The sequence below is a fragment of the Haliaeetus leucocephalus genome, unplaced genomic scaffold, assembly GCF_000737465.1.
Source record: "Haliaeetus leucocephalus isolate CR32 unplaced genomic scaffold, Haliaeetus_leucocephalus-4.0 Scaffold830, whole genome shotgun sequence".
Taxonomy (NCBI): Eukaryota; Metazoa; Chordata; class Aves; order Accipitriformes; family Accipitridae; genus Haliaeetus; species Haliaeetus leucocephalus.
The window spans coordinates 2,948,002-3,004,122 of NW_010973266.1; the positions used below are offsets into that span (position 1 = coordinate 2,948,002).

The following is a 56,121-nucleotide window of genomic DNA, read 5'->3' on the forward strand; positions in this document are numbered from 1 at the left end:
AGGGGGGGTTTCGGGGCAACAAGAAAAACCCCCCTTGGCCCCCCCCCCCCCCCAAAAAAGCCAAGACCAAGCCAGAGTTTTCACAAAGAGCATAAAGAATTTAAAAGAGATCACAAAAGAGATAGTTGGGTAGCTATTAAGCAAGCTGGGAATTCGAACAGAGAAGGAACGTTTTGTTACTCTTTACCATAACACAAGATACAGATTTAGCAAAAATTCTTTCCAGCCTGGTTATCAGCCTTTCAAGAGAAAAAGCACGCACAGGCCAGAAAATTTTGTCAGGCACTAAAAAATCTGCCAGCAAGCAGTGAGGCGAGCTGGGAACCTGCGGGGCTCAGGCTCTAGAAGATGCCTCCAGAGCCATGATTGGAAAAACTATGGTTTGGCAAGGCAATCATAAATCATCTGCTGACGATTCCTGCCAGCCTTTACCAGGCTGGTTTTGTTGTAACTATGGCAACACCTTTTCTCCAGACCAAAGTTCAGTTATTTTACATTTTATTACCACTGCTGTTTGCTTAAAGTTTACCAGGGTAACTTTCTGCTAGCACAGAGAGCAGATCCCAGATAGTGAGGCAGAGGAAACAACCTCATGCTAAGCAGGACTAAAGACAAGAAAATACCCTGAACCGGTGGAAAAATCTCTGTCTGACAAAATGCCATCCAGAAAAAAAACAACCATGTTTGCATCTGCTTTTTTTACTTGCATTTGCTCTTTCGTGATAATCTGCGTTGTGCTGGCAACCCAGCACTGGATGAGCAGCAAGGTTCGCTTTTCTGGCACAAACTCCAGCATTACCGTGAGTCTTACCTACGGACTTTTTAGCGGTACCTGTGAACAGTTCGTCGATGTGGGACTTCAGGTTTCAGAAAGGACTTTCCAAGGTGAGTGGTGTTACGCCTGGAAATGGACGGCGTCTTCTTGCTCATGCAGGTGACAGACGTAGGAACCGCGGCTCACTCTTGTATTCATCTGTAAGACTATAATACTTTGAGAACCCGAATATCTGTAAACCAGTCTGGGGATTTAAGTGGTATAAAATAAGACCCCAGAATGCTGCAGCATTCTTGCCAATAGCAACTTCTTCTAATTACCTGTGATCTTAGCCTACACCTTGGAACAAGGGAAAAATACAAAATAGGAACTTTGTGTAAAATTGATTTTAATTTTCAGAAGCTTTCAGTAAGGAACAGAAAAGCAACATTCAATTAGCATTTTAGTAAAGGATTACAAAACTAATTCACCTTCCAGGATTTTTTTTTTTTAATTTTGTTATGTTACGTTAACTGTTTGATTTAAAACATATTGCCACCTGTTTTCAACTCGGCACCATTTTTATAGAAGAAGGTTTTAGGAGGCTGCTGAAGGGAAAAGAACAAACCATGTAAAACAATAATTTAGATAGATATGGTGTTTATACGTGTGCTGGACCTAGCGACAACATTCTTTTTATTTTTTCCTTTAAGAGCCCCTCATTCCATTTTTATGTGATATCATCAAACTTAACCATTTGGTTAGTATTTCAAAACTTAGGCTCGTTCGTGTCTTTTTTTCTTATGCTAGGCTGTGAAGTGTGAATTACAACATAGCTTGTCATCTTTTATAAGGCCTTTCTTCCCCCACCTAATGAGCGGTTTTCAGGTGACTTCTCATCATCATGACTTTCCAAAAAAACTCTGAGATGAGATTTGGAAACAAGGTTATTAGAATAAGATTTCAGCAAACATGCAATAGATTCAAATTAAACTGTATCTCACGTTGGTATGCAACAGATCTTACTTTTTGTTCTTGGTATTTATCCTCAATGGTAGAATTATTACAGAAGAAAAAGAATAAAAATGGTTAAATAATTAAGGAGGACAGAAAAACTGAGAGATAAAGGAGGAGGTATGCTACATGGGAATAAAACAAAGTTAAAAAATAAGGGGAAGAGCAGAAGAGGTTTTACTTAGAGCAGCCTTGGAGAAAGTCGAGACAAGCATGACAAATCCTAGCATGAGAAGCAAAACATGAGAAAAAGCAAAACAGAAACAAAAAATTATGCATACCAAGTATGAACCACAGACTCGATACTGGTTCCACACAGTTCAGCAAAGATTTGCTTAACTCTACGCACAGGTAGCTCTACTGATGTGAAGAAAAGCATTCATAAAGCCCAAAGGTAGATAAGTCTGAACGCTGTTGCAAGGATCAAGGATTTGCACTCATTTTATGTACTTGCTGTCTCGCCGAATTCAAAGCAATAATGCTGATATACACGGGTGAAAGTGAAAAAAGCCAGTCAAAAGAAACCTAACGAAAATCAGGAAGAGTAGGTCAAACAATTTTGAAACAAGAGATGATTAAGAAATATTTTTCTTTTTTGGTAGGCTGTTGTAAGATGTCCCATCACAGAGAAGTGACCAAGGTAGAGCACAGCAGACCTAAGCCTCAGATGGTTCCCATCTCCAGCTCTTTCCCACCTTAATTTAGTACAGAAATGGTACCTGGACAAACAGGCACCCAAATGCCGGTTCACATTATAACAATTATATCGCCATGAAAAACCTGAACACAACAGAGTTCCTAGCAAAGCGTACAGCATACATTGAGACCATTACATAACAAATACAAGATCACAAGTCATTCCAACCAGTTTATTTACAGTCATATCAGAATAATTAAAGTAATTTTTAGAAGAGTAAATAGGCGTTTATAAAAATAGTTTGTATATGGTTGTATGTCCCCATGCCAGTTGGCTCAAGCCTCAAACCTTGCGCCACGCGGGCAGATGCTTGCTGATTTTAATAGAGCTCCGTGTGAAACGAGGAGTCCACCCGTGGAGAGCTGATTGCAGGGCAAGGATGGAGTCTGGCAGGAATTCGGGGCATGTGTCTTGCCTTTGTCTGCACAGCAGCTAACACAACCCAGTCCCACGGCCTGGGCGCTACCATCGGATAGATGTTAATTACAGTTAATGACAAGCACTCACAGAACACTTGCATCAGTAAAGGATTTCAGGTCTTTGCATGGTCTACATACATTTTGGTGGTGGTGGTGGTTTTCCCCCCACCAGATTTAGGTTTCTGTGCTTATCATTTACAAAACATTATCTCAATTCTCACACCCAGCCGTTTAAGGATGAACAAAACAAGCGAGCTTCAGGGTTGCTGGTTGCTTTCAACAGCTGCTGAAAGAAAGTTGTGCTTTATGAATAGTCTAAGTATGGATTTGTTCACATCCCTCGCTAGTTCAGTTGGGCATACATGCAAGATGAAATGAACTAATTTTACATTAATTCTTAGGCTCTATACTAGGCATGATTGTCACATTTTATATTAAGTATGATTCCATACATTCTTGAAATAGGAAAAATACTTCACAGAATTGCATACATGCTATTTTTAAATTCAAGTAGTCAGGTCCCCCTAAGACAGTAGATGTCTTTCATTTGATGTTATCCTTAAGTAAACGGATTGCCTGTGCGATAGAGAAATGAAGTGCTGTGCTTTCTCCACTCTAACATTTCAGAGAACAGTAAGAAGAGTTATAAGCATCCTTTTAAATCACAGCGCGATCTGTCGCTCAGCAAGTGCGCCCTGGCTGGGGGTCTCTGCTGTGCATCCCGAGTGCATTTCTCAAATAGCATTGTCATGTTTGGGTGTGAGAAAAGGAGAAAAGAAATCATGAAAGAGTAAATCAAAGATGATAGCTTGGGAATACAGATTACTTGTTAGCAGTAGCCCAGGTTGGCTTTTATTAATGGCCATACAAAAGCAGATTATCAACAGCCTTTACAAAGACCATAACTTAGTCTTTTGAAAACCACAACATTAAAATACATTTCTGAGTGTAAAGATGAAAGGCAAACAAAGGAATACAGTTTCTGCAAGTGTACAGTGCATGAACTGCCTGGTCAGGGCAGCCTCTTGAACAGACTGCCATGAACGACCTTAATAGAACAGTAAATCAATACGGCTACTTCGGAGGCTCTGGAGATGAGCAGAATGATCTGACAGAATGTAAAAGTTATTTAATAACTTAAGTCCTTAGAGTTTTCATTAGCTGTTTTAATGATTTATCTTAGAAAGGAACCACCTATGAAAATAGTATGTAAAAGAGCTTGTTTGCAGCTTTGCTTGCTTCCAAGTCAAACACGTAAAAATTGTGAGCAAGGTGCAGGAAGAGGCACACCCAGAGAGTCCTGTAAAGTCAGGATTTACCTGGCTATTGGCAACCAGCAAGGCCAACGGCACACAAGGAAGTCTTAGAAATTTGCTATAGCAGAGAGGAATCGATTAGCTTTCTGACTTTTAAAATACACGGCAAATGCTTGAAAATTGCTGGAACTTCATTAATGTTATCATCAGTTTCCAGATGTGCTATGTGATCTCCTGAAAAATAGAAAGCTATGTTGAAATGTGCTTTGTTTTGGGTTTGTTTGGTTGGTTTTTTAAATGAACAATTGATTATGTGTCGTAAGTGATCATAGACCTCATAAAAGCTGCCAGATCAACACTGCTTAGAAAAGACCTCCAGGCTGGCAGCTGGATGTCATTCACACTCAGATCAGTAAAAGTCTGGCAAATTCAATCCAACCATACAAGAGTTAATGATGAAGAAAAAAAAGAAGCTACAGGAAATTAAGGAGAGACCTGGCAAAGGCAAAAACTTCTGCTTTCATTCTGAAATTAGGTTATTTTACACTGATGCAGAGGTTATCCAGCTGTGGGTTACTATCAATCCCATTCAAGTAGATCAGCTACTGTAGATTCCTTCAGTTTGCACAGACTGCTTTATTTAGAAAAAAACCCAACAACCCTGCCGCCATGAAAACAGCATTTTATTTAAAACCTTTAGCCTTGTGCTGTTGCAGGCGTGCTTACAACAGGCAGAGTCTGACAAAATTACATCCCCTAAATTGTGGTTCACTGTCGGAGATAAACAAGATCAATTAGGGGGTGCAATAGGTGCAGCCAGTCAATTCCGGAGATGTTCCGAGTGATAAAATTAAGTGAGGCTGCCAGAGGGAAATTACACAAACCTGTCTGATTTGGGTCCAGACTTATATCTTGAACGAGGCAATGCCCAAGCAGTAAGGCTACATCAGCGCAAGTGCATGGTACAACTGGCAGTGTGCTCGCTTCCATTTAATTGAGCGATGTCTCCTGAATGCCTGTCTTTCCTATTCTTCTAGCAGAATTGCTTAAATTTACAACTGATTTCCATAACGCATCCTTACCTGCCATTTCCTCAAACAGAAATTAACTCCTACTAGGAATATTACATAAAGTGAGAGAGAAGCTCTCCTTTTCATTTATTTCCAATAGCTCTTCTTTTGGTTATGAGTGTTCATTTTCTTTTTATGGGGTTTTTACTATTTTTTCTGCTATGATTTCTCCAATTTATGCACTAACGGGATACTTTGCAGTAATGGCTCTGTATTAAAAGCAGCATAGAAAGGAAGTTTTCCTACAGATGGCTGTCTATCACAACACCCATTTGAACAGGGCTTGAAAACATTGTTGTCGTGTTTGTTATAGGGTAAGGCAGCCACAGGCACATTATAGTTGCCTTTTCAATCTTTAAATTGGAAGGAGGAAAATAATATATTTCAACACAGCTATACTGCAATTACACTTTGAGTACGTTGCATTCACATTTGTGTCTCTTATTATCAACAACATATCAAATAACTAGAAGGATTTAGGCAAAAACAATAACATTGATTACAGTCCTGGAGGGGTTGACTATATGAGCCACGTATATACAGCCAGCTAAGCGTATAGCTACAGAAAAACACACCAGGCAACAATTTACGTGCACCAACTCTAGGAAGCTGGAGCAAAAAGAAGTGCCAGCATGTTTGATGGTAAGATGTGTGACTCTGACGTGTGGCCTCAGGAGCGGAGACCCTGAGCTCAGGGCTGAGCCGGCAGCTCGGGAGCCCACATTTGTCCCCTTGCCGAGCCCAGGGCCACCAGTTGTGAGACTTTTCTCCTTGCCTGAGAAAAAAGGCAGGAGTTGCTCCTTTTTTTAAAAGGCCAATGTACCTTCATCCCATTTTGGATTTGGGTTCATGTGCAGTGTCCAAACCTACTGTTCCTGCTACACCCTGATCTCTACAGATCAGCCAAATCTCTGGTTATTAGCTTTTAATTACAGCCAGCTACATGTCAGTAAGTCAAACCGTCATCCGAGCCCACCGGACTGTGCTGGGAAGGCTGGTTATCAATGCTGAGCCGCTGTATTTCAGTTGCAGAAAACCTGAGGAACCCCAAGACGAAAAGCATGATTGTTGCGATTATCGTGATTCTGGTTCTCAGTTTACTGAGTTCCCTTCTGAGTTCTGGATTTACCTGCACTAATGCTGTCAGTAATCCCTACCAGACGTTTTTGGGACCCACTGGAGTCTATACCTGGAATTCCTTATGTGGTGAGTAACGCAGCCCATGCTGACCGCTTTCTGCCCACCATAGGGATACTACTGTATTCTCATTGATTCCAAGATTAAGAAATGTATACCTATAAAAGGAAACACTTGGAAAAGTATTCTGTTCAGTTGGTTTTTGTTTTTAACCACGTCTGCTGGGATACCTGAAGACTATCTCTTAAGTACCAGTAAAATAGTATTATGTACTTGAAGTGACACCATCGAGCAGTAGGAGTCTGGATTTGCTGACAGCAGAAATGGAACTGAAAAAGCCCCAGCAGATGTAGCATCATTTCATGCATGATGCACACAGAGAAGAACAGAGTAAACCGACAAATACAGAACAAAACCATAACAGAAAAGTATGCACTGGATGTGACTACAGTGCAATTTGTAACCTCTTCAAGGTCACTATTTGATGGTATTTGTAGCATATTTGTTGCTGGGTTAATTACATACCACATTAGGGCTCTAAGGTCTAATCTATAGGATGGACTTTAGCTTCATTTTTGAAAAATGCGTTGAATGAAATACAGCCACAACAGCGTTACCATGGCGGGGGGTGGCAGTTAGGAGGACTGAATCACAGCAAAATTTATTTCCTTCTCGAAAAAACACTTTCACAGAACAAAATAAGTTTTAACATTCCCTAAGCAGACAAAAATGGTAGAGACGCTGAGTTATTAGAGATGTGAACTGTGTCAAACAGCTCCCTGGAGGTGTAACCCATCATTTACCCGGTAGACTTGAGCCTGGCTGCTCCTAACGCACCTTCCAACCCTCTTCATCTTGCCATGGTAATGACTTCAGCTCTGACACTCAATTTGTCTCAGGAGGATTATGCGTTCCTCTAATAATAGGTCTGAATTCGGAAAATTTTCTTTAAAGACATCTGATTACAGAGTCCTTCAGCATTAGCGTTTTGTCCTTCAAAAGCTCTTCAGGTCTGAAGATGTTCTGCTGGCGGAGCGGGAGCTTGCTCTCCCTTGAGCCGTGTCCCCAGCAGCATGGTCCTGTCCTGGGGCCGCACTCTGCGAGCTGCCTTTGCCAAAATCAGACCTTGGTGGAAAGGGAATTGTATAGATAAATGTAGTCTTAATCATAGCAAGTACAGGTGGGGGTGTGAAACCCAACCCTTTTTCTCCAGCCATGGCTAACACAGCGTATAAAGATAGATGCTGAAACAGCTGTGGATGCCTTGAAACACAATAAGAAAAGTGAGCAAAAGCCTGGGTTGGGACAATTATTCAACTTTTGAGACAAGAAGATCTTTGTCTCATCACATGAGAAAGTTGTTTGTTTCCTGAGCCCAGCACTCGTTAGGCAGCCTGAATCTGCAAGCTTTGACCTGAAATGAAAGGACCATGGGCTTGCCAAGATAAGTATTAGTGAGAAAGTAAATCCCCGTGTTGACTGAGGATTATGGTTACTTTTTACAGCCCTGTAAGTGCTATGACCTGGAAGTCTATTTTGCCGTGGGCATATTGTTATGAAAAATCATACATCATTTGATGGCGAGTGTATCGTGAAGGTTCCTAATTCTCCCACCAGATGGCCTGAAAGTCCAGTGTCCTCCTGAAAAAACCTGAACCTGTGTCAGCGGGAACTTGTGTAGGATGATGTACCTAGAGGGAAGGAATAGAAATATTTTCACCAGTGTTCAGAGATTACACCTCCATTAGCACTATGAAAGTAGAAATGTAAAAGCTTTAATTAGCTAAATGTCAAAGTAACTGAACTCCATTTAGATTCGGAAGGCTGTAGGAAATAGATACAGATCTAATAAGACATCTCATTTTGGCTCATCACAGTAGTCATTGAATAAATTTGGGTTGGTAAGAACATGAGGTCTCTAAGCCTAAGCTTTTGAGCAAGGTTGGGCCAACCCTGAACGTAGACCAGGTTGCTCAGGGTTTTGTCCAGTTGTGATACTGCACACCCCGTGAATTTGGGCTCATATCAAATAGGCACTCTGCAAATCACCCAAAGGGTGAATATATTATACTCACCAGCACTAAATTCAGTGAAAAAAAATTACATTAAATGGCCTTATCTAAGAACAGTCTGTGAGAATCTATTAATTTTAGCAGAAGATATAGTTGCCAATGTCAAAACACCTGACAGACACTATTAGGTGGGACAAGAGTCCTTTAAATGGCCTCATATTTTACTAATGGAAAATACTAGATTAATCTTTGTCTTAGTCCAGGTGTTCTGACCAATTTAAGTAGGATATTTACAACTAAATAAATAGTACAGTTTCATCTCCAACATTTGTATTTGTATTTTCTAGGAATCTTCACACTTATAGCCATGATACTTTTCCCTGTGAACATAGAAGAAAATGGCCTGTCTGTAGAATTGGCCTGTGGATGTTTTTCTGTTCTGCAGACACAAATCAAATCTGAACACACATATGGATATTCATATTGGATCATGCTGCTCATCATTTTTCTGAACATTACTTCTATCATCATCATATATTTCTATGACCACGCAAGATATTCTAAGAAGAAAGAACAGGAAGGACCCATTGAAAATGCACCAAAAGATGTCATTCTGTTTTAAGGATACCACTGAAAAGAGGATGTAAAGAAAAATGACTATTTAATATGGACAATCATGGCTGATCATTTCCATTCAAATTGAAGCTGTGTATATAGTCCAATTAACAAAATAGCTTATTGTGTCTTCAAAACAATTTTATTTTATCTTTATGTTAGGTATTAGTGAAATACTTATAAGCTCCCATTGGTAAATGTGCTGCCTGAACACCTCTGAGTAGATAGGGCCCGAAGCGCGTGATGCCAGTGCTGTCCCATAGGAATAGACCTTATGCACCGTACGGCTCCACTCTTCCCTGGAGGGACAGCTGGGAAAATATGCTCCTAGAAGGGTTCCTCCTCTCCCTACCACCACTACCACTTTTCAAAAAAAGGAAAAGCTCCCTTTTGCCCATGCAGCGCAGAGGGGCTGGTTCCCACCTTTGCTTTCTGGGTTTTGTGGACCAGCGGTGGCCGCCCCGGCTCTCCGCAGGGATGCGCCAACATCGGCACACCATGAATGCGCTTCTGCTTCACCCTTTGGGTCTGAATGAGAGGGCCACAGACACCGTTTGGGTTGTGCACGTAATTTGGGATCTCGAGGGGCAGCGCAACCGCCAGGACCCCTGGGGATGATGAGAAATGGTCACTAAGGTGTTGGTGCTTCATTTTGTCCTGCAATTCTTAACTGCTGTCCTTTCCCTGCTTAGGACTTTTCTCCTGCAGGTCCCCACGGCACTGTCCCAGTGACCACAGGCAGGCTTGCAGGCTCCCATTCACGGGCAGGAGTGCGAGCACCTAGAGAAATTCACCTTCACGTCAAACCTGCCGAGAGCAACAGCACCGACCCCTTTCCGTGCTTCCTTTGGTCCGTGCTTTTGTCCATGGCTGGGGTGGCAGAGAAGGCAGCACGAGGATGGGTCATGGTCTACACAAGGCAGCACAGGAGCCCAGTGTCTGCAAGTTGTTAATGGGTAGAAACATTGGCAAAATCCTGTTTCAGGCTATTTAGAGACCCTTGATTACAGCAAACTGCAAAAACACACCTTGAGCAGGCGTGGCCATCTGCTTTCCCACCCTTCACACCAGGCTGGCATTTTGCCCCAACACAAATGCCAAATGGTGGGCTTTATTAGCAGTCATTTATGGCCAATGCCATCCCTATGCCCAGTCTAATTAGTATTTAATATGCACACAAAGACACGCAACGGTAGAACTGCACAGAAGTGGGGAGCTCCCTTCCTGCCCCACCAAGGGAAGGCGAGCAGACAAATGTGACCTCGGGACAGATGCCATCGTGCAAAATCATGCTTAGTACGCATGCTCCAGAAGTGCACCGTGCAAAACGGTGGTCAGACCCTTCTGCTCCTTTGCTCCTCACCTCTGCAGCTAGAAGAAAAATTTTTTATCACCTGGTTGTACTTCACAATATGATTTTCACAGTCATGCTTGGTAGCTGTCCTATGATGCAAGAGATGCTCATGGAGGACAAAAAAAAAAAGCTTTTCTTAAAAGGGGATGAGAAGATATAAGAGGTGACTTCTTACTATTTATGTTAAAAAAAATAAAGTTTCAGGTGCCCAATACTTTATGCAGCTGCGCTCTTTCAAAGGAATCAAAGCAGAGGGCTTTTCCTGCTTAAGAATTTGACTAAAAGTATGATGAGGGCAAAGTGGAGAAAAAAATAAAAGAGGGTTTCTGAGACTTGAGGGGCAGCATAGGTCAATGAAATAAGAGGTGTTATCTGCTCCTCACTGCTGACAAGAACCATGCCTAGAACTGCTTTTTGGTGCTGTAAACATTGCAGTTAAATCGTCAGATATTGTGCACCCGCGAGCTAAGCTGGCGGAAAGCCAAACATTTGCCAGTTTTGCTTTGGCTGCAAAAATTTTCACACAGTTTCAGCATGCATCTGTCACTGTTGTACTCAGCCAGCATCCATCACACAATACAATTACACTTGTATCAGGCACTTACTTGCAGAGAAATAAAGTCATATAAAGTAATAGAATAATACCAGAGGAGCAAGGGCTCCTGCTTTGAAAAGCAGCGGCTTACTGTTTCTTGGGCATTTCTATTGCACTGAAGTACTAACTGCCATACAAGAGCTGGAAAAAAAACCATTCCCACTTCCATGTGCCTGTTCAAACCATGTGGCACTGTCAAAAATCAGTCTGGAAGTCTCAAGAGACCTTATGCTCGCCTGCTGACACGTACGGCTGCGAAGCGGCGGAGACACACGTCGCCAGAAAGTCGCTGGGTAGTGAGAGCTTACCTGATTTGATGTGAACTACAGATCAAAATCATTACAACACTAAAATAATCAACTTCAGCAGCTGATGTTGTAGGTGACTAACAAGGCTACCTTGATATTCTCAGTCTGAATGTTTTATTTCAAATTAAAGACGGGACTTTCCTTCTCGAGCTCAAAATGATGCTTTCTGCCCCACGCTACATACTTTCTGCTTCATGCAACGGTGTCAGCTTGGCAGATGTTGCTGAGGGTGATTTAGCAGGCGGCGACGAGGCCGAAGAAGGCGGCAGCATCCCGCTGTACCGAGCCCCCCGTGCCCCAAGGAGCAGCCGTGCATCCCTGCACGGTTGAACTCACCCAACCTCGGCCAGGCTGCGGGGGAAGCACAGGGCGAGCAGCCGGGAGAGGCAAGTGGAGGGGAAAAAAAAAAATTGTCTCGAACTTTTCTCCCTAGGTTTCCCCCCAAACGCCACGAGAACTCTGTAAGACGGTAGCAAAGCGCTGTGTGCCACGGGGACTGTTGTATCTTATAATGAGGCCACAAAAAGGTCAGTTAGCAGGTAACTGCTGGGATTTGGAAGCACCTGCTCCAAGTTAAATTACAAAATAAGAGACATCTGGAATTACCCGTCTCCTGAAAAGAGAGCAGACTGCCCAGGAACCATCCAGGACAGGGCTGGCCCTGGCAGGCAAACACGTGGGATGAACAAACAAGAAGCCAAACTGTCCCGGTATCTGTTTGCTGAATCAGGAGTTCAGTAAGAAGGGAATGCGCATCTGGGTTACAGCCACTTCTACCAGGGGAATCAAAAAAGAAAGAAAAAAAAAGAAAGGATGCAACATAATCCAACCTTGCATTTAGGTTTTAGGATATCAAAAAGGAATTGGTCTGGCTTTTGCCAACCAGGCAGCCTTTGAAATGAATGGAGCTGTGTTCAGTACACTTATCCTCTTAATGAGGACAAATTCTGGCAGTTTACCCTTAGGTAAAAAGGAAAAAAGCTTGCTCTGTCAGCTTGATGCACTCTTGAAAGAAAAATCAAGCTCCCATCTTATCTAAACCTGGGGTAATTTTACACATTCATCACTTGCCAGTAGTTGAAGCGTGTTGCTTTTCACCAGGAGCTGTGTCTGATCAGGTCAAGGGAAGGATCCAGGCTGAAACCAGCTGAAAGATGAATTCTCCCTCCAGCACCCGAGGTCCCAGCTCCGAGCTCGCCGGGGCACGACGCGCGCAATGTGCTCCCCTCGCCTTGCACCTCAGGTCTGAAGGTGGCTACAAAACGCCGAAAAACGAGCTCGAGTCCAGTAGCTACGTGCATGGCTTCTGCTGCCTGCCTGGCTCACCGCCGGTAACCCCCGCACAGGCTTTTGGTAGGAAACCAGGAGATCTGGTGCGAACAGGACCAGGAGCGGTTTTGGCTCCGGCCGATGGAGCCAGCACCAGGGGAGAACAAGCAGGAGGGTCAGCGGCCTCGGTGTTTTGGTGTGACTTCGGGCAGCAGCACCCACCACGCGTGGTGCTGAGCGGGGTGAATTCTGCACGCTCCGCGCTCTCCGTTTGCAACACGCTTGGGAACCCATGACTCACTGCCGCTCCTGCAAAGCCCTGCCAGAGTTTGACAGCTGGAGAGGAACAAGAGGAGGATTATCCAGCAAGGCAGCCGGCAGCTTCCCTCTGCTCCCTCCTCTGACGGACATAAAATGTCTCTTTTCCTTCTTTTTCTCCCCAAAGGAGAAATCCAAGGCAGTCCCTTGCTCCCAATCCATGCTGACCTATCCAGAACGGTTGCTCCGACTAAATAAGTGACTTACTTTGCTCTGGCTAAGTCAATCACTTGGATGCTTCTACTAAAGTGATCATGACTGAACTAACAGATTTTAAAATAATCATATAGAGCATTACTTGATAATAAACCATGACAACATTCCCGCCTCAGAAGCTCTGCTTCCTATGTATGCAAGATCTATTTTAGCTTTACGGTTCACTGGAAGAGTTTCACACTGGATAAAAGTTACACCAAATTCAACAGCTGTAGAAATGCTGAATAAAGGCAGCTTTTTCTTTGAAAACACAGAAGATCCTCAATACCCGGTAAATTATCAGTTACCTTAATGTTTAGCAGCAGCTGAAAACATTTAATAAGACACACTGCAAACCTCACAGCAGGCAAATGCAATAATTTTTGATGTAGGCATATCTACTTGACAGCATGGCAGAAGCTAGTTAACTTCACAATTATAGAAAAAAGAGCCAGCGCAGCTTTGCTGTTACCCACAGGCAAAAGAGACTCAGTCAATAAAACCAATCCCTGTCCCCCAGGAGCTATTCTGCTAAAGAGTCATCCGGCTCCTGCTATTTAAAAATCTCTGCTGGTAGTGACTGCCAGAATTAACAATCAATGTTCTAAATCAAGCACAGTATCGCCAACACGGTAATGATTTTTATTATAGGAGTATCACAAAATTAAAAATAAATATTACTCTTACAGCCCCATGGAGGGTTTGGACGGTGCATGAAAGGGAAGAGAACCTGAAACCAGGATCACCACGGGACAGCCCAGCAGTGTTCCCCCGTGACGTTACCTTTCATCCCGTTGACCGGGTGCAAAATACACGAGTCCCTTCTCCAAGTGAAGACTTTGGGACAGTTACTCCAATGTAAGGCAGCTCAAAGACTTATGGCACAAGAATGTACAGGAGAGCTTTAGACTGGCACACACGTGAGAGTTTTATTCTCATGATAAGACAGACCTATGTTTTACCAGGTTTTCAATATTCCCTGACCTGTACTTTTTACTACTTGGGTACCTTCTCTCTGCTTGAGCTCACCTATTGCTCCTGCCTGCCATAAAGCTACATTGCCTAAAATGTTATGACCTGTTTTGTCACACACTAGGAAAAACGCAGAGGTATGACGTAAGCTGGGAAAGCACTCGTACTGCCAGTGCCTTTGAAACGTGCGGATCGACAGCTCCTCCCTGCCCTTCCGCCTCTCACCTGCTAAAACCTTTGCTTTAAAGCCACGACTTAGTTTTCAAAAGCTCAGAAGCTGATGCTGGCAGAGCACAGAGGCTCTGTTCTACGGCACCCCTGCCACAGCGATGCCCGATATCACGGTGGCTGCCTTCCTGCCAATGCATTTTTTAGCCTGAGCTAAAATTTGGGGTTCTTAGGTAAAGAATTTCAACAATTTCAGCATTGCTGGTGAAGCACGTATTCGTGCCGCTCCAGTATGAGCGGCAGAGCCCCCAGCAGTCAAATCACAGATGAGTTTTCCTCCTTGGACAGAGGCAAGTCCCACATGGAGCACAGGTCAACTTCATGCACGGGAAGCTCTAAAACCTGCTCCCAACGCGGTCCTGAGCGCTTAGGATCTTGTGAGGCTTTACCACAGGCATCTTTTGTCCCACACTTAGAATGGGGTTTCATCAGGTTGTTTTGTTGGCAGCATTTCTACCAGATAAATACTTCTACAGGCCCCTTGAAGGGCACACAGAGCATGGCATGGGACGCATGCCAAGTTTCAGGCAATGTGCAGTTAATGGGAAAGGGAGCACTGGGGCACAAACATCCCAGAGGAGCCCCTGCTTGGAAAAAACAACTGCGAGGACAGAAAAAAAAGCTTTTATCCTCAGTTTAAGTGTCTCCTTTCTGGGTAATTTTTGTCATCAATGCTTCTAGGTGAGCTTCTCATTCAGTCTGCTAAAGAATGGGCACAAGCTAGTAGTCACATTTCAGGGATCATCCCAGCTCTCTCCTGTCTACTCATTTGTCTTTTAAAAGGAATCTAGGTAAGAATTGCAATGGCATTCAATGAGGATCTCTTTAAAGTCATCTTTTGGAGAGGATATTGTGATACCTCCTCATATTATCACTGCAAAGCAGTACTGGGGGAGAGGAGAGCAGCTTCCCAGAGGAAACCCAGAAGGAAGGATCAGGTACATGCACGTTGTCTTAGATGGGTAATAGGGCCGGAGGCCTTTTCAAAAGCAGACCAGATCAGTGTCAAAACTTAGTTCAAAGAAAAAAACTCTGCTTATAAAACAGGGTCCAAAGAGGCAGTGAGAGAGACTTTCCTGCCCTCTGCAGCGCTCGCCGAGGGGCACAGCTCCAAGCTGAGCCCAGTGAGCTGCACGCCCTGATTAAAAACACCTACAGCTCTTCTCCCCGCACATTTTGCTAAGGCTAAAAATTTACCCCATCCTACCGAAGGGCAGAGGAGGAGAGCTGCCTGTGGGGCTGGAGCGGCAGGCGCTTCGACACTGCCGGGCAAGTTGTTTAACTCCAAGGGCAATAGCTCTGTTCAGATGCTGCGGGGTCACACACAGATCTAGGCTCTTTGGTAAATCAAAGCCTCATTGACCTTTTTTTCTTTTTTTTTTTTTTTTAATAAAGCAGCTGCAAATCCTTGAACATTGAAGAGAAGACTCGAAACTCACCTTTCTAGGTGACAGGATATAGGTGGTGGTGACAGATATTTCTATAAGCAGCGCTGATGCACCCAGTTATCTCAGGGTAATGAACTCCAGGCATTAACGGGCTTCTGCTGCTGGAGGAGCAGTTACCTGCGGTGGTCAAACCACATCAAACTGACCTCTTAGAAGAAAAGGAATTGAAAAATAAGGAAATAAAATCCCACAAAACAGCATTCTCAGCAGTAATTCAGGACATTCAGAGTTATCCTTTCCTGCTCAGCCTGTTCAGTCCAACAGCTGGGTTCTGCTCCTGTGCATTGCAAGAGACTTTTGCTGGAAAATAAAAGGGATGCTGTAGCTGCTCCTTAACCATTTTCCTCCTGGCTGTTCGCCTCGGCAACCATCAGAGGGCAGCAGCCTCCTTCCTAGGCTGCACAACCTCCCTTGCCCTTTTTTTTCCCCCTTTTCTTCTGTTTTGTTTTCCTTTGAAGGGGAGGGTGAAAGACAGAGGGAGAGAACTGTCTTAACTGTACATGCAAAGACAATACTGTATTTCACCTCCTTCTCTAAGACAAAAAAGACCAAAGAAAAAACATTACCCAAATTGCACTTTAATATTAGGTGCTCTGATCGACACCCCAACTCTGTGGGCATCCTGGAAATGAGCAGAAGGGGTACAGCATAGAGTGGTGGGTTGCTTATACATACACTGGAAAAGGTTTCTTGGCTAGTTCCCAGTATTAGAAAAGGTAAATTACCAAAACCACCAAAAAAGCCAGAGGCATGCAAATCTAGACGCTGTTCAAAGCCCCTTAACCGGAGATGCTAGTGTGAATTCTGCAGAGCTACGGAAGCTATTGATTAATAATGGTTAGAAATACACACTCAAAGAGAAAATGGGATTTCATACAGTCCCAGTCTTCAGATTAAAGGGTAAAAATACGATGTTTTGCAAAGGTTACCAAGACAACATTTGCTTGTATTTCTTGATCGATAGGGTATGAGCAAAAATAGCATCCCAAACAAGAATAAAACAGTGTCGCTTAAAATTGTTTTCCAAACATTGTTAATTATCTCCCGGATATAGGAAAGATAGAATACATCCGTGACCACGGGAGGGGTGGTTTGTCCAGTTCTTCATCCAAAACTTTAAAGAAAAGGATGCTTCCTCAGAAACCAAATCCAGACAAGCCCTGTTTCTGTGTCAAACGCTGGTACATTAACCTGATCACCAACTCCATACACAATGGAAGCAGGTTTTTCAGCCTCAGATAGGCTCTGACAAAAACCTATTTTTCATAGAGGGGAAGTAAATATTCTGGAATGAATAGCAACATTTTTGAGACTCCAGATTTCTGCATGATGAAAGAAAGAGATTAAGAAAAAATCCTAGGAAAATACAGGGTGATTGTGGAGATTGATGGCACTCTTTAAGAAGTATTTTTCATCTAGCTCTACATACTAAAGCCTCAGAATAAGCATCAGACAGAATGAATATTAGTATATTCAGATTTAAGCTTCTAGGGCAAAGAGCAATTCCAAAAATGAGCAGTGCAGAAGAAAGCAGTACATAATTAAAAGTGAACTTCATTCAACAACAAACATTAATGTGGGAAGATACAGATGCACAGTGGAGTTGTATTACTCTGCCATTTGTATGCATCTTCCAGTGCTGAAGTAATCTTTTCCAATGAAGAAATGCCTGCTTTTTTTAGAAAGAGATTAGGAAAAAAAAAAAATCAAAGAGATTAAATTTGCAACGTTTTAAAGATTTTCTAAAACTATCCCAAACCAAGAGATTATTGGTTGGAAACATCGCCAGCCCTTGTCCCCTGTTCTTTGTTTGGGGTTTGCATGTGGTCAAAAAGAAAAAAAAAAGTAGTCAGTTTTCCATATTTCCAAAGTTTCTGACCAGCTCTAGGATTCCTCTGATAGATTTTCCTCATGATTATCCATGCTGTATGTTTACACTTCTGATGTCATACATTATGTCTTGCATGATGTATTCAAAGGAACAATATAGCCTAAAACACATTATTTATTTGAGGAAATTTTTCAGGACTACTTTGCTATATTTAAAGAAGGTGGTTTAAGCTCTCTTACATTTAAATTCTCCCTATTTAAATAAACTCTAAAAAAAAAGGAAAAACCAACAACTGGGAAGCCCTAAAATACCACCAAATATTTAAAAAAAAAAAATCTTTCTGGGAATCCTGCACTCCCCCAGGTGCTTGCTGAGGATGAGAATAGTCTCTGCAGATCGTTGGTCCTGCAGCAAAGCACCCTGTGTTGTGACAGCTTCTCCTGAGGGACTTTTCCCTATGTCGGAGATCCTGCAGCGGTGACCCAATTTACTCTGGGTTGTTTAGACTGTTTGTTTTCACATATGTTTTTACGTCTTAAAGATCAGATTCATCTCCTATTGCTCCCATCTGCCAGATGGGACTATTTGAGAAGAAAAGTGTCACTCAGTGTAGAGAAACTGAAGCGATGGGAAACGCTCACAGACTTTTGCAGAATAGGGCAATACATCAACGCACTGGTACTTGGCCTGTCTACAGCCCCAAGGAAGCTGCCAACGCTAATAAAGCCACTGAAAGATGGATGATATCCTAATTATAGGCATTTCAAAGAAAATCACCAATTATAACAAAACTACAGCTTAATTTCCTAAGGACTTTGGGGTTCAGCCTAGACATTACCTTCGTCTGCCCATGCTCTAAGTATGTACAGTGTTTCTGGCCTCCTTACTGAATCTGAGGATTTCATATATAAGATGTCAAGGCAAGGAGAAAAAGGGGAAAAAAAAAAGCATTTCATGCAAAGTGCCAAGAAATCATGGCTTCATATTCAGTCACACAAAATTGGGAAATCTGGTGAATTCTTTCACTGCACCATTGCCAAATGCTTCAACAGAAACTGTTTTAAAACAGTGGCTTTTGGCAGCAATTTCCCAACTAGAATAGACTATAATCAGGAAAACAGTCAAACTTCAAAGAGAACAGGCAACAGGACAGTAGCATCACATGGCAAATGCAGAATTATGTGATTTACACTACAAAAAGAATGGCTATATTGAATTAATCTAACAATACTGAGCATCAGGCACCTTTGCATACACATCACATCAAATTGTTACTGCATGTGCTGGTTTTGGCTGGGAGAGAGTTAATTTTCTTTGCAGGAGCTAGTATGGAGCTAGGTTTGGGGTTCGTGCTGGAAACAGCGTGGATAATTCAGGGATGTTTTGGTTACTGCTGGGCAGTGCTTGCACAGAGCCAAGGGCTGTTCTGCTCCTCACCCCACCAGCGAGGAGGCTGGGGGGGGCACAAGGAGTTGGGGGGGACACAGCCGGGACAGCTGACCCCAGCAGACCCAAGGGACATCCGAGACCATAGGACGTCATGATCAGTATGTAAAGCTGGGGGAAGAAGAAGGAAGGGGGATGTTTGGAGCGATGGCAATTGTCTTCCCAAGTCACCGTCATCCATGCTGGAGCCCTGCTGTCCTGGAGATGGCTGAACTCCTGCCTGCCCGTGGGAAGTGCGGAATGAATTCCTTGGTTTGCTTTGCTTGCGTGCACACCTTTTGCTTTACCTAGTAAACTCTATCTCAGCCCATGAGTTTTCTCACTTTTGCCCTTTCGATTCTCTTCCCATCCCACTGCAGGAGTGAGCAAGTGAGCGGCTGCGTGGGGCTTAGTTGCCAGCTGGGGTTAAACCATGACACAGCTATGCTGATAGACTGCTGAATAAAAAAGCAAAAGTGCTATAGCACAGCCATTAATGTCAGTTATAGTAGTGCCATCCTTAGAAAACCTGTAAGCAAAGTTATAAACATTGCAAATTAACCATGGTCACGATCTTCACTAATATTCGTACATAACCGACTATTATTATCAGAGCTAGATCACTATTGCATTATAAATATATTGGGACTACCCTAAAAAGACCTATTTATTTAGAAGGTCACAGCATAAGCATGCTCAACAGAGACGATATGCATGAAAATCAGATGTGCTCATCAGGTTTTCGTAGTAAATGTTGTCTGCATCACAGGTCAGGAGTATCTGGCCAGAAGACATTTGCAGACATTATCATCGGACAGTCTTCCCTCTCCGTTCCCCTCTGTACAGGAAAAACAGAAACAAATGCCCTCTACTCCTCAGTTTCCTACCTTGCTCATTTTTCTACAATTCAATCATGAAAAAGCATTCAATGCAGTGTGATGAAACTAATACATAAACAATATTTATCAGTCATTTTTTCTCCCTCTTGTAGATGTAGCCTCTGCCTTTTTTTGATGGGACTGAAACGTGGGCAATGCCATGGCCGTTGTCACATGGCTGTAACAGGAAAAAAGACAATGTACCGCCACAGAACTATCAAATTATTGTAAGATGACCCATTATGGTGATAAAATAAAACACATTTCAGCGCTGACTGAGAAAGATTGAAACCCGCCTATCTTCTTTCTCAGCACAGAAGAGATGACTCACATTTTTAAGAAGCAAATCTCCACCTCCCAGTAGGTGGCTAAATCTGGAACCTCACAAATGCCCCTGAATTACAGAATTTAAGATAAGGGCTTAGTTTTCTTTAAATTTTGCACATGTGATTTCTACCCTTGGCGATGTGGTGGAGATGTCTCTACTTTTATGCCTAAATGGGAGACAAAGATCTTGTGGTTAAGGTTATGGTCAAGGTCTGGGAAACACAGGAACCACAGATGCGATCGCTGTTCTGCCATGCGGTGCACAACTTCCAGGGCTAACGTTACATGTTTTAAGACTACGGGCCTGAATTTAACCACGTTATAGCCGAAGGAATTCACCTTGATTTTCAAACAAGCAGTTTAGGTGCTCAGTTTACAGACCAGTTTCTTTGGAGAACTGGAAGAGTTCTGTAAGTAGGTGCAATATCTTCCACAGACTTTGAACTCTATGGAAAGCAGCAGGTCCTGGTCTCACCCATCCCACATCACGCTGCACCCAGGTACCTTCCAGTACGTATTAGACAACACTTCAGGGTTTGCAATGTAATATAAAAAGCCCTGGTATTTCTATGGTTCAGACGCTGCTGCTCTCACCCCCTGTGCAGGCAGGCAGGACCAGAGGCATGCGAGGGACGCAGCGCTTGCCGCTGGGCTGCAGCCTTTGCACCAGTATTTTAAGGGGATGTTTTACCAGCAAGCTGGGAGTAAGAAACAAGCTTTTAAGAACAAATGCATGTATTTATCAGATTTAACAGTCTGCAGGGAGGAAACAACAGCGAAAGAGGCTAAACGAAGAGGGTCATGCTATATACCGCAGGTTACGCATTAGCTTTGAAGCTACTATCAAATCCCCAACCGGCAAAGGGAAAACAAAACAGAAACCACACTGAACTATCCACAAGAATAAACCTGGCTGCTGGCTGTGAATGTCTAAAGTTAGAGCAGCTTAGTAAAACACACCTCTCAAGTAACAGTTTCTAATTTGTAAAGAAGATTTCTCAGCCTGTAAATTGCTATTTTCCAGGCATGGCAAGTTACCTGCAATATAGCTGTAGAGGCAGATGAGTAGAAAACTGACGACCCATATTCATCCATCTTCATTTGTCTTTCATGAATATGAGAAGATAAGTAGGGCCCCCATTTCGCAGCGCTAGCCTTTGCTCACTGATACCATCTTGGTGGTTACTTATCACTGTCTCTCCCTTTTTATCTGGTTCCTTCAGTCCTGGCCTTATAAGTTGAGACATGCTCAAGTGACCGCAGTTCCTAGATTTTGAACTGAGGTGGTTTTATTTTTCCAACAATTTGCTGGAAATTAGACTTTGCACTGGAGACGAAACAGCACAAAGGGATATAATTCAAAACAATATTTAAATGGACACATCAGTTAATTTTTAAATGATCCTTGTAGTCACTTCTGTTACAAATATCACAGTGCTCCCTGCAGATCAAAACTGTTGCACAGTATATTGGATTTTAATAGCACCTCTAGGTTTAATATGAGATAATGAATGAAATATGCCCACAGATGTCAAAGTATCTTGCAAGCAAGTGTGCTGCAGCCAGAGGGTGACTATTTCTAATCTGGAAATAATTTCCATTATTGAAACCAAAGAAAAAGAAGGTTACTGAAAAGGATCTGTAGCTTCTGGTTAATTCTAGGGTGACCATTCAGACATTTTTTATGAAACCCAGGTTGAAAACAGTTTTAGGCAGCTTATTGCTAAGCAGCACAGCTAACACAGGTAAGGCTGATAGGAAACTACAAGGTGTAAGATAGTATCAACAGCCTTAGTCAGAGGGATGCAGCACAGCAGGTAAATAAACTCAGGTATAAGAAAGGAGCTGAACAGGGTAGCATATTCTGTTTTTCCTCCAAATATTTTTTAAAGGAGAGTCAGGGAACAGGGCATTGACCTTTTCTGTAGATAATACTCTTCATCCCTCTTTAGAGAAAAGAGGATGCCATCACTTATTCCAAGAAATGTTCCCTGGCACAGACTTGCAAGAATAAACCCCAGAGGTTTATTTCATCATTTATATTGATCTATTACATGTGTCCATAATAATTTGAAGAGCAAATTTTTTCTCTAGGAAGCTGGCAAGTGCCAACCATGCACTTGCAAGGATGCAGAAACACTCTTCTTTCACATATACACCATTATCTGCTAATTCTGAAAAGCAAAGCCATCTTGTGTATAGACAAACACACTGTGTGTGCGGACTGTTTTCCAAGACGAATTTCAAGACTAAAAATGTTCATCTGAAAGTCATAAAGCATCTTGAAGAAGGATTTAGTCTGTGAGATTTTCCTCTCTTGTAAATCTCAAGCAGCTGTAGCTACTTGTGAGCATTCATTAAGACTAAGAGCACTCTTGTTCTCATCTGTAGAACAGCTTGAAGCCCAAGGACAGTTTCATTTCCCCAGGTTGAAAAAAAAGATCCCTCTGATCTGACAGTATAGTGGAACTGATTTAATTATGGCTGAACACCCCCCCCCCCCCCATTTTCAACATTTGTGAGTTAGTTATCATAGCACACCAAACTAAGACATGCATAAATAAATGTGGGACATCTCTACGAATGCATTTAAACATGCTTAGATGGTGCAGTAAGGGCTGCTTTTTCTAGGAGCATCATGGCAGGGTCTCCTCCTCCCCCAGTGGCAGGTGCTTTGCTGATCAATGACGGGGAATTTGCCTGCAGGGGTGCTGCTTCCTCCAAATCCTTTTTAGAGGAAGATATTGAAGCCGGTACATTCCTTCATAGAAATGGCAGGCAAGTCTTATGTTGAAAGTCTAACAAATAAAAGGACTCAATTTGTCAGTGTCAGGATAGGGCAGTGATCTTTTTTTCCTTCAAGCAGTAAAAAACCTCCCAGCACCTAATGGTGCCTCACACTGAGATGTGATCAGATGGAAAGAGTCTCTCAATCAATTAAAACAAGATCCCCTTTCAAAAAAGAAGTGGGTTTAGGCTAAGATATGGCAAATATATCATGAATAATATTAGAAGCAATATTAAATATTTCCAACAGGTTTATGAACTAGTAAATAGTGTACAACTCCAACAAAATAGTGTACAACAACAAAATAATTTGGTTGTAATTCTGGTTTTCCCAGAATTCCAAGCTCAAGGCTTGTAAGCCTTACAACATGTTTATTCTGCCTAACACAATGTTTTCTGTTTAGTTTCCCACATATCTAGCTCCTCTACAAATCTAAACACCTGGACTCCTATTCTGAAATTCTTAATTCTGGCACCATTCTTAAAAAAAATGGAAGAGAGCGTTAACCACGCCAAACTGAGGGGATATTCAGATATACTGGGGTGGGGAAGGGTCTTAGACATCTAGTACAGAAGTGGGAGTGCTGAGTGCTGGTGTTCATCCATCTTCAGTTTTGAAGATCCCCAGAAACCTGCAGTTGTGCGTCTTCACGAGATCCAGACATGTCCTCCATCCGAAGGAAATCCAGTTTAGCATCCCTCCTCTGTCTCACAGCTCTCTCCCTCTAAGGCAGGCTAGTGCACTCTGAGGAAGAATTCATTGAGGTTTTCCCAGCCAGAAGGGCAGATGACACGAGATGTCCCCTTTGCCACACGCCAGCCATGTGCCCCCACGGCGGTGGGGTCTGGTGCTGTGAAGTTGCTTTCCATCGTAGGCAAGAGGAGAGAGTTTGAACCCCTTCAGCAAGCAGCAGCAATTAAACCTAATACAGGTCTGCCGCTTCTCACCTCCTGAAAGGATGAACCGATTCCTGCTGGTTTGGCCTCATTTCAAGCTGAGCATGGAAGCATTGCCAGGCTTCAATCAGTATTTGATCAGATCACAAGGCAGCTCCTCACAACCTGACTTTTATTTTACATTCCGTTGAACTGAAGAGCACTCGGGTTACTCGTGTGAGTCATCGAAACTGAACAGTTGGCTTTTACAAGCCCGTTGTTGCATTTTATACCACTTTTATGGTTCCTGTGTACGGGCATGGAGAAATAAGGAGCACTCCAGCTGATTTTCCCATCCTGGATGTCTTGTTAAAAGATATCAAATCTACCTCAGCTTTATTATAAAATTGACTCAAAAGTTTTTCTTGAGTCCATGGATAAACGTTACAAACAAAACCCACACACAATTCATCAGCTAAGCTACCAGCTGAAATGAGGAGTGAAACCCAAATGGTTCCTATCAAACAACAGAATATTAAAAGCACTCAGGAGGACACTGGTACTGTTAGAAAAACCTCACTAAATATCCAAGGCACCTTGGCCATAACCCCCAGAGGAATTAAGCACCTCTGAAAATCATCCACATTGCTTCTAAGGGGATAAATGGGCTCTCGCACAGACCCCAAGAGCCAAAAATCTACTTTGGAGTAGCTCTTCAGAGAGCAGATTCATTTTAGGGCAGTATAACGAAGCAATATCACCTGGGTCAGTGCCCTTGTATGTTGAAGGCTTCAGAAGAGCTGTGACTAAATTTTATAAAGACAGTCACCGGTGTGTTTAAAAATGTACAATAAAGAATTTACCAATGGGCATGTGATTCTGATAAATGCTAAAGAACTCTGAAACAAGAGGGTTTAAAGCACAGTTCTTCTCTAGTGCCTACGGGAACCTCTGATGAAGACAATAGTGTGAAACAAAGAATAAAGAAATAGCAAAGGTCGCTGAGGTCTAGGGAAGGGGTGAAAGAGCACAGGAAATTATGAAAAGTAGTAGAAGCATGGAGGAATGCCGTAAGGTCGAGACTTGAGGATCACTGCAGTAAGCACTGCCCAGCAGAGTGCTGCTTGCAAACGGTGGATTAAGTATTTTAACTATGCACTGCCAGAGGCTGTCACAAGTATTTGAAGTTTCATTAACCCACAGGCTGTATTTTTCTTTAGAAGTCTTTCTTGCTACACTACCCAAAACTCTCCAGTCAGTCTTAACTCAAAACAAAGAAGCCTACAATGAAATCACGGTCTGATGGGAAACCAAAGGTTCTCCACAAGTAATGCAAAGCTGCATTTTGTGCAGGCAGCTGCAGCCCTGCTGTTGCCCTGGTTCACAGGAGCCTGGCTGCTGCACGCCTCTGCAGTCCGCCCAGGGAAGGGGCTCCCGCGAATGAGAAAATCCACTGGGCATCTGCAGTCAGCATTTGCTAGTCACAAAGGCCAGCACGGCGCTAATATGTAGAAAAAGAACTTACTTTTTCCACTGCCCCAGTATACAGCCTCCCTTTTCATAATGCTCCATCATGCCTCAAGATGCTTTACATCAGAACGAGAGAAAACACACAATAAAATATGAAAGAAATCAAAATGTTAGTGAAGACTCAGTCTCTCTCTAGGACCTTTCCCTTCAAGGGACTCAATATCTGCTTGCTTGCAGGAGAGCTCTTGGCTTGTGAAGGGGTATTCTTTGAGTTGCAATTTTCCAGCCAACTACATTATTCAACTTCTTTCTAAAAGTATTCAGGCTTTGCAGTTTTGAGTTTGGCTGTAGCCTTTCTTTAATTTCTCCACTGTAAATCAATTAAAATGCACACTGTTTCAGTGTCCTACCACAAGCTTTTGAATTATCACCGGTAGAAACAGGCCGGCCAAACTTCAAGTCCTAAACCAGACCCATGTTAGAAAACCAACCCCAAAGTCCAGGCTGCACAGCGCAGGTCTGCTAATGGCTTCTTTTCAGAGTTCAAAAATCCTCTCAACCCACAAACAGGTAGAAATACCACGACTGGGACATGCACATGTCTATTTACTACTGTATAAGTACAAAGTTTGAATTATCTATTATTCTTCAGCCTCAGACTTAGACCTTTGTTGTATTTATGCAGTTAACACACTGATTTGGTTTTCTGTACTTGATACTCTTGCTTGGAGTTGGACCCAAATCTCCACAAACCCAAACTTCATCAATGAAAATGGCTTGTAAAAAAATCTATGTATTGCTAAAGAGATCTGCTTAGTCCAGGAGCACTTTCCCCAAAAAGCAGTTTCAGATGACTTAATCCAGGTACACAAATGGCTCATTTCAAATCCAGAGGGATTTACGCTGTGTGTAAACCATGCAAGGTGCCTGCAGTCCATAAATAAAACTTGATGCAGAAATTTTATGTCCTTATTTTGCTGTTTTCTCCAGGCAGGAGGGGAACTCGAGTCAAGACTTCTACTTTTTATTAATCTTCAGGAGTGGTCTGCGTATTGGTGTATTTAATTTCTGAAAGCAAAGTGTGGTTGGGACATACAGGACCGTACAGAAGTCACTGGCAGCTCTCCACTGATTTCATACCCTAGGGCAGGCAGGGATTTTGCTCTGCACTCGAAGCAGAAGCTACCCCACACTGCAAGTGCATGGCAGTGTGCATGTCGCATCCGAGGCAGGCAGCTCCATGGGCTGTGGCTGCGCAATGGCAATATTTGAAGCAATTTTGTATTTTACATTATGCTGTCTTCATTTGGGCACATGCAGTATGGCCTTTATTAGTGCTTTTGTCTTGACTGCTAGGTATCCAGCGCTGCCAATTAAAATTTGCCATTTGTTGAATTAAAAAAATATGAATAGAAAACTTCCAAAAGCTGTTACTGAGTTTCAGTCATTTGATGTTTAATTTCAGAGTCATTGTAACTAGGATGCTTCTAGATGTTTGGGTTTTGGTTTTTTTTTTTAAATGGAAAAAATGGCCCCACTGCAAACCCTTTAGAAAGGAAGCAAACCATAGTCCTGCATGCTAAATCTCTCCAACTGCATTGATGTAAGGTACAATTACAAATATTTGGTAGTTAAGAGGAGTAGCAACAGTAAGTGCACATCATATACAAAATGGGTGTGCGTTTTTTTCCAACCAAACCATTTCTGAAGCTCTCCCAAAGTATTTATTTCAAAGACTCAGATATGCCGTGCTTGCTATATGAAAATATTACAGCAAAAACCTGCTGAGATTACGCACGAGTGGTTAGGAGTGAAGAACAACCTGGCCCATGTCACTCCAGCACTGGGGATCCCAAGCCAAGCAAGAGGCACCGCAGGTTTGTACCGTTCAGAAACCGATGAACATCTTCCTTCTCTGTAAAGTGCCACATACAACAGACAGGACTCGCTGGCATGAATAGTGTCTCAATGAAAAGAAAGACCGAGCACGTTAGGAGGGGGCGAGTCTTGTTTGTGATCAGTTTAATAAGATTGAACTAGTAAGTCAGAACTGTTGTGGGGAAAATTAATACTTTGCATTCTATTATTCCAGCGTTGCTGCTAATATTAGAAAACAGGAGGAAATAAAGAATAGTTGTGAAAGTGAGACATGGAGAGCATGAAAGCTTAGCTGCATGAAGGAATAGCATTAAAAATAGTAGATTTCTAAACAGATAAGGTTGTTTCTCTGACCTCTAGTGACCTCAGCGAGGTACTAATTACTGGGCTGCTAATGCCCTTAAACCAAAAAAGTGTTAATTCAGCCTGGCAAGGGATTACACAATCAGGAAAAGGGGAGAAAAATATGCCGCTACCTTTCTGTTTACAATATTGATTCATTTGCAAACTGGCTTGTTTAACATTAAAGTTATAAAACCAGGTGTCAAGCAACTTCCCTTTGTGAGACTCACAACTTAAACTGCAAACCCAGAACTAAACCACCCTGACTACTGAGTTACTGCACTGGAAGCAAACACGACTATAAAGTCTGTTCGATCCCAAGCTCTAATATGAAGCTTCCTATCATACGATATACAATCCTACCAGATAAGGGTTTCCGAGTGCAACTGCAGGCCAAAACACATTGCTTTTTGGTCAGGCACAAGGCAGCAAGTCAAGACATTTGTGCCACAAAACTGAAAAGATCATAAAAGACTTTATAGAGCAACAATACAGTATGTAGCTTCTCTCCTGTGCGTGCCGGTAGGCAACAGAAGATCAAGTCTTAGACCTTCATGCTGTTCACACCATTATTTTCTCCACTAGTAAGTTCTTAACTGAAATGCTTTGCAGAAGAATCATAGATGTGCAAAAACTGGAATGAAAGAGATGCAATTCTTTAGGCAGCTATGAAGAAAAAGCTAATTTTTTAGTTTTACGGTCCAGCATGGAGGAAGTTGCTAACACAAGGCTGGAGATGGCTGCTTCTTGGCCAGGATTTGGCCAGGCAGGTCACAGCCAGCAGAAGCAAAGCCCAACAGAGACATGCCGAGATGCCTGTACTGGCCCTAGAGAGAAGCAGAGCTATTGCCATGGTGGGAGGAGGTAGCAAAAGTCTTTGATTTTGCCTTGTGACTCCAGCCTGTAAATAGGGAAGGAAGAGGTGGGAAAGGGGTGATGAGGCTTCAGCGTGGCCAACACAGACAAGTATGCCATTAGCCAAGCCAGGCAGTTCCTACTGCCAGTCTGATGGCCTGTTTGCACCCAGAGTGACAAGAGCGTACGCTTCAAGAAGCTGGGAATAGTTATCTTTGGAACTGTTGAGTGTAGATCATAGAATTGAATCATAGATGTTCAAGTTGGGTGGGAAAATTGAGTCCTTTATCTGTGAAGCAGGAGAGGGGTCAGGCCCACAATAAAAATGTTCAAGTGAAGGGCCACCACTGATAGAAATTATCAGGCAAAGATATTCTTCAGAAATTACTCCACCAATGTGACCTCTAAATACTAACTGCAAGGACAGGGAGGATTTTGGGTCCCCAGCGCCAAGGAGAGGACAGCAGCACAGATGCACTTTGCTTAAAGAGAAAACAGTTTACCCATAGCATCTTCTTGGGTTTACTCTCTTTGGCTTTGTGGATGGGGGTTGTGCCTCTCCTTGGATGATCTCCAAGTGACAGTTAAAAACACAAAAATAAAATAAATTTTAAAAAAGTTTCACTGAAGTAGCAGTTTGGCTGATAACCTCTTCTCCATTTTTCTGAGATTGGCACGTCTGTTTTGATGTTACCGTAGTGACAAAGAAATAACACTGCAAGCTGAAAAGGATATAACGGTACTTCAAAAAAGCCAAGGCAGAGGGAAACAAGTAAGTAAAGGTTCTTAAAATAGTGCTCACTGAAGCATAAAGTCAGAAGACCTTCTAAGCTAAAACATCAGGATTTATAGAGCCCCTGACTCCAAGGTTAGCTTCCCTCCTCCTGCCCATTTCTGCAATGTGTTTTACCCTCTGGTGCCAGGTATGAAATTATACCGTCTGTAGAGAAACTAGTATTTCAGCCCATGTGGGAAACATTTAGACAAGTGTACTTTCTGAAAGCAAAGAAAACATTTTAAGACCCACAAGTATTTTGCCTCAGGAAATTTCCTCTTAATCTTCACGCTGACACCTCTCTCAGACACTTCTCAGCACTTTAAACCATACAGGAGGCCAGCAGCAACTATTCCCAAGGTATTTAGTTTCTCCCCACAGATTTTTTGCAACGATTATGTGACTTCAGATCTGAAAGGCTGCTCTTCTCCTTAAATGACAGGTAATTGAACGGGTCTGCAGTGTGGGGCTGAACAAAGGTGTTTCTTCCAGACCAGCGCCCCCCCGCCAAGACAACAAGTGCTTCTTACCTGAAAATGGGGTACAATTCTCAGCTAATATTTTCTTAAAAGAATATATTTCATAACAAAGTGCAATTGCAGATTTGGTTTAGACTTAATTAAGAAATACAGCAAAGGTCATTTGGGGTATCTCGTGACAAAGCATGTTAACAAAACCAAACACCACATAGAGAAATAGTGGCTTTTGGGGGTGACACCAGCTGCGGCCCCTGGCATGGGGTTATACCCAGATATGTGGAAGGTGGTATCTCTGCAGGAACATGGTCTGCTGTTCAGTCCCTCCTGCCAGATAAACACTTTCAGGTGTTGCAGATGTTACATCTGCATGTTCCCAAGACAGAAACTCAATTCTCTTCATATTGTCATCTAAAAGAAATGTCTACTTATGCAGACAGAAGAAAGCCAAGTACCTAAAAAACTTTTAGCTATGTAAATGACAAAGTCCCCAAGCTTCTCCACCAAAACGTTATATTTACACCGCAGCAGGAAATCACAGTTGCGAACAAGGAGCTGGGCCGTGGGGATTACCACATTCTCCATCATCTCTGCCCTTCGTTTCCAGCTAGCCTCGGGTTCGTTACGTCTTGTCCTCTCTCCTGTCGCTGGAGCCAGTTCCAGACGCTGTGCCCTGCGTGGGGAGGCAGCTCAGTGTATTGGTAATAATTTCAGCACCATTACGATAAGCTGGCAGAGGTAGACAGGCTGCCATTACGCAGCTGTAAAGCTGTGCCACCAGCATGGCACGGGTGTTGCTCAAACAACGTCTTGGCCATCTTCGCCAGGCAGGGCTCACACACCGGCTACATGCTGATGGCCTGGAAATGCTCTGGGGCAAGGCAGTAATTTTATTTAGAGCGCTAAAAGGCAGCTCTTATTGTCCCTAGTCCTTATTTTAGCTGTACTTTAAGTGCGCAATGTTTGTACTTTCTCATGTATCCCCCTCGGTCGCGTAGGTTTGAGTCTTGGGGAAGGATGGTGGGTTTTGGCATCCCAAGGCTGTGACATCCCTGCCCACGCTGCAGGCGTTTTGGGATGGGTAGTGGAGAGTACGGGAGCTGGAAACGCCAGCCCAGAACCATACCAGGTTAGCACTGGGATTTTTATGAAGAGCTTTATTATAGCTGACAGCACAAGACAAATTACAGCACTTCTGAGAAATCAGCATATAAAGTTATTGCACTTTATATAAGGTGGCAGATCTTTTATAACAGAATGGGAATATATTGTGAATTTCAATTAATGTGTTTGAAACTTGGAGCCATTTAAAGCCTTTTCAAATTCTCATTCACTCTGGTTTTAACTAATTCTACTGTGCAGCGTTTTATGTCAAGATTAGCTACTCACACTTTTTTCTCAGTTAAGACATGGGAAGGACACTGCTGTCACAGCCCACAGACACGTGCAGACTGCTACTTGCTCTCAGCTTTCCACCTATGAAATAAAACAAATTCTGGGGACATGAAAAATCTGAATTCAGTAAGGACAGAAATACCCTGGAGTGGAAGCTTTATAAAAGTAGCAGTAGAACTATTTCCAAAATAGAAATAAAATAAAAATCTCATTTGTATCACCATCTGTAAGAGGGAACTATTTTAAACATGACTTTCCAGCCCTCTAAAACAGATTTCCTTCTTTACCAATCCAGCAATTATCTTCACCTATTCTGAAACTCACTTTAGCAGCTGAATTAAAAGATCAAACAAATGATTTTATAGCATTGTAATATTTTTTGATAGAATGGAGCAAGGTCCTGAACTCAATATCGACGTGTTACATTCAGTAGGTAGACAATCAGAGAAATACTGTAAAATTTTTTTTCCAATCAGTACCAAAATTCCCAAGTCTCCTAGTTTCTAAGGAAACTGGAAAACCAGAAGGTAGAGGAAGTCTCTGGGTAGAGGTAAATTAAATAGCTCTTTTATGACAGTCATTTATCACCACTTTCCAGCTCTTTCACCTTGGCTCTACCCATGTTATCAATAGTTTTAAGCATCAAGTGACTCCTGTCTCAGACAGGAAAGAAATAAGGCAAGGAACTGCAATGAGTGATCACACACGAGTGCATATGTGGGAGAAAGGGAAGGCAAAGGCAGCTGCTCATTTGCGAAGGTGGGCTGAGATTAGTACCCACGTGTCAGGATCAGTACCCATGTCCTTGCGGCTAAGCATCACTGGTTTGGTCTCTGAAAGCAACAGAATGTGAATGTAGACATGGAAGAAGAAAACACTCAAAACACCTACTATTGAAGAAAGGATATAGTGTGGAGATGGGGCTGCAAACGAGGCATGAACCAGTAAACACAGTACACTTGCTCTGGAGTAGCCAGATCTCCAGTTATTTTCCAGATCTCCTCCCATTTTCCTTCCTCAATGCCTTGTTGGAGGCATTTCAGAGGTTTTTCAGACCATTTTTCTATTCCATCCCATAACAGCAGCTATCGTCACAGGCAGTGAAAGGCAACAGGTCAACCTCAATCCAAGACCACAACTGATAGCTGTATTGAAGTGTTCCAGGAACCATTCAAGGATTTCAAATAATTGCTGCTATTTCCAACAGCCCACCCCACCCCCTAGTTACAAGTTACAGAGTGGTTATGTTTTGCCTGAAAACAGGCTTTCCATTGCGCTAGGGATGGGTGAGCCAGTTCAGAAACAGAGTTAGGAGAAGGTTTTCCTCCATCTCCTGGTGAGCTCCATGCCCAACTGCACAGGATGGTGTCTGGGGTAGTCGGTACCCGAGACCACAGGGCAGCCAGTACCCAAGACCACCCTTTCCCACTCCTGGTTTCCAGGAGCAGCAGTTTGTGGGCACGCTGCTCCCTTCTACTGCAATCAAGCCCACAGACAGGTAAGACCTGCCCAGCACTGGGCAGCAGCTGGGACAGACCTCTGGTCCTCAGCAGGAATCCTCCCCATCATCTCATACCTGTCCCAGGATCTGAACCATTCCAGTCCTTTTCATGGTTACTGACTCACCACTAAGGAACACTGTAGCTTCCCACACACAAGCTGCCTGGGGACTTCAACATTCACCGAGCTAATCCAGTGACTTCTTTGCTAGATTTTTTTGCCTCAGCAGCAATCATAGCAATTCATGTGGCATCAGGTAGGCTGAAGAGATTCAGTGACTTCAAATCCAAATCAATGCTCAGTGCTGTGGAAAGCAGGTTTTCACTTTAGGACAGCGCTACCTGCTTAAACTTCATTAAGGTCAGTTCTGACAGCCAAAACATAGCTGTGTGATGCCATCCGATTTACCCTGGGTATCAGGAATCCACCCGGGGATAGTGGATGTGATGTAGATGTAAAGGAAACCCACAGGTTTGGTACACGCTGGAGGCCATCAGGGTGAAATGCCACCAGGCATCTATGCTCAGCCGAGTGAGCTGGACCATGGGAGCCCACACACAGATTTACAGCACACCTGGGCTGATGTAAAGCAAAGCGAGCCAAATTCTGCCTCTCAAGTGTTTACTCTCAGCCAGTGGTCTGTTTTCCATTGGAAATCAAGACCCCAGAAGCAGAAGAAAAGGAAAGTAACATTTTGTGGAGAGCACAGCACTGTGAAGTCCTTTACGATTTGTAATGTTTCTGCATTTTGATGCCTGGGCCAGAGGTGAAAAGGCAGCATGACTTTATTACTTTGGATTATATTGACAGTAAACAGTCTGAAGCCATTTCAGCTGTTACATAGGGAGGGAAGACAGGTATCTTGATGGCTTTTACAACTGTGGAAAAAACCCAGACAAGAATTTTATATGTCTAAATGTTTACAGCAAGTGATACCTTCAGAGCATTTGAAAGGGTAAAATGCATGCTTGCTTGGGGATGGCAGGAGCACAGCTTAGACAGCAGTTACACATCCTTGCATCAGCTTTCTGCTATAACCAGCCAGTCACAACAGGTGATACAGGACAAAACTTGTCCAAAATAGCAGAAAATCTCCTCTGGAATAGGCAAGAGAAAATTGACAAACCTTTAGTCTGTGAGTTACAGTGAACAGGATCAGTTCAAGTACAAAGAATTGTATTGGAAGAAAAGGAGACAGGACAGAATCCCCCTTCCACCTCCCAGAGCAAACCAGCACTTGCTGCCGTGCTGTGAAAAAAGTTTGACTTCAACCAAGTCTGCTCTGCCCTCTTCCTCCTCACTACCTGAGTCAGGGTGATGCCTGGCTGTCATGTCCCAGCATCTCTCTACAAAGGCACCACAAAGCTAATTTTAGTTAGTCAAGCTTAGAATTGATTTACAGAGTCCAGAAGTTAAAGGACAAGAGAAATAAATCAACACAAGCTGAACTGACACAAGATGGAGGGCGTGAGCTGATGCCGAAGACTCACCGTGCCATTTGGCTAAAGACATGCTGTATGGACACGGCTGTCTATGGTTGGATTCTTGCAGAGCGAAACAAAAATAACAGTGCTAAAACAACACTTCTCATGCCAAATTTGCCTTTCAAGGGTCTTTCAGAAAGGATACGGACTGCCTGAAGGACCCTTTATTAGCCTTTTTTTTGTTTTAAGCTCTAAGGAATAAGTGTCAGTATTTTGTTACGTTGGTACAAGTACATTTAAGCATGGCATCTTATTTGACAAGAGGAAAAAACAAAGAACTGTTTTCATTGCACTATCAATAACAGTCATGAAATAGTGCTGCAGGACATTTTTAATCAAATACTGGTATACATCAGGCAAGCCAGATTTCAAGCTTTAAATCATTCTGGAGAACCATGCGGTAAGACAAGCTGTCGTGATTTTGCCTGAAATTTTCCAGCTATATGATATTTTTAAGGGAACCTGGACCTTGCTAGAGGCTCTGCAATGGGTGGCACACCATCTCTTAATAAGGCTTTCTTTTATTCTGTACAATTTGTGACAACGTACACCTTGACATTGTTTTCATGGTGACAGTAAGTTGGCATTTGTTCAGTTTACAGTTTAAATGACTGAGGTGTAGATACAGTCTAAGATGACTCACAAATACCTTCTTTTAAAATCTGAAATACGAGGTTCTATCAGCTGTCTCACTGAACAGTTCTTAAAACCTTGCTCAAATTTAAAGAGAAATCCAAGAACAAGGTGAACCACTGGGAAAGCGTTGGGGTTTTTTTGTAATTAACCTGCTCCTTACACATGACTGGAGCAGTCCCACTAGGACTGAAGGCAAACCTCCAAAGCTGGAGTTTTTTGGAATGCAGTCAAAGGAGCATCCTTTCTGTGCAGCGAGGGAAGAGCAACAGCTTCTGCTCCAGCCCTCCTAGAAAGGCTCCTCCACCCAGTAAAGCACAGAAACAACATCACTCAGTGGGGTTTGGGGGGGGAAAAAGTAGTATTGTCCAATCACGGCTGACCAATGGAAAGAAGTTTGGTGGAAACCACATACAATTAGAAAATTTTCAGCTCCCTTGCAACACCAGCTTTTAGCATTGCCTTTCAAACCAGAAGCGCAATCTTTTCACATCGCTTCACCCCCACAAGCTCTCGAGTGATAGATTGGCTTCCCTTGCAGTCGGTGGAAATTAAAGGAGTTCAACATTTTATAGCCAGTCTCTGACAGCCCAATGGGCGCTATATTATATATTATTTGACTATTCCTTACACGCACTACTCGGATCTTTCCTCCCAGAAGTACTTTTTCAGAGAAAGACTACAACCCTGATTTATTCCTAGGGCAGTGGAAAACCACCCAACAGAATTACTCATGGGTAAGCTGCAGTATTATCAGAATTCATTAAAAGCCCAGCAAACAAATTAAGCTGCTCCTATACAGTGGGGCAAACTCAGAGCCTGAAATCAAGTCACACGCTAACAGTCACAGGGAGAGGCGCAGGCAGCTTCCTACAACGGCCCGTCACAGTTCTCTAGCTGCGAGCTCCTGAGCTAACAAGTGGAAAAGAATATATTTCAACTTCCTTCTGGAGACGGTTATAGAAGGTCTGGAAAAGGGGTTTTATGATAATAAATAAAACAGTAAATTAATTTTTTACAGCCCTGAGCTACCGTAGTATTCTAGGCATTTCATAAGCAGCATTAGAACCATAAAACATACAACAAAAAGCACGGGGAATCAGAGGAACATTAAATATTTAACATTTTAGCACCGTGTCTTGCCAAAAATATGCTCAAGTCTTACAAAGATGTCTTTGCGCTTGTCTTCAGGCACATTATCATCTTGCAAGAGAAGGCCAGGTACGCGAGGCAGAGAGGCTGCACCACACACGTACCTGCTTTTTCTTCAGGCAAAACATACATAGCCATTTTCTCATCTCAAAGAGGATGAGGATGCTCAGGAGGACACTGGGGTGAAGGCATAACCCTCTGTGATCTTTATGTCCTATACACAACCATTATGTGTTGTATGCAGAGAGCTATTCAGTTCCCCATAAGAAATAAAGCTTTTTGAGTGACACACAAAACCTCATTTTGGCACTAAAGCTGTGGGCTCTGGGTTACAGCTAAAACATAGCAGTAAATATCACGTTGTGTGGCAGAAGCCGACATGCCTTGGTGGCACACACGGTGAAGAACATGTTGCGGGGGCCACGTGCCGGTGACTATCGAAGAGTCCGTGAGCCCTGAATCCTTCCCCTGCAAGGGGCAAGGGGAACTACACAGGGCTGCAAACAAATCAAAGATCTTCACACTTTAGCAGAGCCCAGATCTGGATCCAGACAGCATGTCTTAACACCTTTTCTGAAGCAGAAACCAGGTTCAAATCTCAATTCTCCATAACATCCCTTACAGCTGCTGAAGCAAAGCCAACAGAAATGTAGGACTAATTATCCACATAAAACCCCAACAATACACATTATCTCATTTCATTCAGATCTTGAGAAGGTTCCAGTGCTGCATAAGAAAAACACATTTTCTTGATGCTCTTTCAAGTAGAAAATATTTCCTACTCCTGCTTTCAAATTATTTAGGAAATAAAGCTGGAAAATTCTACAATTGCTGTTAAAACAACAACCATCTTTTAAACCCTTTTGAAATATTCATAGAAAGTAAAATTCTTATGCTTGCAAGAATGGTATAAATTAAACCTCCATAAAAAGGGATGGGCACTGAAGAAGTCAAGGAACATTAGTGGGTTTTCACCTCAGGAATACAGATCAGGATAACACTAGATGGAAAAACAGAGGGAGAACTGGGAGTAGTAGGAATACATTTCTAAACCAGCCTCTACAGGGTTTCTAATCCGAAAGGCTTCATAAATTACAAGATTAATTTATAGACAGTGAGAGATTTTAATAAGTTCATAACATTATTTTTCCTTATTCCTCATAGCAGCTTTTATTGATAATCCTAACATTTCTGCAATATAAAAATGAGTAGGAGAGAACTTGTGCAGTCACATGACCTGCAAAGTTAAGGTTTGACAGAAATAAATAATCCACAATAAAATAGTAAGCTAGCAAACCCACCTCTGACACCGCTGAGTATTTCAGATTCTTGGTCCTGGTTGGAAAGTTGAAATAAGCATAACTCCTTGCTTATTCTGTACCAAGAATTATACACTGAATATTCAGAAAAATGCATTGATTCAATTATTGTTTTGCTCCTCACTCACTAATGAAAAGCTTTTCAAATAGGGAAAGAAGGACAATATAAATACAACAAGACACGTATACTTATCTTTCCTTTGCTGAAGACTTCCAGTTCTGGCTCCTGCAGTGAGGCCCTCCACCGAAAATAAGCTGGTTCCATTACAAACCTGCTCCACAGGGACCTTCAGAACCAAAACCCAAATGCATGCTATGGCTGGTGCTGCTCTGAGTGAGGAGTTGATGGAGAAGCAGGAAGCACAAGCTGACTATTTAGCACCTCTTATTGCTTGATTGACAAAGTCAGATTTGGGGGGAAAAAATGGGAATTAGAGCTGCTCTCCTAGCAGGTGGTAACATTCTTGGTTAGATGAGCACAGGTTACAAAGGAAACCAAATCAGAATGAATCTCAGCTGGCCCTATGGTTAGGGCTTACCTTTATACATAATGAGGTGAATCTTGTGGGCTCTACCAGCTAATTAAAAAAAATTAAAAACCAAGCCACTGTTGATCTTTCCAAATAAAGAAACATGAAACATAAACTTTGTGTCCTGCTACCAGTGGATGGGTGGATTCACTGCTAGCTGATTTTTGAGAAGACTTTCTTAGCTGAAGTTTGAGCTCAGAGACACTCTTTTTAGGACTTTTCAGTTTTGAACACTTACTCCAGAATTCTACTAGTGCTGGAAACCTAAAAAATAAAACAAATGTTTCAGAAAGACAAGTGAGATGTACTAGTCCAGATCTGAGGAGATTTTAATATACATCTATAATTGGACTAGCAATCTTGCAAGTCCTCTTTAAACTTGTGGTATGTTGTGTACGTCTCAAAAAGATGTGGATGTAGTTTAAATATATTTGACTCTGGAGCTCAATTTCTTTAAGGATAAATCTTTGCCTGGGTGGATGCTGCATAACAATTTGTGCAGGCCCCTACTCTAAAAGGATTAGGAATGTCATTTGTTTCTATAAATACTTTGTACCACTCTGCTTTTATTTACTCAGAATTTGGTTTATTGTCGATGCCTGCCAGTTTCCACTCACTTTAATTTGCTTGCTTTTTTTCTTTCTAACCAATTGCTCTTATTACCTTCTGGTTATACAGTTCTGGAAGCAACTTTGTGCATGGGGTCAGCTTTGCTGTATATAGCAAAGCATTTATTTATAAGAAAACTGTTTGGTGTCTTGAGTTGCTGCCCATGGGCGCTGCTGGAGAGGACCAAGGTGGTGGTGGAGGACGGCTGGAGCACAGTGACACAGGGCCTTGTCTCTTTGCTTAGAAGGTTACAACCGCAGGGTCTAGGGCCAAGGTTTTGTTAAGAGCGTGAAGATTTAACAAAAAAAAAAAAAAATTTAAGTGCTTTAGATTGTTTAAGGCTAGAGGGCAAGGCATTTACTGAGCAAGGAAGAAGTAATGAGGTGTGATGTATGATATTTGTCATAGAAAATTTTACTTCAAGGTATATATTTTGAACCTGTGATCTGTAAAGTCCCCTTTCTCCTATTTTATTTATTTAAAATTTATTGCAAGCCCGGCTTTTTTTATCCCACTGCTTATTTGCAGGGAAATGGATATAACTGTACCCCTTGGCTGTGGCTTGGCTTTCTTTAGTCAAGGGATGACAGATACTTCTGCACCACTTTCCTCCGTCTGAACCCCCTCCATCCGAATGTTCCCCCTGTTGCTGAGAGGATCTCTGGAGGAAGGAGCAGGGGATGAGCTGGTGCCCTGCGAGCACGAGGTTCTTCCTGCAGCTCAGGCTGTGTGTGCGGGGCTCGCTCCTCCTTCCTCTGCTCTGTAGCATGCCAGATCTAACCCCAAATTGTCAAAATAAATAAAGGCAAACGGACTGGGCCTTTGGGGCGTAAGACTGGTGAGACATCTTCAAGGGTGTAAAATGTCACGCAGGCAGCTGTGCATGCTGAGATGGACAAACAAATAAACCCTGGTGTATAATTTTCTGTGAGAAACAGTTAACTTGCGTACATAATCCCTATTTTCCAACACATAGATACAGTGAGCTGTACTGAGCTTTTATTTATCTAGTATTTCAGTATTTACTTAAGATACATGCAACTTAAGATCCCTCCTCGAACAAGTAAATGCAAACTAGATTGTGTTGCTATACCCAGTGTATAAAAACTGAACCTGAGCAGACGGGCAGTCATTTATACTTCAGAGGCAGCATAGGCTATTAGGGAAAGCAGCATATGTGGAAGGGTGGTGTTGGGCTTCATTAACGATGCAAACGGAGGAAGCTAATTTTACTCAAATATGGTCATTGGAAGTCTTTGATATATGTAATTTATCCACAGCAATTGCTGAGGTGCTTAGGGAGATAACTCAATGGAGTACCATTTCATCAGTGGCAATGGGATGCTTTCAAGGACAATATTTGTTTTAAAATGAGAAGCTGCCACCTTGATAGAAAATAATGATCTTGAAAGGCAAGAGCCGGCAAGCGATTTCCAAAAAATAAGGTGAAAGCATGGTTGTCCTCTGGAAGGCCACATGAAGTTATCCTTTAGTAGTCTGTCATCCTCAGCAAGGTACCAGAGAAGTCTGAGATTGCAGCCTCTCTGACACTGCCCATCATGAAGATATATTAAACTGCAGGAACAAGACTTTTAGAGGGCAGAGGTAATCCCAAGCCTCTTGTCTCAGCCTCAGCAATGAGCATAATTCAGCTGTTGAGATGAACCCTATCCAAAACATGGACAGAGCAGGCCTGTTTCTTAAAAATCCATGTCAAATATGTCATTTTTTGTGGCATACTTAAAAAGAACCCAACCAAAACCCAAAACAATTTCCAACAGAAAAGGGAATGTGACACTGTGAATCCCTGTAACCACAAGGGCTCAGCCTTGAGCAATCATCTCAAAGTTGTATTCCCAAAAGTTTGTTCCCCAAACAAGCTTGAAGCATCAGTTAAAAAACCCCAAAGTATTATAGCTGAGGAAAAGAAAAAGATAACCTTAAGAGGGGTGTAAGTCTTTTGTGTTACTAGACTTTTGTTTGAATCACTGCAGAATAGCACAATCTCCTTTTGGGGGACATTTCCCACCCCTGTGTTTGTACCAAGCACAGTACAGCAGCATTGTGCAGCTGGGACACATGGTATGAAGCACTTGCAAAATAATTCTTTACTCCACATTAAAACTCTTCCTAAAGGCGCAATATTTTTTCCAGTGTATTGCAAGGCTTGCAGTTAAAAATAATAGGTAAAGTTAATTTCTTAGTTTCTATTCCCAGAAACGCCCTAACAACCTTCTCACGCTCACATTGCTGGAGACAAATCCTGGGTCTCGCCCTCACCTCAGCACTCCCACTTGTGAATTTTTATCTCAGGAAAGAGAATTAAACCCGATTTTCTAGGTAGGTCTAAAAACAACTGGACGCTAAGATCCTCTGGGGAAAGCGAAAGTTAATTAACAGTGTATTAACTTGAGAGTGTCTTTCTGAAGCCCTGGAGGTGCCAGCCAAAGCCATTACTGCCTCGTTCAAACTGGCAGTCCTCTCGATTCTGCCCTTGCCTCCCTCCATTTTCAGGGCAGGAGGAGTCATCTCCTCATTACATATTTGTATTTCTTCAGAGCTTATTTCACTCTGTTGTTTTCGAATCTCTTCCATTAAGAGGACTTAATGAACTACTCATTGCATTAAGAATTCCATCCTTGCTGCTGGATAATTTTTCTTCCACAAAAATATATCAAGATGAAAACAATGTTAAATCTTTAATGGGATCACCCTGGTACCACAGCTACTAATCAGCCTTTGGCTGATTTGATTTTTTTTTCACAGGCAGATGCTTTAGGGGTATTTTTTTTCATTGCTTCCTTTGTACTCCCAGTGCTCTATTTTCCGTCTCCCCCCCCCGCCCCGCTTTTTTTTTTCCTCAGTTTCATGAAACCCATGTTACTCTTTGCTTCTAGGTTCCTGATTTGTGGTTTCACTGATACCTACCAGAAATATCTTCTGGGCAAGACGTAGTCATTCAGGTCTCAAAAGAACTGCTTTGCCTTAAGAGATGTAACACAGAAGACCTAAATCTCAACAGTAGTGGCTTGGCACTGCTGTGGGCATAGCAGCAAGGGAAGTTAATTTCAGCAACTTTAGTTGTGTCAGTAAAATATAAATGCAGTGAAATGTATCTTGGATTTCAAGAGTCATTCCAGTATCCTACATCACATCATCTTGCTGAGCAGAAGGCAGGAGGAGTGAATATAATTTTTACCTGTATTTCTTTACGAGATGAATTAATGAGTTTCTGCTGTCATTTGCAGTGAGAAATATGGAGAGTGCATATTATTTTCAGGATCTCAAGAGTGTGAGAAAATTTCAGAAGCATGAAATATCTCACCCCTTTAGCAAACCCTTTTGTTCGGTTATTTTATAGCCAGCAGGAGAAAACTGTTGGAACTTACTCTGACAATTGATGACTACTGGTAAAAGATATCGTAATGATTTGGGTCACTTTGAATTATAAAAGTCATCATTATACTCTTGGCTATTAACTGTTTCCAGGATACAGCGTTATAAGTGTCAAACCTGAATGACATGTGATGCATTTAGCTAACCTCTGACTCCAAAAGTATCCGTCTGTAAGGTTATACCCCAGTGATGAGAAGTGCAGCGACCTGGTGGGGTGTCCTGGCCAGACACGGCAGCAGAGAGAAGGGCAGCGGGGCACTCCTGATGCCCGCTGATGGGGACTTGGTTAAGGCTCTGTGGTCTTCCCACACACTTCTGAGACTACAAAATCATTTTAACCTTTCCAAAATATTAGGTGGGAAACTTTGGAAAAGCAAATTATTTTTCATATGCTTGCAAAAAAGGAAACTGCAAATTACAGAATCGGTGTCGAACTCCAATATGGAGGGAAAATCTCATACTCGTGAGAATCTCTTCCCCTGCATGAAGGAGACCTCCAGCCTCCTGAGCTGCACCCCATCAGGCCTCCGAGATGACAGGGGATGGCTGAGCCTGTTACTGCCCTTAAGCTCTTAATAGATTCCTAGTGTGGAAATAACCTTCCCAGTCTGGGTAGATTTGGAATGCCTGCTGACTAGGGTCTTAAGACAGTTTGCCCCCTCTCAGACGGACCACCACAAAACCCTCAAGAGGTCCTTACTTTGTGCTCTATTTCAAGCACCAGTCCATGATTACAATTTGCACTTCTTCAATCGTGCTCTTGCTACTAAGCCCTTACACCACCCTACCCTCGACTCTGTGTTCTTCCAGAGTTACCCATACTGCTGTCTCACCCATCAGTTTAGTCCGAAATAGAGAGACTTCTGAAATGCCTGCTCTGCTCAGAGATCATCGATGATGAGTGGGATCTACAACTGCAGCGTCCATCCATCCTTCGCTGCTCTCCCAAGAGTCAGAAGATGTCCACCCTGGCTGGCCTGGGAATCCGTGCAGGTCAGTGCGGAGCATCCCAAATCTCAGTTTCTCCTTATTGTCAAGATGACGTGTTGATGATGAAGACAATACCCCTTTTAACACAAATTACAGCAGGTACAGTTGACTCTTTCCAGCATGAGAGATCCGGCCATCTCTAGAGAAGTGGCCAGTTTGAAATGGAGCAATATTAGAAATGATCTAATGCCTAACTAACTTGGTTTGCTGCAGTTTCTGGCACCCGGGCTATGACACCAATTAGTTTCACCACAATGTAAATTGTTACATAAAACAAAACCCAGGTAAGTCGTAGGTGGCTGTGCCTGGACTCCAAGTCATGGTATTATCCTGCCAACTAGACTGGCCTGATGCAACTGCCTGGAGGTGTGCCAGGGACTGCTCTACCAAAGCACCAGTAAGCCCAGTATAGTTCCTGTGTCTCTGGCGATGCTCTGGCACTACTTAACTTTATAGACATAGTCAATAAGTGCTCCATGTTTTATCTGCTTCATTTTCTAAATTATCTGGATAGTGCAAGTGTTATTTTAAAGGCAAAAGAGTTATCACATGAAAGACGATGCATCGGAAGGCCGATGAGGATGGGAATATAGCCAATGCTCCAGTAAATATATAAGAGTAAATGGAAATTGGGATATAATACCAGACTAATTTATCTTTCTTTGGTAAGATAACTTATTTCCTTCAAGAAAAATGCAGTAGATCTATCTATGCTTCATCAAAGAGTATAATCTGTTGTAACATGAAAAATGACTTGAGAAAATGGGAAATGAGTACAAGAATTAGAAGATGTTTCAAGAACAGGCTGAAAGGCACACAAAGCGTACATCACGCTGAAGGAGAGGAGGAGGCACCCCAGGAGCCCCCCAGGATTGCACTGTGTAGGGGTGAGTTACTTGCATTTGCTAGTCACACATTATTTAGAGGGAGAAGGGCCAAATATCAACCACAAAAATGGTGAAATGCTACTTTACAAAGTCAATGTTTTCATATTTGGCACAGTGCAATTATTTTGGTAACCAAAGCAAAAGGGAGGTGAGTATGAACTTGTACGGAAAATGCCAACTGCAGCACTTGGAAAAATAGCAGGCTTGTTTTAGGAGAAAAGACTGTGCAATTTTGATGAAAGCTGAAATGCAGGAGGAGAAGAACTCTGTAAGTGAAAGGAAATTTTGTCCTGTCAGAAGAAAGAAATGTTCCAATATAGTTACGACTAAATTTACACCAGAAAATGGAGGAATGCTTCTAACTATCAAGAGGACTGAAATAATCAGACTGGGTGCAAGAAAGGAAGGAACAGATTTTAAGGTGGATGTTAATGAGTTGATGCCCAGGATGAGCTGTCTGCATGTCCCTAGGCTAAAGGTGCTGCACCACAAGAGCACTACAGCTCTAAACTAAAGGGGTTTAATTGATTTAAATTTCTTGGCAGGGTTTCACAGGGAAGAGGGAGTGAAGGAGGGGTGAGGTGGATTTGATTTGGCAGCCTAACTGGAATCAGCAAGGATATTGTCTCGCTAGTTTCATCAGAATATTTTGTTTCATCTTCTACCTGTAACACAGATAATACTTAATTAAAAATTCATCCACAAGAAGAGCAGCTGAGACTTGATCTTGCCACTGGAAGGACCAGCTCAAGCTTTTACAATTTTGTTCATCTCACTTAAACTTTGCTTATTCATTATTTTTTTAGAAAGCACCCTCTCACTGCCAATTACATATCAACTTAGCGATTTCTGTGTCTTCCTGGCAAGATCTTACCCAAACCGAAAAAGCACTGCCTCTCCTACAAAACAAACAAACAAACAAATTCTGCCTCCTTAATTGGGGAAATACAACCTTTTGAACACAAAGCTGCGATTGCCAGGCGTTTTTGGAGGAAATCCTGCAGGCGAATGCCGGGATGAAGCTCCTTCTCCCGCTCCGTGCACGGCCAGAGCGAGCCCTGCAGAGCCAAGCAGCTCCCAATCGTGACCAGATCCCACTGGCTTTGCTGTGCCCCGAGTGGCTTTGTACCTTTTCCTTCATCAAATACATCAGTATAATGTAACTTGATTGTTACTTTACATAGGAGAGAAATAACAACCCTAAAAATGTTTGCAGGATTGGACAAAGCAGGATCTGGCAGCAATCAAGATGCGATATAGGAATTATCCTCAGAAAAGTCCGCTGAGTCGCGCTGCAAACTAGTACTGAAAATCAACCATCATGGAAAAAAGCAGGCAGGGGTTCAATTGCAAACGCATCTAGTGTGACCTGGCCAGTCTGGTCCAGGTCTGCAGCCCCCCCAAAGATGATGCTATTGCCCCCGAGGCTGGCAGCACGATCCTCTGCTGCCGTGCCATCCCCCCCCCGGAGCCAGCCACCTCCTGGGGGCAGGGTTGGGGAAATTATGTCAGGGATAGCGTTTACGGTTGTAGAGAGCCATTAGACTCAGATATCAGGTAATGCATTTCATCTTTCTCAGCAGGGTGAGGAACAGCCATCCCGTTTTTCTCCCCGCAGCAGCGAGGCTTTGCCCTGGCGCCCAGCACGGGGGCTGTGCAAAAAAAAGGGGCTTTCACATAACCCCGCTCAGCGTTTGGGTTGCTCCTCGAGGTTCCCAGGCAAATTTTAATTAAAAGGTGTCTAAATAATCCTCCCAATTAAAAAGCTAAGGGTTGTCCCTCTGTAGACCCCTCTCAAGGACCAAGCGGCAAAGACAAAAGTATTTTTTTCAGCTCTGTGCTTGTTGTCACAGGCTCGCAGCTGGGAGATGGGAGGGACAAAGAATTTACTACGCAGGAAGCTAATTGTTGTAATTAGTTGTTGAAGAAGGGAATAGTGTATTAAAGTATCAAAATTTGTCACTAATGTATCATTATAAAACAAAGCATTATACTGTACAAGCAGAAACTTGACTTGAAATATTAATGAGTCATACCTTAGCACTAGATAAAAAATGCCAGTTTATTCTGTACCCTTAATATTGCTTTTTTTGAGTGCTAAAAAGAAATGTCAGCATCAGTTTGACACTAAATCACTGTTATACCTTTCCATTTAAATTTAGATGGATATAACACACAACTGATGTAGCTTTTAAAGATGGGTAAGTATTAAAAGTTAGATACAGTAGGAAACCAGATTTGTGTGTTTAAAGCAAAGATTAAGGTTGCATCTTATTGTTTAAAATTGCACTTTGTGCCCCAGCAGTCTGACCACCTTTCTTCTGTATTCATGGCTCAGATTCAGTGTCTCAAGGAAACCATTTACACAGCTAAGAAGGAAGCAATATTTCCATGTACTATGTGCAATCCCCACAAGGTGCCATTTTCTGACTATTTGTACGCTCTGTTTGTACGTAAAGGAACCTTGGGATATAAAAAAGTTAAGCGCACGCTTGTCCTGTGCTCAGAGACAGGGGCTGCAATCTGCTGACGTGGCAGGACTAGAATCACCGCTTCACCATGCCGTGTTAAACACGGAGCAAGCCATCATGGCATGGGAAACTTAGCCCAGCACAGTATTAGTGCAATAGGACATCGGACCTGAGCGAGATTACCTGATAGATCTTCTATTATACTATGGAGGGTAGATTTGCAAATTGCAGCTGTCTCATCCCACTGTATTAGCAAATCCAAGAACACTCTGCTTGAGGACAGATGTGGATACAGACTCCAGGTAACATTTTTCTCAGCAAAAAACTCAAGCTGCTTTACTGTACTATGAGGTCGGCTTTCTTTGCTTTTTCATGTTTACTTGTCTTCATTTACAGCAATAAGAAATATGCTGGACCATACCTATGCAGATTAAAAAAATCTATTGTGAATTTATACCCACCATGGCACAATTTGCAATGACAGGAAAAGCCTGGGTCACAAACCATCTATTTACCCCTGCTTCCAAGTACTGTCACTCAGTTAAACTCCACCCTTTAAAATACACCTGCAGAGTGAGAGATGGAAATTGTAGCAGCAGCCACAGCTTACACTACGCCCAGGGTTATTTGAATTTTTTTTATTTCAGCTGTCCCTGGCAGCTCTCTTAGCAGAGGGCTTCCCCATGCCCCTGCCTTTTCCCAAGCACACGGAAACCTCCCCAGCCTCAGGGACAACCAGGGTGGCTCCCAGTCCCACTGCATCCATGGGGGTAGCTCCTTTGGCTCGAAACTCAGCATTTTCCACTTGCTGCTGGGTAATTCTGCCATTTTAGAGCTTGAAGTCTCAATAATGCCTCCTCATTCGAGTGATTGCTCATGTGCTGAAGGAGGGGGGATACACCATGACACTGAAGAAAACTACCCACTGCCGATAAATGGTGTAAAATGAGCAACTGGGAGCTTGGACAGTTAAATTTGGGGTGCTATTGGCACATTGGCTTAGGAGGGTAGGTCAGCGCAACACTCCGTTACCGTAGGGGTTATATGTTAATAACGCTTCAGGATGGGTCTAGGGCACAACCTCGTTACTATCTTCATTAACGACATTGCCTCACAAAGTAGAAGCACGCTGCCTGGCTGGTGTGCCGGGAGGTTCCTCCTCAGAACGTGTGACAGGGACCTGAGGTCCAGGGTCGGCTGGATGGTGACTGTGGGCTAGAAGGAAAGGAGATCTCCAAATCTGCTTCCATTTCCAATGAACTTAGTAGTATTAACACCAGTCCTCATCTGGGATGTCCTTTATGGTTCAGGTATGGAGAACTTTGGCTGGACTGTGAGCAGAAGCACAGCTCAGAGTGAACAGAGGACACCAGAAGAGTTTAGGCTATTAACCTTCATAGAAAGGGTTTTTTTGCTGTCTTGCATGTGCCTTTCAATTAATGAATTTTGACATATGGAGGTCGAGTTTTCTTCACCATGGTATAATTTAAGAGATCTGGGCAAGCAGCTTGCTAGAGCCCCCACTCATACTGGCCTTTTAGGGTCAGCAGACTTTACTTCTGCATGTATAGCTTTTTCTTTAAAAAGGGGGATTACCCGACAATTTCTTCTCCTTTACTATGGTCTTGCCAATGGCTAGTACTTGATAGCTGAAGGAAAAAAGGAAACACTCATTAAGTAACAGCCATTACCTCCAACGAAAGCACGGAGTACTCTAGCAAGCCAGCAGAAATGGAGGTGACCAGTACTTGGGTACTGTCTTGCTAACCTGCTTGCATTGAAGGGTTTTTTAAGCTTGCTCCTGTGAGTATTTTCAAGTGTTCCAGTTTTTGTGATGAATCCAATGACCTACTCACAATGTAAGCTCAGTCAGGGAAACGCTTAAAGCAACTCCTTGACTTTAAATATTGAAAGCTAACCACTTCAGTGGGAATTAAATTAAGCACATACTATTCTTGAAAGGCCTGATTTTCTGAACAATTTCTTCCTCTAAAAAAAGGACAAAATTTCTCCTGTAAGGTAGTATGTAACAGGTAGTAAGAAACTGTGATTACCTGGCTTCCCATCCTGAATCAACAGCTTTAAAACCCTTTTTCATGTATTGTATCTTAACACACCATGAGATGCTTAATTATCTCATTATAGAAACCAAACTGGAAAAAAGAAACATAAGGGAAGGCCGTGAGCCCCAGCAGGATTACAAGGGGAACCTGAAGGGCTGGGCCACGTAATTTAAAAAAAAAAAGGAAGTCTGTAGTTTAAAATTGCTCATATGAATGTGAAACCTTTAATTAAAGTATTAAAACTCTTCCTTCTTAAGGCTGTTTCCCTCTTCACCGCAAGCCCAACTGATCTGCCCCAAGGCTTATCAGAGCAAAAGGGTTTCCAGCCAGCAGACCGGGGTAAGTCCTGGGGGCTGGAGCAGATTTGGGGCAGGCGCGGAGTTAATGGGTGCCTTGGGCAGCCCTGGCCACTCCAGCAGAGAGCAGGCAGAAGTCAAACACGACGTGATAAATGGCTCTGTCCGAAAACTGAGTGCAAGCCAAAACCTACAGGGTCTAAGAAAAAAATAAGCATGGGCTGCATTGAAGAATCAATTTATCAAGAAGTGTCCCTGAAAGTAAGCCTCCTCATCAGCAAGTCTGTGAATCTCAGCATGGATACATACCTTTTTGTACGAACACAGCTATTATACTGCCAGAAGAGACACTTTCAGGAAAGAATATTTTTCCCCAAACAACTTTCTCGTGTGATTTTTTTTTTGTTTGCTTGTTTGATGGTGCTTTTCTTTTGGAAACTATACAGAGGAAAAAGTGAATGAAGCTGACCCGTCTGTTCTTCTTGCTCCTTTTTTATGTGTTACGAGATAGCATCTGAACAAATCCCTTTTGCAGAATGCTCAACTACATGTTTGGACACTGTAAAGAACTTTTAAATAGACATTAATTACCTTCAGACTTTAGGAAAATTGTCTTAATGTAAACGAGAAGCTCCAGGGTAGAGTTATAAGACATTTCATAAAATTCCTGATGAAATTCATTGATCTTTCACAAAACACCTTAAGGAAAAAAAACAAAAACAACAACAAACCCAGCTAGAAATGAACAGCAAAGAACTTAAGTTTATTTTAAAAACTCATTGCTAACACAGTAAAGAGGCTATGCTGATCATCTGCTGTGAAGCGATCAGATAGCCACGCCAGTGCCTAACTGTCCAGCCACTGAAATGTTTTTTTGCATTGGCTTTTCTTAGTCTGAAGAAAAATTAATGAGTTCACCTTAACAAAACAATGGAAGACTCATAAGCCTAAAGTGTCTTTGGAGTCAGCATGAGCAGCAACACCTTGCAAGTTAAGCCCATAATGAAAATTTAAAAAATGCATCAGTTGTTCTATCAAAACCTGAAAGTCAGGCTGTTAACAGAGATAACAGTATGAAATCTTTCAGGAAGCGTGGCAGTAATCACTGTAAAATAAAAAAAAATAATCTTCCCTTCTTCTATCTGGTTGTACAGGTGATAAAGTGCTTTCCTTAAAAAAAAAAAAAAAAAAAAAAATTATAGCTAAGTCAGGTGGTGTCATTTTGAAAGAAAAAAAAGCCAGTTTGGTCTTGTGAAAAGAACAGATTAATCCTTTTCAGTAGATATGAGTTGAGCGTTGTAAATGCTACTGCTGCAGGCAAGATTATAGAGTTTGTAGTCCCTATTACAGCCATGTGATCTTAAAGCCAATACCAGTTAGTGTTCTTATTAGAATGCAATTTTTCCACTGCTTCGTTACAGCATTTTCCCTTTACCACCCCCACTTCTGCAATACTTCGTTCAGCACTTACTGGAACCAGTCCCCTCCACAACTAGCATCTCGCTCTTTGAGTCAGCTCATGATATTATTCAGAGCAACTCAGTATCTCCAAAGTGCCCTCTGTCTAACAGTGGGACAGACGGACAGCCTTGGCAAATTTGGATGCCCAAACGAAACCCCAGACCTGAGTGTCCAGCATAGGGACAAGCACCCCAGATTCCATTTAAGCAGCATTTCTTGCCATCCCCGCAGGGTGTTACTCCCCACCCAAAAAAGCAGTAAAATCCAGGACCCTCATCAGGGAGATGCTCAGGGCTGGGATGTGGCCGCTGTGCTGGATGTCACCTGGGAGCACAGGGAGAGGGGCTGGTGTCGTGCGAATCTCTACGTGGGGAAGCAGCGTTTGGTCCCTGGGTGCTCCCAGGATGCAGAGGGAGTCAGCGCAAGCCCGAGGAAGCAGACACGGTGGATGGAGATGAATTGCGACAGGTTACAAGATGAGTCATTCACATCTAACCTGCTTCCGCTGTGTATTTGCCCATGTATTTTCCTCTGATGCTACCAGAACTAGAATTGCCGTCTCTTGCAGCGTGAATTTCTATAGAACCTATTGAAAAGGATGAGTTTTCTGTTATTTTTATGTAACGAGTACGTAAGCCTTGCTTTCGCTTCAGCCCTTGCCCTATTGACTCCAAGGCAGTGACTAGAATGTGGAAACTTGGCTTATGTATTGATTTTACCCATACAGTTCAGCTATATAAAATTTGATAGTCTCTGTTCGGTTTTGCTAATAAAAAAATCCTGGGAAGCAATGTCATAATACAGTAAAGCATGGGGAAATCATAATGCTTAGCAAGGATGAATTGCATGCAAGTATCGGAGCTAATGGAAAATTGAGTAAAAGGTAGAAAAAAATTTCATTTATCACATCCTGTTTGCATTTATTATGGACTACTCCTAAGTGATAACCACCCTAAAAATAGAGAATTATTGCTTTTGCAATTAGATTAAAATATAACTAAGACTAAAATATAAGGAATTAAACCAGTAAAATACTTCACAGATTAATTTCTTAAGAAATGAAAACTCCATCTCTCCTTTTCAGCTACTGTCTGCCTTTCCCTGCTTAGCCAGCGAGAATTGCAGGGACAGGCCGCATGTGTTTTTGGGAACTCGCCATCAGGCTTTTCCATTCCTCCAAGTTAATTCAGCAGACACCCCACAGGCACTGTTTGCACGCAACTAAAATCCCTTGCACCCTTATGAGCCAGCGATCATTATGCATTCCCCAAGCTTTGTCCAACCCTTTTCGTGAGGAAAAACTGCCAGGCATGATAAGCAAGCGATGCATGGCTGTTCTTTGTGAAGACAACTATTGTCTGCTAAGAGTAGAGGCGAGCCCTCCAAACCCCCCTGGCTTCAGACCTGACGCTGGGCTCAAACCACGGTCCAAGAATTAAATGCTCAGCACATTAGCTGCTAACCCACCAGGCACGGCTTAACCTTGCAAGCAGATCATCACTGCCTGGTCCCAGAAAGATGATTTATGATTATATGACAGTCCCTTCTCTTTCTTATATAGGCCAACATGTTGCTCTAGAGTAAAGAAATCAGCTTTTTTTATCATGTTGAACTCTGTCTGGATAAAGAAACACTCTAGTTCCTTATTTCCATAGGTTTATCCTTGAATAACTCACCAAGGCTGTTGCTACTTGTAGCCAGTACTATAGCATCCCCTGTGAAAAGCACAGCGTAGAAAGTGAAGCTAGCATAACTATGTTATTTTCTGAACTTGTCTGTAACGCATTAATGTAAGTAAGTCCAATTCTCCAGTGCGTCCTGGCTGAAATGAACCATGAACACAATTTCTTGCTCTCTTTAGGTGCTCCCTCAACGCATGAAACCTTTTCAAACCCACTTCCAGTTTACTGTGGGAAAAATCATGAAAAGATACTGAGCTGTTTCCTTGATGCTACGCCCATCCCTGAAGAGTTAACACCACAGTAGGCACCAAGTTGCTCTAAACTTCAGCAAGGGGTGGATTTCTAACGTTTCCAAGATCAGGAGATACCAGAAATGGCATACAACTGCAGGAGCTTCCCGTACTCTTACTCGTGTTAGACATCTCACCACCCATGCACAAACTCTCATGCCGTTACATGCTTTGAACACACCACATAGCTGAGGCTGTTGGCTAAGGTGCCTGTGGGGCTCCAAGGCCCCTTGACCCTTCTCTCTGCAGTGATGGGTCCCTGGGCACACATCGGTCTCTCTTTGCATTTAGCAGTCCCTCATTCTCATTCCCCCATTCCCAGGGCTGGCTTTCCTCATCCTGCACGGAAGCAGGCTCTCATCGCCAGGTCCAGACCCACGGGGTCTGCATTTCTACTTATCTTCTCGCACAGACTCGGAGGAAGTCCCGCATTGGTTTTCTCGGACTAAGTCTGGTCATTTGGCTATTGCATAGAATCACTTTGATTATATTGTGTGTTTGGGAATATGGGGAGAATAAGAAAATGGTGTCAGAAGCTTTAGCTCACACAGACGTAAAACCAGTGCAAATCATCCTGCCTGTGTGTCACAGCAGGGTGTGTGTCACAGGCTGCTGTGGCATTGCACACCCAGGGCCACTCCATTTTTTACACCCGTGTTAACTCTCCAAGTGAAAAGACTCAGCTCCTCAGCCTTCCTGCATTGCCAGTGTGGACAGGTTCCTTCGGAGCCTCGTCTGAACTCCTGCGTTGGCTCCTTGCTCTTGGGCACCCTCACAGCTTAGGGAGGAAGCTTAGGGAAAACTGGTCTCAGCTTAAGTGCAAACACTCCCTGAAATATCTTCTGCCACACTTAAATCTGAATCCTGCTGCAGTAACAGTGCAAGGAGAAATAACAGTGTGAGGGGCAAGCCTGCCGTAGTCAGCAGTGTTTTATACAAGAGCCTGGGAAAGACAGCTGAGGAGCCATCAATCTGCTGCGGTTCGGTTTCTAGAAAGCCAGTGAAGCTCGAGGAGCCCTGGGATACCCTTCAAGGTGCCCCACAGCCAGTCCCTCCTGGCAGCAGTAAGGACAGGGGGTGATTGGAAAGCAGCAGCCCAGGACATTTGCTCAGAAGTCTCTAGTTCCCTCCATCATGACTCACCCTAAACCTCCAGCACCAACCCGTCTCGCCCTCCCACAGCCGTGCCCAGCGAGGACGAGCGTGGAGCTCGGGGCAGTGTAATGGCAAGGCTGCAGCCCGGTGTGTCCCACCACACCACTCGGGGCTGGGGGTGTCACAGCTCAGCAAAGCAGCCGTGGGTTGGCAGTCTCGAGAATTTGTTCTCTGAGAACTAGAGGAGACTATTTCTGGGCTTCCGTGGGAGTCTGGCCCAAGCAAGGGTAGACCACAGCATCCCACCCCATCACAGCACCCCATCACCCTTTTTCACTAAAGTCTGCAGCTGCCCAGTTAGCCCGGAGACTCGTTACCTGATGCAGTTGTTCCTTCAAGCAGCGTTTTTGCTTAGAGGGATTGCACCTTCTCTGCTCCAATTAGACCAATTTATTTTAAAAATTCTCCTTTTCTTTCCAAGACACAAAAATAGAATGAGAGTACAACAGAAACACAAAGACATACAAATGATGGCCTCCATGTATACCTTGAATCATCATCTTAAAACGCTCCCTGAAGAAAAGTTCTGGCAATGCAGCGTGGCCCTTTCACTGAGCTCTCCATGGACTTTCCCAGCGCCGGACCCAGCCGAGCTGCTAACAAAGACCACGCTGGGAAAGCCCGAAGCACCTGCAGCCACCTGGGGTCCTCCTCTTTGTCTCTTGCTGCATTTTCAGGGTCCTGCAATGCCATACTGTCCCAGGGCAAATAGTCTCGAGGTGAAAATATGGAGTTCAGCCCGTACGGTTGGGTCCAGAACTTTGTATCCTGAAGCAGAAGAAAATGTGGGTTGAGTGAAATCATTTCTTTCCCAGCTCTGAGGTCAGTCTCGTCACCGTGTCTCGGGAAGGGTCCTCTGGCTCTGCCAGGACAAGAGTCTCTCCATCTTTCCTATTTAAAAGTGTGTGCCCGCTCCTCGGCAAATAGATGTCGCAGTCCAAAGGCAGCTTTTTAAACTGAATGCCAGCTGAAACACGTAGCTATTTTTTTCATCAAGAAATTCATCAACAGGCTTTTTTTTTTTTTTTTATAAAGATACAAGGCTATCTCCCCTCTTCACCCGCTACATCACCTGCTCACCACAACCCTCAGCCACCTGGAAAAAAGCAGCTTAAAATGCAACCAAATTAAAAAAATAAATTTCCCTGCACCCTTTAATGTTGTAGCTAACAGTTACCCTGCTGAAGCAAGAGTTTGAAACCTTGAACAGGATTCTAACCACTTTAAGAAGGAAACAGGGGTTATAATTTAAATGTCTTCTTACTCGATAGCCCTGGAAAATAGTAACATGAACAAAGAGATTATGTCTGAAATATTTTAAAAGCCATTTCAGAATAGTGATTTTTTTCTTGTATAAAAAGTGATTTTTCTTGCATGAAGCTTTTTTCAAAGAGGAGATTAATAAGAAGGAAATTTGTCTACAGAAACCTTCACAGGATATTGGCTGACAAGTTTGGTTTGCTCTTTCCTTCACTCCAGGTCTACTAAAGTTGGATATTTGTAAGCCAGATACTTTGTAATACTCTTTATCACATTTTGGGCCAGGAAAAACTTGGCTTGTACAGCTGATTCTTCCCCCCCCATCAGGGACTTGCATCCCCAACGTGTTTTAGGTTCTTAAGACATTTTGTTCATGGTTTTTTTTTGTCAAACTTGCTTTATGGTTCCATTATAATGCACAAAACCTTTGCATTATACAGGTTTCTGTTTGGGGTTGTTTTCTTGTAAACAACAACAGTAATATTTTTAGCTTTTTATTTAAGAAAGCTGTATTTTTGTCATAAGTGAGGAAGAGCGGGCTGGAGGAGACAGAGAGCCAGAAAAGAAAGGCAACAGATTATACAGTTCACAGTTTTGTTTTTTTCAAACTCAAGGACCTTCAAAAAATGACCAGAAAGCAAAAGCAGGAAACAGGCACCAGGCATTAATCAGCAAGTAGGGGTGGCCCAAACCCTCTCATTTGAAGGATTTCATAAAATGCCCAAGCACAACCGCCACGGCTGCAGTCCATTAGTGCCATGTTGCATTTTTCCAAAGCTTCGTAAAAAATGCAGAAACCGCACGTACGTGTGGATGCTGTGGATAACCCGGAGGTGTTTTTACCAAGGCAGCTTCAAGCAGCAGGTGCTCTGGGAAGCCGGCGGGTGCGTGGGGGGCTTCTGCTCTGTGGGGCAAAGCGCGGGCTGGATCGGGCCACCCGCACCACGGGCCACCAGCTCCCTACAAGCGATTGTCAAGGCAGTTAAGCGGGAAAACCAGCAATTAAAGAGCTCCTCAGCAGGGATGCGGCTTGATTTTGGACGCTCGGTTAAATCTGAAATTCTTCGTACAAATTATCGTCAGCTCCACGGGCTGACACAAAGATGATCTTGCATGTTTGGGAAAAAATAAAGGGGTTTTATTTAGTAATTGGGGGGGGGCACACGCCAAGCTGGTGTGCCCCCCTGGGAGCAGGGTCTGGGGGTGGGGGTCAGGGCATATCCCTCTGTCCTTCCCTGCATCCCGGGCTCTCTCCTGGCATCTCTGGAAAACCCAGGCTGCAAACCCGGCACCCACCTCCCCTAACCCACCGGGGTCGGGGGGAGCCTTTCGTCCAGCGTTGGGGGCCCCCCTTGGCTGCTTCGGGGAGCCCCCCGCTTTGCTCTTTGGCCATGCCAAAGCGGGAAAACCAACCCGGCCCCCCAACCTGGCAGGAGGTTAAAAGCCTTCCCGAGGTTTCGGTGGGAAGGGACAGGGAGAAAAAGAAAAAAAGGGAGGGAAAACGATACCCACGGGCCGGCCCCGACGGCTTCACTCGGCTCCCAGCACACCCCCATCCCCACCGCCCCTCTCTGTACTTAGAGATCATAGACAAAAATGTACGTTTACGTGTCGCAAAAAGAAAAAAGGATGCTTCTGCGGTGCCTTAAGTGAGTCTCGGTGCGGCCGGGGAGCTCCTGTCACACCTGGGCCCCGGTGCGGCCGTAGAGGGGGGAATTGGCCCCGGGGGGGTTCCGCAGCCCCCCTCCGCTCCCCGCCGCCTCGGCTTCGGCCCGTCTCTTCCTCCTCCTCCTAAAATTGCCGTTATCGAACATTTTCTCGCAGTTGGGGTCGAGGGTCCAGTAGTTGCCTTTGCCTGCGGAGAGAGGAAGGGGCCGGGCCCCCCCCCAAGGTGTTGTCCGACGACGCCTTCCCTCAGCCCCACAGCCGGCGGCTGAGGGGGCTGAGGGGGCTGAGGCGGCTGAGGG

General features: G+C 43.2%; 2 protein-coding genes across 2 annotated transcripts in view; one reads left to right on the forward strand and one right to left on the reverse strand.

Annotated features, from left to right (window-relative positions):
• The first annotated feature begins 656 nt into the window (after nucleotides 1–656).
• Nucleotides 657–8,981, forward strand: CLRN3 (clarin 3). The gene is made up of 3 exons (XM_010581949.1): nucleotides 657–885; nucleotides 6,237–6,416; nucleotides 8,707–8,981. The coding sequence occupies exons 1-3, from the start codon at nucleotides 657–659 to the stop codon at nucleotides 8,979–8,981; spliced, it is 684 nt and encodes a 227-aa protein (XP_010580251.1).
• A 44,414-nt stretch (nucleotides 8,982–53,395) lies between these two features.
• FOXI2 (forkhead box I2) overlaps nucleotides 53,396–56,121 on the reverse strand; it is a 3,369-nt gene continuing 643 nt past the window's right edge. Inside the window, exons 2-4 of the mRNA XM_010582015.1 lie at nucleotides 55,840–56,009; nucleotides 54,962–55,114; nucleotides 53,396–53,662 (exon numbers count right to left, since the gene is read on the reverse strand). Of these exons, the coding sequence (XP_010580317.1) occupies nucleotides 53,396–53,662; nucleotides 54,962–55,114; nucleotides 55,840–56,009 (590 nt within the window). The remainder of the gene's footprint in view (nucleotides 53,663–54,961; nucleotides 55,115–55,839; nucleotides 56,010–56,121) is intronic.

Excerpts from the sequence above, each read along its gene's own strand:
- CLRN3 (XM_010581949.1), top strand. The coding sequence starts at position 657 with ATGCCATCCAGAAAAAAAACAACCATGTTTGCATCTGCTTTTTTTACT. Across the intron at positions 886-6,236 it reads TTCAGAAAGGACTTTCCAAG|TTGCAGAAAACCTGAGGAAC; the intron begins GTGAGTGGTGTT and ends GCTGTATTTCAG. Across the intron at positions 6,417-8,706 it reads TACCTGGAATTCCTTATGTG|GAATCTTCACACTTATAGCC; the intron begins GTGAGTAACGCA and ends TGTATTTTCTAG.